Here is a 72089-nt window from a genome sequence, read left to right on the forward strand (position 1 = left end):
AGACTGCCGTGTAAGCGAGTGCTGAAGGACAGCCAGTGATGGCGGTCAGAAGACCACCGTATTACGAGTCATCAACACAACATACAAAAACCTGACACCGGCCTGATCGACTCGGCCCGACCAATGGTGGGAGGGAGATGCTTCCACCACCAGCACCACCTTGCCAACAACATCCCACCCTCCAAATTACGAATCACAAATCAGCACAGCGGTCTTAGCACAGCAGCAATCCATTGGCAGTCCGAACCTCTGCAGACAAAAATGCACCTCCACCAGAACACTGCACCACATTGGACAATACCAATACCCCACACCTGATACACACACCACACACACCTGAGCACAGCACTACATAACACCCCCCCACACATATCCAGAATCATTTGCACCCAGAAAGTCTGTCATAGTGAGGCAACAGCACACTGACAGAAGGCACTGCACCCAGATATCACTGGCACCATCACACTGAACACGCATCACACAACACACCACATCATGATTAACACAGCACGCACATCACCACTGCACATGAACACCACAAACCACATGCACATCTTAACACTCAACTCACACCAACAAACAGCACACCCAGCATCCCTGCACATCACACACCCCACCACCCACAACACAACCACCATGGCACTGCAAAAAAAACCATGATTCACAGATGAGGAGCTGAGGGTCATAGTCAACGAAATCGTCAGAGTGGAGCCGCAACTGTTTAAAACACAGGTCTAGCAGACATCCATAGCACGGAAAACAGACTTATGGCAGAGGATCATCGTCAGGGTGAATGCAGTGGGAAACCATCCATGCACAAGGGACAACATTAGGAAGAGGGGGAACGACCCACGGGGGAAGGTACGGGCCATGGCATTACAACACCAAATCGCCGTCATGGAGACTCGTGGTGGGCCCCACCACCTCCCCCAGGAACATAATTGTGGGAAGAGAAGGTCTTGGCCATCCTACAGCCAGAGTAGCTGACGGAAATACCATGTGGACTGGACTCTGGTAAGTCAACAACACTCCCCAGCTACCATGTACCCCTGCACAGCATGTACCCCACCACGCTGTCACCCCCTCACACCACCCTCATGTGCACAGAATCACCATGGGCCCAATACCCTCCCTTTAATGCCACAGCTCCCTACTAACACCATTCCCTCATAGGCCCAACTAGTGCATGGATTCCCCACACTGCAGCAAGTACTACAACTACCACAATGCAATACCCCCTACCCTTGTATGACTGCTAAATCCACTTCACATCTGAGCACTTGCACGTAAAACCATATCATCCCCCTTCACCAACAAGAAATCGGAATGCACATCAGTACATGGCAATGTCAATAGGCAAGACCAATATCAACTATTGAGCAAAATAGTACCATAGTAACTTTCAACTGATGCAAACACAAGCAGTAGTCAAGAAACTGTCAATGCCATTACTGTTATGCAAATCCAGACAATGATGGCATACAACCATGTGTAGCACTAGTACAATACCATCATGTAACACAATAACTCTCACTACACAGGTGTCCCAAGTACTGCCACACAGCAGAGGATGCCAGAGACAGAAAGCCCAGCCCTGGAAGCAGGTCCAATAGAGGAGGAATCCCCTAGATGTCTGGTTAGGGATGACGTACCTGGCATGACTGGTCAGTCCACCACCACCAGCCTTACCCTGCCCACAACTGAATCCCCCTCCCCAGTGGCATCCATTGCACAGCAGAGGCCAACTTCCCAGACCTGTGTCCCAAGGACAGATCAAACATCAGTGTGTCCCACAGTACAGGGCCATGAGTCAACATTCCAAACGCAAGAAAATGATGGTCCTGGTGTCAGTGGGATGGGGCATACTGCACCAGAAGCACATGGGGCAGGGCCAGTGGGAGGGCAATCGTGGGCCCAGGGACGAGGCAGTTACAGGACATGACAGGCCAGGAGGCCGTCTCCAGAGTCGTGGGAGCCTACCAGTAATCCGAGTATAAGATGGGCCTGATACTCACCACCTTGCAGGAGAACCATTGGCTGCTGCAGAGTAAATACCACCAGGAGGCCATGCAGCAGTGGCAGTCACACAGTGCCACCATGGTCTCCATGTTGGGGGTGTTCACCATCCTGCGGGTCTCCTCCACGCCTTTGCAGGCCTCATCCAGTAGTCACACAACACCTCTGCCCTCTATATCTGCACCTGCTACAGGAATTGAGGCCCAGCAAGAGGACCCACACGCCACCAGCACCTCTGCCCCTGCAGCTGAGGTACCCCCATTTAAGAGGTCAACCATCCTCACATCCTGCAGGACCTGAGGCCAAGACCAAACTCCCCACCAGGAAGTGATCCCTCTCTTGAACTGTCACCTTTGTGTGCTACTGATATACCCTGTTGGCTGTCCACTGCCAAGTTCCCATCATCCCACGGCGAATGGATACAGGACCTGTGGAACATACAGCTGGATCTCTCACTCTGATGATCACAGAAACAATGTCCCCACTCTTCTGAACTGTGATGTGAAGCACTCAATAAACACCAATGAGCACAAGTAATGCTGTATGTGTCTTCATTGTTTAAAGTGGCATTTCTGCTAACAAATACACAAATATCTGGATTACAAGAACGTCAGAGTTACAGATGTAGTAGGAATCTCCAGCAGGCATGTAAGTATATCCATTTGATAGTAACATCCAATGGCAAGGATGCCAATAGGTATTTCAGTAAGCAGCTTGCAAAAAGACATGTGACCTGAAGAGGGAAAAAAACATGGGATAGGGCTCAATGTTATAAGCCATGAAGACCATATCCATACATCACCAGGAGTATATCACAAACACAGGATGATTGCTGAAGCAGGTATGATACCACATATGTAAAGGACAGGATGGTCATTCATACATGTGTAATAATGGTAAGATTTCTCATAGGTGACATCCTCTACAGAAGACCTCCTTGCCTAGTCAGAAACAGGTAGTTGCCAGACAGCAACTGACAATACAACATGGTAGCCCTACAGAACAGGACAAGTCCGATAAGTGTCCCGTACATTTACCCAACTATTCAGACTGAGGATCAATAAACTTGGCTACAACCATAAGGATATTTTGTGATGGCACCAGCATTAGTCACATGTAATTGGCAGCAATGCATTTCCACTACCCCTCATGTTAAGTCAGCAACCTTTCAAGTTTGGAAAACAAGATGGAAGGCAGTAGTCTCCACACACACCTTGATGCATGCAAAATCTAAGAACAAACTTGCATCTCAAATACATGGTCTAAGTGCACATAACACTCAAATCACACATACCTGAAAATCATCGAAAGTAGTGGTGAATCAGGTCAATCCTGTTGTCATCTGCCACTACCTCTTCTTCAGTATCAGTGTCACCGGCCTCAGCCACAGCTCCTGCATCAATATCCCCCTTCTCCAACAGTTGGATATGCCTTCTGAGGGCCTGATTATGCAGCATGCAGCATGCAACAATGACCTTGCAGACTTTCCCTCGTTGGTACTGTAGGGCATCACCGGACACATGGAGGCAACAAAATCTAGCTTTCAAGAGGCCAAAAGTCCTCTCTATCACCTGCCTCGTTTGGCTGTGTGCCTCATTGTACCTGCCCTCCCCATTTGCAGTTGGATGTCTAACAGGTGTCAGGAGCAAGGGCAGGTTGGGATATTCAGAGTCAACTGTGTAGAAATGGAAAGGTAACCATAGGAAACAGTGATAGGCATGGTGCAGACTGTGTGGGGAGGGAGATCAAACATCTGACATGGACAGCAGTACACATACCTATGAGCCAGGCCCTTTCTCGCTCTAGCTGTAACATCAATGCAGAGACACTGCTGCTCCTCAGGACATAGGAATCATGTACCGAACCAGTGTATTTCGCTGTCACTTGTGATATGTACTTGTCTGCAAGACACACCATTTGTACATTGAGCGAATATGTATTCTTCCGGTTTCTGTACACCTGTTCATTGGCCCTCGGAGGTACCAAGGCAATGTGAGTCCCATAAATGGCCCCTATTACATGTGGGACATTTGAAATATTGTAAAAGGCTGCCTTAACAGAGTTCAATCCTGCACGTTTTGGGAACCTTAGGTACTTGTTCATATGCTTGAGTAGGGCATCCAACATATCCAGTAACACCATACTGAACTTGGGCTGTGACATCCCTGCAGCCAGTCCCACAGTCCCCTGAAACAAGCCACTGGCCAAAAAATACAGGACTGCCAACACCTAGACTGCAGGAGGGATGGTAATGGGATTTCTCAAAGCTGGCAGGAGTTCTGGTTCCAACTGGTCAACCAGTTCCCTGATGGGCACACTGTTCAGTCAATAGGCCATCATGATGTGCCGCTCTTCCATGGTTTCAAGATCTACTAGGGGCCAGTAAACTGGTGCATTCCTCATCACTCCAATTTGGTGGTATCTAGGCTGGGAGACAAACAATAATCTGGACACATTTCATAATGTAGTGACCCATGTATGACATATGAAAATCAGTAAGTATTGGTCATGTAAGTTGGCTGTCATGTTGTAGAAAGACACATGACTCCACACATCATTCCTACCCAGACATCATGGCAATGCTTCATATTGCCATACCTGTGACAAGGGACGAGTACAGGACTTGTAGTGATGTACAAACAAAGACTCCATATGTGTCACTATATGGATTTTCAATACAGACATATGTAGACACTATTGTGGTAATGTCACCTGACACCCACCAAATATGTATATGTTGACAAATTGTAAACTATAATTAAGCATATTGTGACGATATGCAGGGAATGACGCTGTGGGAACCCAGGACAGTCATGTAACTATGTAAAATGGCAGCCGCCCATCCTGCATGCAGAGGAGAGATGGAAGTGACCTCATTCCGCCGGCGGCAGTCATTATGGCGGAAGGTGGTCGAACAGCCATGCAACTCCTCATTGGTTAACATTGACATCTATGGGAAACTGGGGCAAGTGACAATCACCGCTGGTGCTGACAGGCATGACCACTGCGGTCGTGACTGCCATTTGGTATGGCCCAACTAACTTGACTCCTGACACTCAGGCAAGAAAGACCTCCACTTCGTGTGCTGCTGTGTCCTATATCTTGAAGCCACAATGGCATGCACTGCAGGGGATAGGGCCCCAGCCTTCACTGCTGAGGAGCTGGATAAAATGGTGGAAGGGGTCTCACCCTCGTATGGGTGGTTGTATGAGACTTCAGAGCAACAGGTCAGTACAATGCTCGTTGCCTTGCATTTTGGGTGGTGTTTGACAGCGAATGTATGTGCACATTGACATGTGATGTCTGATTTGGGGTATTGCATGCACATGATGTATGTGGTGCTTGGAGCATTGGCAATGTGCATGGGCCATGTATGTTGTTTGTCGCCAAATATTGTGTATAGGTATCATCTACATCATGTTCTCTATTTTTTCAATGTTTCCCATGCAGGTCAGTGCCCACCAGAAGAAAGGGTTATGGAGAGCCATCTCCAGACAAGTCCGGACCCTGGGGGTCCATAGTCTGCGGAGCACTCACTGCAGGAAGCGGTGGGAGGACCTGAGACGATGGGCCCAGAAGACCACATAGACCCAGCTGGGGAGAACCTCCCAATGTGGAAGGGGTGCCTGTCGGACCCTGACCCCCATAGTGGCCCGCATACTGGCTGTGGCCTACCCAGAGTTGGATGGATGCTTGAGGGCAGCATAGCGGCCACAAGGGGGTAAGTGCAGGCTGTAAGGTGACTTCTGCATGGTTGTCTACTGTGTCCCTCACTGGACTTGGGATTAACGAGGTCAGATGGAATTTGGGAAGTGTACAGTTGTGGTTGTCACTCCAATCATGTTGCACTGTAGTACATTAGCTTTGTAAGGCCATGCAGGAAATTAAGTGGTGGTACTGTACCACATTTTCTATGGTACATGTAAGTTACCCCAATGCTGAGGCATTTTACTGCCTTCATACTCTATCCTGAGTCTACTGTACTAGTCCAAAGGGATCTTGTTCTTACTGTTTTTGGGTAATGACAAATATGTGTAGTTTACATTGAAATTGGTATCACTGCAATATGACTGGACATCTGTACAGAATGTATTTCAGACATACCTGTCATTTCGTCTGTGTACACAGTACCTCTGAAGTCAGATTTGTTTCATCCGGAAACGACTGACATGTAGTCATTGAAACATACGGTAGTTAAGCCTCTATTAAAAAAAAACAATCTTGACACAGCTTCACTATCTAACTATAGACCAATTGTTCTTCTTCCTATTGTGTCAAAAATAATCGAGAAACATATCAACTCTCAAGTCTCAAGTTTTCTAGAGGAACATAGGGGCTGATTCTAAGCTTGGCGGGTGGCGGGAGCCGCCCGCCAAGCGGGAACCGCCAGAAGACCGTACCGCGGTCAAAAGACCGCAGCGGTCATTCTGGGTTTCCCACTGGGCCGGCGGGCGACCGCCAAAATGCCGCCCGCCAGCCCAGTGGGAAACACCCTTCCCACGAGGAAGCCGGCTCAGAATGGAGCCGGCGGAGTGGGAAGGTGCGACGGGTGCAGTTGCACCCGTCGCGAATTTCAGTGTCTGCAAAGCAGACACTGAAATTCTTTGTGGGGCCCTCTTACGGGGGCCCCTGCAGTGCCCATGCCATTGGCATGGGCATTGCAGGGGCCCCCAGGGGCCCCACGACACCCCATACCGCCATCCTGTTCCTGGCGGGCGAACCGCCAGGAACAGGATGGCGGTATGGGGTGTCAGAATCCCCATGGCGGCACAGCAAGCTGCGCCGCCATGGCGGATTCCCATGGGCAGCGGAAAGTCGGCGGTACACCGCCGGCTTTCCGCTTCAGGCCGCGGCTGTACCGCCGCGGTCAGAATGCCCGGCGGAGCACCGCCAGCCTGTTGGCGGTGCTACCGCCGACACCGGACCTGGCGGTAATTACCGCCAGGGTCAGAATGACCGCCATAATCTTCTATATAATACCCAAATGGGAATCAGGCCGCTCCACAGCACCAAAACAGCCTTGTTGTTTCTCACTGAAGACACTAGACGACGTGTGGATGCTGGCAGATATGCAGCAATCATTTTATTAGATCTAAGCGCTGCTTTTGACACAGTAGATCATAAAGTTCTTCTTCGCAGAGCCTCTCAAATGGGAATTGAAAGTACCTGCCTCAATTGGCTTTCCTCATTTCTGAGTGAAAGAACTTTTCAAGTCCTGGATCAATCCTATTATTCTGATACCTTCCTGCTGACCTGGGGGTTGCACAGGGTTCTTCATTAAGCCCTGGGCTCTTCAATATTTATATGGCCCCCATGGCAAAGATCGTGGAACCCCATGGATTGCCTCTTGTGTCTTACGCCGATGACACACAATTGTTTTTTTCTTTTTCTACTGGGACAGCTCATAATTTGCCACTCTCTCTTCACTTTAGCGACTATCTGATGTCGCCAAATGGATGGCGAACAGCAACTCAAGTTAAATGAGGAAAAAATGGAGGTTATGTTGGTAAGACATTTTTCATGTTTGAAGCCCACTGCCTTAGCCCCAGCTGGACTAAATGACCTTCCCTTGCCCAAAGATAATATAAAGAGTCTAGGTTTTTGGCTGGACTATCGCCTCACAATGGAATGCTACTCAAAGAAATTGGTGGCTACTTGCTTTTACTTACTGAGGACCTGTAGGAAGATTTTGACATTTCTTCCCTTTGTAGCTAAAAGGCTCATTGTCCAGACCCTGATACTGTCTCGCCTAGACTATGGGAATGTTTTGTTCTTCAGTTCTCCTTTCTATGTGCTAAAGAGACTGCAGGTGGTGCAGAATGCTGCTGCCCACCTTCTAACGGGTACCACTCGGCTACATCTGCTCTGGGTTCCCTTCACTGGCTCCCCATTGAACAGCGCATTAACTTTAAAGCTGCCTGCTACGTGCATCGTGCACTCCACAATAGGGGTCTGGCCTTTCTCAGGCATATTATAACTCCTGACAACCCCCAGAGATCACTCAGATCTTCCTCTGGTTTTTTGATCAATACACTTCAGTTTAATAAAGTAAAATGGGGAGGCAGGTCATTTGCCTTCAAGGTGGGTCACCTATGGAATTCTTTACCACTGGAGCTTCGATCAGAAATCTCACAACTTCAGTTTCGTAAAAAAAACTCAAGACCTTTCTTTTGCCTTTATAGCCTGTCAGCTTTATCTGTTCAGTCATCCTGCATTAGCACTGGGAGGCCTCCAGGTAGCCATGCGCTCTACAAATATCTAATAATAATAATAATAGTTGAGTATGTTTATGGATTAAATTGATAGATAAGTGGGTTAGACAGTTGACAGGTATGTAGGATGTTCAATCATGTGTCTAGGCTGCAGAGGTTAGGTAATAGGTCATAAGTTTGGTTATGACTTCCAGGACTCTATTGTTCATAACTGTGTTATGGTTTCTTGTTGTCACAACAGGGGCAATTGGATATATTGTTTGTATGTGTACTAGATGTGTAGGTATTTACCTTTTCCTTTTTTTCTTTCGCTCCCACCCTCCTTCTTTGTCCACCTCTGTCTACTGTATGTGTGCATTAGCACCATCTAGCGGAGGAGGAGTGAGTGGCGATGCTGCAGCCCACGGGACCCAGGAGGCTGGAACCAGCGGAGCAGAGGGGACCAGTTAGACAGAGAGAGAGGGGAGCAACACGGGGGAGACTGGAGCTACTATGACATCTCCTTCAGATACCTCCTCCGATGGCAGCTCCCTGGCGGTGGCGGACCCATCCAGGACCACCCCTGCACCATCCTTGTCTGTCAACCCCTTTACTAGCACCGCCCTGTAGCTCCCCACCCAGTTGGTCACGCCCGCTCCCCCAGGAGAGTGGACGTCTTCTTTGCTGCAGGCACCTCTGCCCCTGCCCCTGTCAGCGCTGCTTCCCTCAATGAGGAGGCTATTGACCTCCTGAAGTCCATCTCTGTGGGGCAGACAACCATCATGAACGCCATCCAGGGACTGGCATCCCTGATGCAGCAGTCAAATGCCTACCAGGAAGGCATTCACAGTGCCTTGTCTGACCTACAGAGATCGTTTCAGGATCTGGCCTCCTCGTTGACGGCAGCCAGTACCCCTTCATCTTCCGTCCCCACTCCAGCTATCTGTTCCCATTCCACCACACCTCTTCCTTCACCCATCCAGAGCACACCTACAGACCAGCATACACCCACTACAACAGACAAGGTGAGCAAAGACAAGCACAAGCATCACAAATAAACCCACACGCATGCACACACATCTGCATACACAACAGACAATTCCCACACTGCTTCTCCAACCACCTCCTCTCTTACAGTCATATCACCAGTCACACCTGCTGTCACTGCATCATCACACCATGGTCCTGCCAGTATTCTTGTCATAGCATCAGTCACCACAACAGCAGACTCACAGACACCCACCCCACACATCATATCTGCATTCACCATGCTTACCTTCTCTTCCACCTTCTCTACCACCTGCAGCACATCCACCTCACTTGCACACACCACCCTAACATTCACTCACACTGCTTCCGTTCCTTCTCCCTGCATCTCTTGCCCCTCCCAAGAGACACACATGCACCCACTCACCCACCTAACATACACCTACCACACAAATGCACATTACACACACCAGCATCAACGTACAGCACACCAACATGTCACACGAGCACTCCCTCTACCTCTACTCCCATCCCTTTTTCATGTGCCTGCCCCCGTGTACCTAAAAAGGTCTTCGTTGCCGCCCTTGACCTGTTCCCAACTCCTGTCCCAACTGTGTTGCCCCAAAACGTCATGTCACCCTGCTCCTACCTGGCCCTTCCAGCTCCCATTCCTCCACTACCCCCTCTAGTGTTGCCCCTGCTCCTCCACCCAGTAAGAAGTCCACCCCTCCCAGAGCCAAGCTTAAACAGTAACACCCCCTTCCAAACCCAAGACACCACCACCGCCCCTGCCCCCACACCCCTGATGTGCCTACCTGTCCTATTGATGCCCCTATGATGTGGAAGCCTATTTGCTGTCAGGAGTCAAGTTGGGGCAGTGACATGTGGACTATGTGCTTTGTGCACTTCTGAACGTTGGACTTGCCATTAGGCACTTTTTGTGTATAATTCATCTTTAAAAATAATGTTTTCTAATACATCTGCCTACATTGCTGTGGTTGGCAAGATGAGATTCTTGTCCTGGTTTCCTTCTACATGATGGTGTGACATTTGTGTGCAAAGGAGTGTGATGTTTGTGTATGGGTTGTGTCTTTGTTGTTGCATGCACTGGGTAGATGGGTTGTGCCATGTGCATGTTGTGATGTGTCTGAATGCTGGCTTGTGGGATTGTGTGGGGAGGTGTGTGCGTCCGTGTAGATGGTGCTGCATTTGTGAATTCCTTTGTATGTTGGTTGTACGTGGTGTCTCATCTGCATCATTGTTTAGATGTCTGTTCACTAATATTGATTGTGTGTTATTGTTACAAGCAGCTTTTTGTTTTTGTGGATGTGTGGTATATCTCAATGTGTCTGTCTATGACTGCATTTAAGTGTTTGTGGTCTAGTTGTCATTGTGTGATTATGGGGTGTTCAGCATGGCTGTGTATGACTGTGTTGGTGGTGTTTGTGTGCTTATGTGTGTAGATGTGTGTGCTTGTACAGTACATTTGTTTGCGAGTGTGTGTTGTCTTTGCTGTCCGTGCCGGGTGTGTATGTTGTTTGTGGGTGTGTATCACTCCCCTTTCGTCCAGTGTGTGTGAGGCATACTTACGGTTGTCCTCTTCATCGTTGTTGCTGCTCCTGAAGGTGTATGGCGAGATGCAATGCTGGTAAGACTTGCAGTTCATTTGCCATGGCAGACGCATCTGTGTACCTGAAGGTAAGTGTCTCCTTTTATACATTTTGTTTATGCCAGGCTTTCGTGGTGGTCAGCCCACCCCAGATACTCTGGGGGTCTGTAGCTCGTAATATGGTGGGCGGTACATTGGTACCAGCCAGCCTGAAGATTGCTACTGCCACTGCCGCCGGCTTGACTGCACTGTCGGTACTGGCAGTAAGTTGGCTGTGTTGCATTGGGTTCACCGCCCTGGTCATAATATGGCAGTCTGCACCGCCAGCCTGGTGCTGTGGCGATTCGGTTTCCGCCAAACTCGAAATGAGGGCCTGAGTGTATTTATGCAGTTAGTAATTGCCGGCCTAACTCCTGGCTAGCTCCAAGTGCCTCATCCAAACCTCCAAACCCACTGGGGTAAAAGGTGGTTATGGCAACCTGAACATGACACTCCAACTCCCCACGGAAGTTATAGAAACAGATCTTACCCATTTTTTGTTTTTACTCATGCATGCCAAGGTGCGGAAAAAAGATGCGAGCTAAGTATTCAATGCATTCATTGAAACAATCACAATCTGGCATATAATGATCTACGATAACAGATCAAACAAAGCAAAGTATTCAGCATTACGAATATGGTAAAGGAGATAAACAATCTAACCATGATGTATGTGTTTCTAGACGTGCTCAAGGTTCCTACCTAACCCTATGTCTATGCTGAGATCATATCAGGTGTACTCTTCTGCCTGACCCGATTTAAGGGATTAGCCCCAGCCCCATACCTGGAAATAGTGTTAGGAATCAGCTTGTGGGGTTGATGACAATCCTCTTGGGAATCTGGTAGATCAGCGCCAACCAGGCTGCATGTCACACAGTGTGCGTCCCAGAATAGTTGTGGTCGAAATGCCCTCTGCCCTCCCTGGGTCAGTCCACCGTTTATATAATAAACCATATCATATTGGAAACTCAGTTCTGATGCAATGCTGTGTTTATGTGATAGAAGCTGCCTCATGAATGGGCAACACAGACTAGAATATTGTGTACTGTGTTCCTTTCCTTGGACAGGAAGGGTCATTATGAGTTTGGCAGTCTCATGACCGCCATGTTGGCGGAGTCGGTTGTACCGTCATCAGGCTGGCGGAGAAGATCACCAAATTATGTCCATGGCAGTCTTCCCAACAGAATACAGCCAATCCAGAACCGGCACTGGCAGTGTGGTCAGGCCACCATGGACGACGGCAGCCACCTACTGGGGGGTGGAGAGCATGTTCCTGCCAGACAGATTACGAGGCTGAACACTGCCAAGGTGTCCGCTGCGGTCGCACCACCACAAAAACTCTAGCGGAAACCAACTCTATAAAAGGAGACACTCACCTCCAGGACACATACAAGTCTGGAGCCTCAGTGGAATCTCAACTGCATGTCTTCCCTCTGCTCCTGCTCACTCAAATACTCCTGAACCAGCGACGACGACGGCAACAACCGCAACCATGAGTACACACACTTACCTGTCACAGTTAGAAAATGGCAATATACCTACGCATAAACAACATACACATCCAGGACAGCTGGTGAGGGTGACACACACACACGTTACCTCACACTTACACACACAAACACACACACACACACACACAGCCACATACACACACAAACATACACTGTCCATAGAATATGGCCATCACACACACGCCAAAACACGCACCAAACCCCAGACACACAGCACCGGCACGGTCACATACAACACCACCAAATGACACAACTACACCACAAAACACTGTGAAGCACCCACAAAACACACCTCCACTTGACAAATCATACGAACAACACAACGTAACAACACCACAGAACAAACACACACAATCACACATCCAAACAACGAGCCATACCACATAACCCGCAAACACACATCACAAAAGATCTGACATACCTATCCCCACACAAACTCACACACATAGTACAACCACACAGAGGCACACAACACAGCAAATAAGGAATGTCAACACAAACACTACACAATACTAACACAACAACATGTCTCAAACAGACACAAGGCCATCCCACAACACACCCCCCCACTGGGGATAAATGCTATGCACACAACCACACATGCAGTCCAGACAAAACTGGTGGCACAACCACCACTCACACCCAAATGCTTACACACAAACAATGTCAGCCAAGACCAAAACTGCCCTAAGTAAACAAATGCTGGACAAAGATGTAACCTTGAAACCAACAACAGGCTGGTCCTGTTATATAATAAATATGAATAAATACGATAAAATGTTCAAGGCAAAGGCCAGTGCAATAACACAAGTGCAACATGCACAATATGCACATGTGTGCTCCAACTTGACTCCTGACTCCACAGTTTTGGGCGTCAGGGGGGCAGGTAGGCACCTCAAGTATTGGGGGGTGTGGGATTGGGCTTAGGTTTGGCTGGGTGATATTTGGGCTTGGGTTTGGGATGGGGGCTTAGGTCGAGGCTTAGGGGAGGGCTGGGAACTCTTATGAGGGGTTAACTTCTTGGTGGAGAAAGGGTATGGGAACTTGCAGGGGCGGCAGCGGAGGTCTTGGAGGTGGAAGGGCAGGACTTTGGGAGGTACACAGACCACCTAGGGCTACCACGAGGTGGGAGAGGAGCAGGGAAAAGGCACATCTCTGAGAGGAAAAACCTCTTACTCACACGGGTACGGTCTGGCAAAAGGGTTTGGGAGTGGAGGGAGAGGGAGTGGTTGTAAAAGGTGTCTTGGTGGATGTCTTGGGTGCATGTGTCTGTAAGGTATACTTGTGGGTGTCAGGTGGGTGAGTGTGGGCGTTTATGTGTCTTGGAAGGAGGGGGGATGAGGTGCAGGGAGATGCCGTGGTAGATTGGTGATTGTCTGTTGGGGTGGTGACTGCAGGCATGGTGGATGTGCTGCATGTAGGTGTGTTGGTAGTTGTGATGGCTTCTGATGTGGTGACTGGGGTGGATGTCAGAGGGTCTGCTGTCGCAATGAGTGTGGGTAAGGTAGGTGTTGTGGCTGTATCAGTGAACGTTGATGTGATGACTGCAGATATGTCAGGTGTAGTGTCTGTGGTGCTGGTGGTGGTGGGGGCATCAGGGCAGGAAGTGACTGTGTCTGCAGATGGGTGTTGTTTGTGTGCAAGCGGGTGGTGGGTCTTGTGGTGCTTGTGTTTGTCAGCGGTACCCTTGGATGTTGAGTTGAATGCTTCCTTGTCTGTCTGTGTGGTTTGGCTGGGTCAGGGAAGAGGGGTTTGGGTTTGGGAGGAGAAAGGTTGAGGGGAGGAATGGAAAACAAAGGGTGACAAGGCCAGAGCCTGAAAGGATGTCTGTAGGCCAGCCAGTGCACCCTGAATGCCCTCCAGGAATGCATTACTCTGCTGGACTTGAGTTGCCAGTTACTGGATGGCATTCACGATAGTCGACTGACCCGAGGTGTCTGTGGTAAAGGAGACACCCACCATCCTGGGTGAGCGGGCCCAAGTTGCCACCGCCATGACGATTTCCGCCAGTGGACTTAGGTCACTTTCAACTGTCCAGTACAGTAGGTCAGGTGCCTGCCATTTTGGCCACATTTCATCGATGGATGTGTTTATAGATCTGCGTCATTCTCCTGTTCCACCAAAAGAAGTGTAGATGCGTATGTAGTGCCATGATGTATGTGCAACATAATGGTCATATATTTACCAAATTAGTTGAATAGGAACAGGAAGAACTACCACTCAATCAACGTGCAGCTGGTGTGTTTGGCAGACCAGTACATCTCACAAGTCACAGCCAAGTTTGCAGGATCTGTGCAGGATTCCTACATCATGCGGAACAGCAATGTCCCACATCTAATGGCACAACTATAAAAAGAGAGGGTCTGTCTGTTTGGTAAATTTGCACCGTGGTGTGCATCTGTGTGTAATGTCTTGTCAGACTCCGCTGTTGGCGCGGTTTCAATCCCATGTTATCGGAGGATAAACTGTGTACTTGTTCCATTCTGTCTAAACACAAAGGGTTCTCCTCCAGCCCCCTTTGTGGCAAGGTTCATTGGCCAGGGGGAAGCACTTGATGGTGGCTGACTTGCATTCACCCTTCACACATTGTATCTGGGACTACATATCCCAGCAACCCTCAAGGTTAGCCATTTTTAGGGTGTGGCTCTGCTATATAAACCAGCCACACCCAATCTCCAGTGCACACTATTCTGGAGCCTTCATCAAGCTGACTCAGTTTACAGACTCTGCTAACAAGTGTTCCAACTCATTCACGGTGAGGTGAGCCCGTTCCATTAGGGTTTTCCCTAATGGTGTTTGTGTCAGTTACCAGTTACCTGTTGCCTTGAATACAAAGTATCTAAATAGCTGCCACTTTGCTAAAGAATAACATTTGTTCTTGTTTATTGATTTTCCAAATAGCTGCCACTTTGTTAAAAAAATAACATTTGTTCTTGTTTATTGATTTTTCCAAAGAGCTGCTTTTCCTAAAGAATTTGTTCTTGTTTATTGATTTTTGGATTGCTTGTGCTATTTATTTAACACATGTTAAATAGAAAAAGAGAATTGACCTTGTAATAGTTTTTCCTTTGCAGCATCTCATTTGTTCTTGTAATCACTAAAAAGAAAAAGAGTGGACTTCTATTTAGAACGATTTTCTTGTGATATTAACCCTTGATTTCCTGATTTCTATTTTGGGACTTACTATTTCTCTTGAGTTTCTGAGTTTTCTAACATATGCTCTCTGGTATCTTATGGTGTTGGTTTGGAGTGCCAATTATTAGATTGTCAAGTGAAAATAGGGAGTTTAGTTTATTTAAAATGTTTGATGGAAAACATATTTACAATTTTATATTGTTTGATTTATAAATACTGTGATTGTTGTTCTATGGTAAGTCTAACAGTTTTTCCTTTTAGGTCTCCCTCCTGGCTGTTCCCATCCTAATTCCCTTCCCCCCGCCTGGCCGCTCCAATCATCAGTGCTATTACAGCATTCTGAGTTGGTGCTGCCTGGAGGTGGGCCTCTAAATCATCAACGCACAGACTCCGAGGAATTGGGCCTTGACATGTCTCCTGTCATCCCAATCAAGCCAGTCCCACGTACAACAATTGTGTTGTTCCACCATGGTGTACACAGGTGACTCCAGCTGTCCAAATTGTCCATGGCTGTTGACACCAGTGAGGTACCCAGCCATGCCAAGGGAACTCTATTACAATGGGGCACATGGGAGGTCCAGGCGTGTAATCCAACAAACATTTGGGCTCCTGAAGGCAAGATTCAGGTGCCTGGACCGATCTGGATGAGCCCTCCTCTATTCACCCCAAAAGGTATGCCAAATAATCATTGCTTGCTGCAGGCTCTACAATCTAGCCCTGCAATGTAAGATATCATTATCTGCAGATGAGGGGCAGCCAGATAGAGATGTGGGTAGAAATGCTGACATGGCAAGTGATGAAGAGCCAGAGGAAGAAGGAGCAGGTGACTCAAGGGCAGATCTCATCAATCAATATTTCAACTGACATGCAGGTATGTGATGTGGACCTTTTGATGTGTTATATGTGCGCAACTTGAAGTAAAGGGCAGCTATTGCACCGTCTGACTTGCTTCATCAGTGGGAGAGGCATGAGTTCCCATGCCTAAGTGTGAGTTGTGGATGCTGACTGATAGATTAAAAGTGTACATTATATGCTTTTCAGATTTGTTATGTACAGTTATATCAGATCCTAATATACACTTCTTTAATGGACTACTCAGTGTCAAGCTATGTGTCTGGCATTCCCCTACCCCCTTTTCCTTCCACGCAATGATATAGCCATTACCTGTTTGGCTCTGCAAACTAAGCTTGAGGTATTCATTGTAAATAGGCAATGATAATTGCTGACAGCCATGAGAGGTGTACCAGACAGATGAGTGATAATATGGATGTAGGTACAGTGGGTGGTACCTTGTTAGTACTTCCTCCATACAAGTGGGGTTGTGACTGCTTAATCCTTCCCTATTCCAAGTGTGAAATGGTCTATTATGTATCAGCTGTAGTTAGTGGCCCATGTGTGATGGTTGCATCATGGCCTGTGCCTTCACAATGGATGGGGTACTTAGTGATGAATTTGGGAACTAGCTGTGTTTATATACTGACGTTGCTGTTCAAGGTGCAGGTAACTGTATACTGACAAGGGTGATTGACAATCCTACATGCATGGGGCCTAAGTTTGTGTATGGTTTTAGTACTGTGTTACTCTGTGATCATCTTTGTGTGTACCATGGGATATGTGATTGTGTAGCTATGGTATGGTTATGTGAAGAGCCTGTACCTGGTGATGTATTGCTCCAATCTGGGTGCCCCTGCTTTGTTGGTAGTCTACCATGGACATGATTTCTATTACCTGTAAATGTGCTTAGTATGCTGCCAGGCCTTCCATCCTGATGGTAATCTCTGTCATGCTCTAATTGCAGAATGGAAAGCTGACTATTCCCTGCAGTTTCTGTGGATTTCAACCTCTCTGACATCTGTCCAGTGACATTTCTGCTGTCATGTGTGCCCTGCAGAGGTAGCCTTAAATTGATGGCCATTACACTGCCTGTTCGCTTCAGGGGGGCTTTACCAGATCACATTTGCAAGCATGACACATGTTGTTGAATCATTAAATCAATCAATCAATCAAATTATTTGTTGAGCGTGCTACTCATCTGGAAGGGTCTCAAGGTGCTGGGGGAGGTGGGGTGGAGGGGTGCTACTGCTCGAAGAGCCAGGTCTGAAGGCGCTTCCTGAAGGTCAAGAGGTCTTGGGTCTTACGTAGGTTGGCGGGGAGTGAGTTCCAGATTTCAGCTGCGAGGTGGGAGAAGGATCTGCAGCCGGTTGTGGTACGGTGGATGCGAGGGACTGTTGCGAGGGCGAGGTTGGCGGAGCGGAGCTAGCGTGTCGGGATCTGGAAGTTGGGTCGATCATTGAGGTACGGCGGTCCGCTGTCGTCAAGAGCTTTGTGAGTGTGGATTAGGATTTTGAAAATGATCCTTTTGTCGATAGGTAGCCAGTGGAGGTCCTTGAGGTGGGCAGAGATGTGTTCTTGGCGAGGGAGATTTAAGGATGAGACATGCTGAGGCGTTCTGGATGTGCTGAAGTTTTTTTCTGGAGCTTGGCCATTGTTCCCGCATAGCGACCGTTGCCGTAGTCCAGTCTGCTGCCAACAAGAGCGTGGGTGACCGTTCTTCTGGTTTCTACGGGAATCCACATGAAGATCTTGCGGAGCATTCGAAGGGTGTTGAAGCATGAGGACGAGATGGCGTTGACCTGCTGGGTCATGGAGAGTGAAGAGTCTAGTATGTAGCTGAGGTTGCGTGCGTGGGTGGTTGGTGTTGGGGGTGACCCCAGGGTGGCTGGCCATCAGGAGTCATCACATGCTGACTTGTTGGGGCCAAAGATGCTGATCTCCATTTTTTCTGAGTTCAGCTTGAAGTGGCTTGCTGTCATCCGGTTGGCAATAGCGAGGAGTCCGGTGTGGAGGTTGTTCTTGGCAGTTGCGGGGTTCCTTGTGAGGGAGAGGATTAGCTAGGTGTTGTCAGCATAGGAGATGATGTTGAGGCCGTGGGATCGGACGATGTTGGCTAGGCGAGCCATGTAGATATTGAAGAGGGTGGGGATGAGTGAGGATCCCTGGGGGACTCCACAGATGGTTTTGGTGGCCTTTGACCGGAATGGGGGAGGCAAACTCTTTGTGTTCTCTCGGAGAGGAAGGAGGTGAGCCAGTCCAGTTAAAGACACATATTCAGTATCTAGTGTCTAAATGTGCATTATTGTGCAATTCAGGATAGAAAAAGTCAAATTAAATGTGAACACCTAAGTAAGAAAGTCATGAGTTAAGTCATGGTAGATGGATTCATCAGAGTAGATGCTACAACAGTTGCTTACACAGGTCCTGTGACCTTGCACCATGGGAAAATAGAGTAATGTCTCTGAATATTCAACAGGGTATCTCAGTGGCATACAAGGATGACAAACCAGGAGCAGTTCACTTTCTGGCAGTGGGTTTGGTCTTGGCATCTGCTGCAGGTGGATGTCTGGGCGGACTTCCACGTATGCATGGGGGACGTTCTTCAACTACAGAGATAGGGGTGTCTGAGGCATGTGTTTCCCCTGACAGGGCCTCCATACCACTGGCTGCTGCTGATGTAGATGGGGAAGATGTTACGTTGCTAGTAGAAGGGGCCTGATGGTGTGTGGATAAACCATGCAGGGTGGTGTTGATGTCCCTCAGCACTCCTGCAATGGAAGCTATGTTGGCATTTTGTGCCTGCCACTGCTGCATGACTTCCTGGCGGTATTCCCTCTGTAGCCTTTGATTTTCCCCAAACATGATGATAATTTGGCTTGTTCTGTCCTGGGAACTTTGGTATGCTCCCAAGACTTAGGAGATGGTTTCCTTGTTAGTAGAGTCCCTTGGAGGCCCCATTCTCTGGCCCAAAGCATCCCTCCCATGCACCCTGCCCCCAGCTGCGTGTGCCCCTGGCATAGTGTGCCCAATCCCACTGGTAGCAGGACCATCATTGTTTGGCGTGTCAAGGTTCGACTCAGGTCCCTGTAATGTGGGGCACACAATTGATTGAACAGTCCTTGGGACAGAGGGGGCGATTGGTTGGCTGTGATGTGGATGGCCCATGGGTAGAATGGTTTGATGTCGGCAGGGTGAGGCAGGGGGTCATTGACTAACCAGGTGTCCCAGATGGACCAGGTTGTTCTTCACTGTCCAGACATTCAGGCGTGTTCTCCTCACTGGGCCCTTCATCCTTCACTGGGGACACTGCCAGTGTCTGGTAACCTCTCCATGGTGGCAATGGCAGGGTTACCTGTGGAGGGAGTGAGACACAGAGTTCAGTGTAAAAAAGTGTGTTAGGTTACCTCTTTGTGAGATGCAGACAGTGGCTTAACATGATTCCCTGCAATGGCATTGACAGATGCTGCACAAAACACCTTTGTTGTACATACACTTCTGTGACTTGATTTCCATTCTCCATGTTGGGAGCTGTACATATTGTACTGCAGATGGGTTCTGGTTTTGTCAGATGATTGCCATGACTGCTCTGCTCTGTAACCTAGTGATAAGTCAGGCTTACTAGATGTCACACATTATAGCTGCACATTGCACAATGGTGTCCTATCGGGAATACAGTATGTAAATATGCCAGGGTAATAGTACTATCTCTGGATGTTGTGCATGTGCATGGAGTCCGCCATCTTACTTCCAGCCCACGGCCAGTCTATTTCAGGCGTGGGGATATGTATTAGTGCCCATTAGGAATGGTCACTGTGCTGCAGCTGTGTTTTCCTTTGGGTGTTATTGCGAGTGTGCAATTGCATTGCTGTCATTGCCATGTACTGGTCCTCACTAGAACAATCAAGATGGTGTGGCTCCTACCTTAGATGTACATGCATTACATGTAATGTGTTGTGCACATCCCAGATTTTCATATTGATGGGTTAGTGCATTCTGGGAGTCGTAGTGATATAATTAGCCTGTAGTTGACTTATCTTTGCCCAGGGCTGTGGGGGCAGTTAGGCTGAGTGGGGTGGTGGCATGCAGATGAGGGACATTGGGTGGATAGGTGGTAGGTGTAGTGGGACATTCAGTTAATTTGGGAGTATTTGGGTGCTGAGGTAGCATGCATGACAAGACAAACGTGTGACATGGTTGTTGTGGGTATTTACCAGACTCCAGCCCCCCAAGTACTCCAGTCAGGCCCTCTCTATGCAGTATGTCCAAGACCATTTCCTTCCATAATGTTAACTGTGGCGGAGGGTGTGGAGGCCCACTGCCAGTCATCTGCATGGCGATATGATGGTGTGATGCAATGGAACATACCTTTCGCCATAGGTCATTCCACCTCTTCTCGATGTCGTCCCTTATCCGTGGATGGCTGCCTATTGAATTGACCTGTCGACTATCCTTTGCCACAATTCTATTTTCCTGGCAATCGATGTTTGTTGGACAGGTGCTCCAAACAGTTGTGTCTCTACCCTTACAATTTCATCCACCATGACCTCAACACCGTCAGTGAAACATGGGTGTTTTTGTGGGACATGGTAGTGGTTGTGTAGATGATATGGTGGGGTGTTCTGAGTGTAAGGGTGCAGTTTTTGGTGATTGGAGAGGTATGGTTGGTGGGTTGTGAGGGTGAGCTTTTGTTGTGGGTTGTGTGTGCTCATTATGTGTGTAATGTGTTCGTTGTGCTGGTGTGTGATGTGTATGATGTGTATGTGAGTCTATGGTACAAGGGTGCTCTCTCAATATATTTTCCTGCTCTCAGTGTAACTGAATGGTGTTTTTGTTGAAAGGGATTGTTGGTTGTGTGGGGTGTGTTATAGAGGGCATTGTGCAGGTGTGTCGGGTGTGTGGATGTATGTCAGGTGTGGAGTATTTAAACTATTCAATGTGGTGTTGAGTTCTGACAGTAGTGAGTTGTGACCGTAGCGGTTTGCACTGCCAATGGTTTCCTGCCATGAAGAACCGTTGTGGTGATTTGTGGCTTGTAATCTTGTGGGTGTATTTTCGTCAGGCTGACGGTGCTGCTGGAGGAACCACCTATTTTCTGCCCTCCAGCATCCTGCCGGTTTCAGAATTTTGACAGTTTTTTGCCATTCTTCACAGTGTAACTCTTAATACGGTGGCCGGATGACCACCAACATTGTGCTATTTTGGCAACAGCCACTGTGACGGTCTTGCCAAAAGACCATCAAACTCGTAATGCAGTCCTATATGTTTTGCAAAGGCTAACTAAACAAGCAGCATGTTCCTTGCTTCCCTAGAACAGAGGCAAACTGATAAAAATATCTAAAACATAACTGAAATCATTGCTAAAAGGCAGCCTTAATAAAGTGAACAAAATATGAATAAAACATGAACCTCTATACGTAAGCTAAAATAGGGTTGGCCAACCCGAGTCCTAGAGGTCCTGGTAACAGCAGTGTTTTGCTACATCTGTTACTGTGGCATAAGCTAGGGCAATTAATGTTTTGCTCTTATAAGTGAAGTTGCCATTTGTTGAATATTTACCATTTGGTGGTGATGTTTCTAGGTGTCTCCATATACTTTGGTTTAAATGATAGTAGCAGCCCTGTAGCTATAGGTGGGTATATTTTTAAAATGATAAAAATAATTGCTTGTTCGAGGTAAATGAATATTTTTCCTGGACAGTATTTGTTACTTGTTGATTTTTTTCTGTTAGTAGTTCATGTTATTTGGCATTTTGTTTAGTAAATGTTCATAGACTAATGGAATGTTTCTGTTGTGGTATTAATTGTGTATTCTGTAGATTTGTGTGAATGGTGGTTCATATGATTTAAGCGAGCCCTCTTTCAACCACATGTTGGTCTGAGTTCATCTTAGTAAGTTGTTCTCTGTTGTCTAAATTGTTGTTCACCTGCCATTGTTGATGCCATCATAGAAGAAGGAAAGTTTGTCGCTATGTGTTAAAGGTAATGTTCTTGGGATATTTATAACTTAGAATCTTTTTGGAATAGGAAGACTTTCTGTTGTTGCTTTTCTAGGATATTTATAACTTAGAATCTTTTTGGAATTGGAAGACTTTCTGTTGTTGCTTTTCTAGTTCTAACTGTAAGACTTTTTCAATTTGGTATATCAGGGATTTGGCTTACAGCATAGTCAGGAACATTTGGTTTAATATTTTTTTTAATTGTTCTTGTACACTCTTGTGATCTTGTGTTAGCTTCCCATAGAACTGGTATTACATTTCTGACTTCAATATCCATAATGTTTGAGGGCTGAATACGATTACTAACAATTTCAATAATTTTATTTTTAGTTGTAGGCCTCCTATAACATGTACTATAATTATACTTTGTATATTTCCAGTGTGTCTTCTCACTGCTTGAACTTTCTTGACCATAAGTATATACCATTTGATTCAATAACAAAGTTCCCTTCAGAAAACTGATATATGTGGCTCTTTACAACATTTTATCTGAGGGTTTTACAATAATATATATAATTTGGTGATTTAAGTAGTATTGTTTTATGTAGCATTATTATTTATTATGCATTACATCTATTTTTTATTTATGCTTAGATATGACATAGTTGTATTTTGTAGAGATGTTCAGTGAGGTTTCTATTTTCATTAGTGTTAAATGTTTAAATAATATTTATGCAATTTTTTAAGATTTCTTTTGTTTTAGTTTCATTTTTAAACTATAAAGTGGTTAGCTTTTTTAACTATGTTCTATTTATGTTTGTCAAATTTGGCATTTTCGAAAGAAAACATTCTGATTTTCCTATTCTTGTAATATTCGTTGTCAGCTGTTGTTAACTATATTAAAGAAACATGAATAGAAAACATAATATTTATTATATTGTTTTAAGTTAAAGTTTTGAATGTTCGTGTAATTTAGTTATTAATAATTGACTTCATTTTCCTTACTTTTCTAAACTAGGCTTCATTTTCTTGAAGATGGGTGTTCTTGTTTCTTCTATTCACAATTCGACAGAGTATCAGTTTCTTGCAGGTATGGCATTTTTGTTGTAATTTCTTGTACATTTTTGTTACCTATTCATAGCCCATATTTATTTGTTAACTGGTTGCATTGTTTGTACAGTTTCATTTCATTGGTCGCTTTGCTCAGTGCTTGAATTTATTTTTATGTTTAGTACTTATTTGGGGAGCCCAAAATAGTCTTTATGTGTTAATTGTTTATATACATATGTAGATATACATATATAATATATATTATATATATGTATATATATATGAAGTTATATTTAAATACTAAAGTTTAATAAATATTTATGGTTATACTTGTATTTGTTGGTTTAGTTCTATATTTTAGTATTAATAATGTTTTGATGTTATTCCCCTCGTATCTAATTAAATTGTAGTTTGGTATATTTTTATCAATATTTAGAAATATTTTATATCATGTTTAGCTTTGAAATGATTGTAACTATCTATAGTTGAATGGTTTTGTTATATTTTATTGTTTTTTAAAATTATTACTGTAGTGTATTTTAATATATTTAGTTTTTGTACTTATTCTAACAGCATTTTAGTTGATAAATTATTTTGTGATCTTTGTGTAGTATTCTATATGTTCAATATAGTTCCAGTATTGTGTATGTCTTTATTTTGGGATTTGATGTTTAGGTATTTTAGTGATTTCTACAGCAGTCAAATAGACATTTGTGTATTTCCTGTTTACGTAAAGGGTCTTAAAAGTTTAATAATCAATATTTTTGGCAATATTTTGTGTGTTTTGATAGTGTTTTTCTCACTATTGTGTAAAGAAGCCTAAAAATGATCTAATGCTGAAATGGTCATAGAGTACTGATGTAAAGCCTATTGATCCCCTTGTCTGCATAATATTTACCCTTCCTCTTCATAACAGGAGGAGTTTTTAATTACGACATATAGGTAAGTGGATTATTATTTGGTGTGGTTTTGTGACCTCACCATGGAATAATGTCACAATCTTTATCAGGCCCACCCTTAGCTTAGTCCTGAGTAGCTGTGGCACAGAGCAGTCAGGCCTAATCAAAGGAGTATATGTAAAGCATTTAAAAGCAACAAAACAGTTAATAAGGAAGAAACGCAAAAAAATGGAAATCTGACACCACTTTATAAACATAAAGGGGGCCATTCTAACCCTGGCGGTAAAAACCGCCAGGGCGAATGACCGCGGTAGCACCGCCAACTGGCTGGCGGTGCACCGCTGGGCATTCTGACCGCGGCGGTTCAGCCGCGGCCAGAAACGGAAAGTCGGCGTTGTACCGCCGACTTTCCGCTGCCCTTGAGAATCCTCCATGGCGGCGGAGCGCGCTCCGCCGCCATGGGGATTCTGACACCCCCTACCGCCATCCTGTTCCTGGCGGGTCTCCCGCCAGGAACAGGATGGCGGTAGGGGGTGCCGCGGGGCCCCTGGGGGCCCCTGCAGTGCCCATGCCAATGGCATGGGCACTGCAGGGGCCCCCGTAAGAGGGCCCCAAAAGGAATTTCAGTGTCTGCCTAGCAGACACTGAAATTCGCGACGGGTGCTACTGCACCCGTCGCACTCCAGCAACTCCGCCGGCTCCATTCGGAGCCGGCTTCATCGTTGCTGGGTCTTTCCCGCTGTGCTGGCGGGCGGCCTTTTGGCGGTCGCCCGCCAGCACAGCGGGAAAGCCAGAATGGCCGCCGCGGTCTTGTGACCGCGGTGCGGTCATTTGGCGGTAACCGCATGGCGGGCGGCGACCGCCGCCCGCCGCGGTTAGAATCACCGCTAAAGTGTGATTTCATCTTAAAATAGAAAGTAAAACAACAAACGTCTATTGAAGGAACAGGAAAATATATTTTGCCAAAGGTAAGTAAAGTCTGCTGCCCCAGTAGCAGGTGACTAAACACTTTGCAAGAAGCAGTGCTAATGCAAGGAGCTTTTTCCATTGGTAGTGAGGATTTTCTTGGACCAGCCAAGCAGGAATATCACAGGCAAGCATGTGCTTTAGTGCATTGATAACATGAAGCTAATAAGATGACACTCCAGCACAGAACCAAGCCAAGTGGGAAAAACTTGCCTCTGGTTCTCCACATCTTAACCAGCATGAGTCTGTACAAAGACCAAAATGATGCAAAGCCCTTGAAGTGCAATCGGCATGATGTAAACATTTAAAATGAATGATCCTTAATCTACAGCTATAGGACACCACACTTCTTTGAATGCAACAGAATTTCCAGATGTGTGGGGTTATTCCCAGCCCTGTTTCACCCATCCTGCCCTTACTGATTGCTTTCTTTTGATGAGGTCCTCTAATGTCACATGTTACAGAATGCAGGTCAGACGTTTAGTGGTAGTTTTAGTGCGTCCAGTGCTGGTAGTGACTTTGATTCAGAAGGTTACCAGGGATTGATAAGGTGGCTCACACTTTGTAGAACATACCTAAAGGGTGGGAATAGGGCATTTCTCTGAACTGTGGGGGTGAGAAAGTTCCTATTCTAGCAGAGGTTACCCCAGTGTGTGATCAGTCCCCCACCTGCATAGTTGTGATTACGTTTTGGGATCTAGCATCACTGACAAAAGTTAGTGGTCACCTAAGGGAAGTTTTGGGCATACATGATGTTGGATTTGGCTCTCTCAGCAGGGTCACCCCAAACTATTTGCCTGTGTCCCTCCTGTTTTTCAGATTTTTTTTTTAATATGAGGATCTGTGCACTTTACCAGTGCTAAAACATGTGTGCTCTCTCTTTAAAACATAATTCAATTGGCTTACACCTGATTGGCATATACAGTTTAATTACAGGTCACTATTATATAATACTACATGTACTCAGGGTTGTAAATTAAATGCTACTGGTGAGCCTGCAGCACTCATTGTGCCACTCACTTAACTAGCACTTTTTTACTAATATTAGGTCAGCATTGTATTTTAACACTGGAATTATGACCTGGCAAAATAAACCTTTGGCTCGGAGGCGCTGCTTCTAGAAGGACTGCAATCCAGCGCTGCAGAGGGAAACACTGCACGGCTGCCATGCTGTATGAGGAAGGAAGACTGGGCCTGCTCCTTGAAACCAGGAATACTTGAGTGAATCAACGGGCTAGCTGGCTGCCCTCCCATGTGAGTTACAGGAACATAACAAGCTTCAGAGGCATGTCATGCATCTGCCCAGCTGACCAGACCCCACTGGACCTGCCTGAGCCGTGCTGGCCTCTGCTGCAGTGAGCCCGAGATCCCCAGGAGGTATTTCCCCAGGCCCTAGATCCTTGGTTGGAATCAGAGTGCACTATTCTGTAATGGCAGATGAATTTGTGAAGTTTTGGGCTCCTCGTGCCAGTGAACATGCCCTTTCTTGAAGAGACTTTGAAGCTCTTGACGACTGCTAACATGAAGCTCCAGTGATCCAGACTCTTTGACCAACAGAAAACACCAGCAAGAACTGGGAATTTGAGATCTGCACTTTGCACTACAGCAGTGACAGTGACCGCCACTGCAAAGCTCCAGCAATGACCACCCACAACACCAAACTAAATGTTCGTGCTACAGCAATGACCATACTTAATACCAGGCTTCTTCTTTGCACTACAGCGACAACCACCCGTGGTGCTCGCCTTGCTCCTTGTGGCCTCCTGCATTATGAAAAGTACTCCTCACTTCGAACTTTGCGAAGGTAACTTTTTTGGCAGGACTAGTTTGGTCCCTGCATGAGGCCCACACTCCATCACAGTCTGCCTGAACTTGTGACTTTACCCCGGTCTAGCATGACCAGATGACAGTGAGTGGTTGTTTGTGCTTTTAGGCGCTATACTTACCCTTAAAATTGCATATCTCCACTTCTACTGATTGAAATTTTGACATTCTGGTATTTTTTATATATCAAAATGTACTCTATTGATATTGGTTATTTCTGGTGTTTTCACTTTCTTACTGGTAGTGTGCTGCATAAGGCTTCACACTTTGCCTCGAAGTTAAGCCTTACTGCTTTGTGCCAAGTTACCAAAGGGTTTAGTGCAGGTTAATTTAGTAACTTTGTGATTCACTCTAACAAGGATTTTGGTAGTTGCCTTAGTTGTGCTCCTACCCCCTCATCCAATAACTCACTTTCTTACATATGACGTTATGTGCTGTTCACTTCTGGAGTCCCTCCCAGGCTTTGACTGTGCAGACAGCTGTGTCAGTCTTGTCCTGTAATTGAGCAAGTATCTTGCCTCTCAGGGAGGTAAATGGAGTGGGGCTTCAACTATCTGACTCATATACCACATGCGCCATATGTGAGGCAGGGTGACGCCAATAGTGCAAAGTGTGCTTGAGCAGTTAAATAGTAGAAATCGGGATCAGGCACTTCAAAGTCATGTAGGTGAAAGGCAAATTCGAGCGTCTTCCTGGTCAATCTTGCCCATTTGCCTGCCCATATCAGTTGCACCAGCTGTATCGTCAGCATCCCAAAGAATGTTTTAATAAGCAGTAGGGGAATATTAATGAAAATATAGAGCAGATGGGGTAGCGTAATGATTTTATAAGACTGATTTTTCCCACCAAGGTCAACTGAAGGGTGGTCCAATGCGTGACCTGGCAGGTGTTCTGGGGCAATGCCAGTCCATAATTCTCACTAATGACTAATTGTGGGTCATGATTGATGTAAATGACCAGATATTTAATGGTGTCTTTTCAGCGCTCTAGAGGGCAGTCAGGTGTATAGTGTTGTGCCACACTAGGCACCGGGAATATCTGAAATTTAGACCAATTGATTTTGATAATGCCCCATAGTGAACACACTCTCTCATCACAGGGTTGAGATTAGTATCTGGGTTCTGTCAGTACAATGTCACGTCATCTACATGTAAGGACATGAGCATGTGATGGTTGTGATAGCATAATGCATCTGCACTGTATTGTTATCTAAGCTTTGCCGTGAGTGGCTCGCAAGCTAGGACTAATAGAATTAGGTACAGCAAGCATCATTTGCGGATACCCTGGGTGATCAGCAAGGGCTGGGAGCTTGCATTGTTAATGCGTATGCATGCAGTTGGGATAGTATATAGTAATTTAATCCACTTAACAACGGGTCTCGACATCTCCATCTGTACAAAAAGAATGAAGAAATAGCTCCACTCTAGGGAGTTAAAAGCTTTAGCAGAGCCTAAAAAGCCAGCCACAGCATCAGTGGTGGGATTCAGGTCTTTCCGTAACATTAATAGGGTGCATAAATTGTGGGACGTAGAGCAGCTGCAATCAATCCAGACTGGTCTGATCTGACCGGGTCAGGCAACAACAAGATGAGAGGGGAGTCACTGAGTTTGGCTAGTAGTTTCCCATCATAATTGATCAGGGAGAGTGGTCAGCAAGATTTGCATTTCTGGGAGGGTTTATCAGGTTTTAGGAGTGTTATTATGTATGTTACCTGTTAGACTGTTCATCCTGGGCGTGGTCTCCCTTCACTTTTTGCCTCTGTTTCCCAGGTTGTTGATGTGTGCTGGACTCTGATTTTGCCTTTGTTTTACTCTGGGCACTTTACCACTGCTAACTAGTGCTAAAGTGCAAGTGCTCCTTTACAAAATGTGTATGTAAATGGTTCATCCATGATTGGCATATTTGATTTATTAGTAAGTCCCTAGTACAGTGCACTAGAGGTGCCCAGGGCCTGTAAATCAAATGCTACTAGTGGGCCTGCAGCACAGATTGTGCCAACCACATAAGTAGCCCTGTATTCATGTCTCAGACCTGCTACTGCGGTGTCTGTGTGTGCAGTTTTAACTGTAAATTCTACTTGGCAAGTGTACCCACCTGCCAGGCTTAAACCTTCCCTTTTCTTACATGTAAGACACCCCTAAGGTAGGCCCTAGGTAGCCCCAAGGGCAGGGTGCTGTGTATGGTTAAGGTAGGACATATAGTAATGTGTTTTATATGTCCTGACAGAGAGATATTGCTAAATTAGTTTTTCACTGTTGCAAGGCCTGTCCCTCTCATAGGTTAACATGGGGGCTACCTTTAAATCTGATTAAAGTGTAGATTCCCTTCGGGAGCAGATGGACATGTGGAGTTTGGGGTTTCTGAGCTAACAATTTAAAAATACATCTTTTAGTAAAGTTGATTTTAAGATTGTGTGTTTGAAAATGACACTTTTAGAAAGTGAGCCTTTTCTTGCTTATACCATTTCTGTGACTCTGCCTGTTTGTGGATTCCCTGTCTGGGTCAGTTTGACAGTTGGGCTGGTTGCACCTCACACTAGACAGTGACACAAAGGGAGCAGGGGTGTAGTCTGCATTTCCTGATGAGCCATCTGTGCTAGTAGGGAGGGGAGGAATGGTCACTCACACTTGAAAGGGCTGTGCCTGCCCTCACAGAATGCAGTCTCCAATCCCCTGGTGAGTGCCTGGGGCCTAGCCTGGGCAAGGCAGAATTTTACATTCAAGAGAGACTTTGCTTTGAAGTAGGCCTACTTCAAAGGATAAATTGGGTATAAAAAGGGCACCCAAAACCACAGACTTTGAAACACTTCTGGAAACCAAGAGGAACCTCTGCCTGGAGACGAGCTGAAGAGCTGAGGAAGAAGAGTTGCCCTGCCTGTGACTGTGCTTTGTGGAGCTATCCTGAAGTTGCTGCTTCTGCCAGAGTAAGAGGCTGGACTTTGTGTGCCTTCCATCTTGTGAAGATCTCCAAGGGCTTGATTTAGAGCTTGCCTCCTGTTGTTTGAAGTCTCAGGGACAGCAAAGACTTCTCTCTGCCAGCACCTGGAGTCTCTGGAGAGACTCCTACTCTGCCAAGTGGTGCCCATCCAATTCCTGGGACCCTGAAAGGAGAAGCTGGCAGCCTAAGAGGAAGAAATATACGCACAGAATGCCGTGCGGGGAAAAGATAGATGCAACTCCGATCTGCGGCTGAAAAATCGATGCGCCGCAGGCTTCGCGGCTGAAAATCAACGCTTGCCTGCATCGCGACCCGAGGATCGATGCACGGAACTGAAGAAACAACACGCAGCATCGCGGACGGAGTCTGGTGAGATCGCAACCGGCGCGGCGTGGTTTTCAGATCATCATGCGACTGGATTTCTGAGGCAAGTACCGCTGGGTGTGTAAAAACAACACAAGGCCTGACTGGACCCAAGAGTGCTGACCGGATCGACGCATCGCTCTCCTGCGGAGAGAAGAAATAACACACCCCGACTCGACGAAAGGAGAAACAACGCAATGTCTTGCTCGTGACTGAAATCGACACATTGCAAGCCCTTTTTGACGCATTCTTGCCCGTGCGGAGTTATTTTTGATGCACCTAAGGTACATTTTCACGCTAACAGTGTTAGTGTGTGCTTAAAACTACATGAAGACTCTTCTTGCTTTTTAATTGATAACTTGGCTTGTGCATGGTGGATTTTTGTCATTTTGATCTTGTTTTGTTTAGAGAAATATTCTCTATTTTTTCTAAATCTTTGTTGTGTTTTTTTGTAGTGGTTTAATTAAGTTACTATGGCCCTCATTCTGACCCTGGCGGTCGGTGATAAAGCGGCGGCCAACCCGCCAACAGGCCGGCGGTCCAAAATATGCAATTCTGACCCTGGCGGGAACCGCCAACACAGCCCGCCGCATTAACACTCCGCCCGCCACGGCGGAACAAACAAACAGCGCGGCGGTCCCCGCCAACAGCCAGGCGGCAGACAATGTACCGCCCACCCTATCACGACCCACCAATCCGCCACCTTTTCCGGGGCGGGAGCACCGCCAATAAAAACACGGCGGAAACAGAATACGAACGGGAAAACGCTCACCTCCACATACTCCATGCGAGATTCCGGCAGTATGGAACCCGAGTTGCAGGTCATCCCCGCACTCCTATACCTGCTCCTGTACCAGGAGCACGCCCGGCGGCGCGGAAGACATCGGTGAGTACTGCACCTACGACACAGGGGAGGGAAAAGATTACCGGCACACACCCACCCACCCACACCCACTACAACACACACATCAATGCATTCCCACAGATCACTGTCACAACCCACAAACCCCCCCCTCCGAAATAATGCAAAGACCAAAAGAAGAGATCTTAAACGGGCAGATATATTGAAAAATGGACAGCAGTAATCCCAATAAATAAATAAACTATGTACAAAATATAGACATCTACTAAATGTAGTCCAACCACTGTCCGTGGACCACAGGGGTCCTGAGCAAAGGGGCAAGGCCCAGTCCCACGACAAGAACTCCACGGAGAGAACACTGCAGGGGCATCAGAAAGAAAAAAGGACAGGCACCTCAGGGGGAAGGGAAGGGGGGGCACCTCAGCCACTTGAGTACACAACGCCAGATCCACGAGGGGACTCCATGACCACTGGCCCATCCTGGGGAGAGCAAAGCCACAGTCCATACAGTCCATACAGTGGGTGGCCTGCCCACTGGGCCATCCTGGGGAGAGCAAAGCCACAGTCCATACAGTCCATACAGTGGGTGGCCTGCCCACTGGGCCATCCTGGGGAGAGCAAAGCCACAGTCCATACAGTCCATAACAGACTCCACTGCCACTGGAGGAGGCATGTTGGCCAGAGGAAATCCTGCAGCCCTGCCCGAGACAGATCCTGCCCTGCCACGTCTGCCAAAGGGCCAGCGGTTCCTTCCTGGAAGGGACCAGTTCAGCGGTCCTTGCCTTGAAGGGCCCAGTTCAGCGGTTCTTGCCTTGAAGGGCCCAGTTCAGCGGTTCTTGAGACGGCGGTCCCCAGCGGAGCGGTGCTGGAGACGGCGGGGCCCAGTTCAGCGGTTCTTGCCTTGAAGGGCCCAGTTCAGCGGTTCTTGAGACGGCGGTCCCCAGCGGAGCGGTGCTGGAGACGGCGGGGCCCAGTTCAGCGGTTCTTGCCTTGAAGGGCCCAGTTCAGCGGTTCTTGAGACGGCGGTCCCCAGCGGAGCGGTGCTGGAGACGGCGGGGCCCAGTTCAGCGGTTCTTGCCTTGAAGGGCCCAGTTCAGCGGTTCTTGAGACGGCGGTCCCCAGCGGAGCGGTGCTGGAGACGGCGGGGCCCAGTTCAGCGGTTCTTGCCTTGAAGGGCCCAGTTCAGCGGTTCTTGAGACGGCGGTCCCCAGCGGAGCGGTGCTGGAAACGGCGGACATTCTATGGCCAACTGCTCATTGCCTGGTGGTGCCCTCCTGGGCAGCGGGGATGGTGCTCCTTCAATGCCCACCTGGGCTGTGGGTGGTGGGGCCCTCCTGGCCAGCTGGGCTGGGTCCTCCCTGGGCAGCGGCTATGGGGGTGGTGGGCTCTCCCGGGGCAGCTGTGCCGGTTCCTCCCGGGGCAGCGGCTATGGGGGTTGCGGGCTCCTCCTGGGCAGCTGTGACGGGTCCTCCATGGGCAGCAGGCCTGCTGCCTGACTTCTCCGCCTTGCTGCCCTTGCCCTCCTTAGTCGGGAGTCTGTGGCCCTTTCCTCCCTTTGGAGCTGTGGCTGTTGACGGTGGCTGGCTAGTGTCCTGGGGGGATATCTAATCCGGGCTCCGGCGGCAGCCCTTCCGCCTTCTGCTCCTCTTCCCAGGGGGTGGGCTGGCTGTCCCCTTGCTGCTGCGCGAAGATCCAGACCTGCGGGCTGGTGGGCTCCAATACCCCTGCACCCTTGTCAAGGGGGCTGCAGGGCTGGTGGTGGCTGAGGTGCTCTTTTTACCCCGACGAGAAGGAGGGGGGGGCTCAGGGTCAGGAAAGAAGGTAGCAGTAGAGAGATAGATTTTCTTGGGACAATGGATAGTGGTAGGTACAGTGGGTATGGGAGTGGAGGGAGAGGATGTGGTTGTAGGCGAGACAAGTTTGCTGTCTTTGGGTGCAGGTGCAGGTGCAGGAGGCTGTCGTGAGGTGGATGGCTGTTGGGTGGGTGGGTGGCTGCGTTTGTGTGGTGTGGAAGAGGGGGTGACAGACACAGTGGGAGAGGACACAGGGGACGTGTAAATGGCAGTGGGGGTGGTGACTGCACGTGTGCGGACTGTACTGGAGGGTGTGCTGGTGATGGAAACACTGGCTGATGGTGAGGTGAATGAAGGTGTGAGTGTAGACGTCACAGGGAGGGAGGAGGGAGACGAGGAGGTGGGGGTCACAGAGGTGGAAGTGACTGTTGGCATGTCTGCATCGGAATGTTGCTTGTGTGAATGTCTGCGTGATCTGTGGTGCTTATGTTTGGATGAGCTGCTCTTGGGTGTTGAGGTGTGTGCAGGCTGGTCTGATGGTGTGGGTGGGACAGGCAGAGGAACAGGAGACTGGGAGGAGGGAGTTAGTAGAGGGAGGCAGGAGACAGGGACAATGGCTGCCGTCAGTGCTGAGGCCAGAGCCTGGAACGATCGCTGATGGGCAGCCTGACCCGAATGAATGCCCTCCAGGTACGCATTGCTGCGATGAACCTCCCTCTCCACCCCCTGGATGGCATTCAAAAGGGTAGTCTGCCCAACAATGAGCGTTCGGAGGAGGTCAATGACCTCCTCACTGAGGGCAGTGGGGGTAACAGGGGCAGGGCCTGAGGTGCCTGGGGCGAAGGAGATGCCCGGCTTCCTGGCAGAGCGGGCACGGGGCGAACGCTGAGGGGCTGCTGGGAGGGCGGAGATGGTGCGCTGGGTGGCGGCTGTACCTGTAATGGCGGGGGGCACGGATGGTGCCACCCCCGCAAGGGAGCTCCCTTCCGAGGACGTGTCCGTGTCGCTGCAGGGTCCAGTCGTCCCCGTTGTGGAGCTCCCCTCGCCCTCCGTCTCACTGGTCCAGTCAGACTCTGTGGCATGGCCCTCCTGGGCCATGTGAGATGCAGCTCCCTCCTGCCCCGATGCCACTTCTCCTCCGCCTGATGATGCTGATGCACACAAGCACAGAAAGACAAACAAAAAGGGGGGGGAGAGAGAAATAAAGAGATTTTGAGTACATGGATCACCGGTACAGTTAGCGGACATGACAGACACAGATGCCCCCTGCACTAAGTTGCGCACTTGGGGTCTGCTACGCATTCCGTGGAACATGCCCTACACGCCTAGAGTTGACAACTGCACCCATGGATGACACGGCCCTGGGATGGCTGTACTGACACACTACTGAGGGTGGTGGCTGGGGACACAGGGGCTTACGGGGGTGCCCAGCCTACAGATATCGCCCTGGCCTAGGGGGACCCACAGCCCTCCTCCCCCACCCAGACACCTCCACTGCGCGACAACAGAGTAGATAATGCTTGTACTCACCCCCTTGTGTCTGCTGTGCTGCCCTCACGCGCCCATCCAAATCAGGGTAGGCCACCGCCAGGATCTGGAACATCAGGGGGGTCAGTTGACGGCAGGCACCCCGCCTACGTTGGGAGGCCATCCCCAGCAGAGACTCAGCGGTCTTCTTGGTCCCGCGGCGGATGTCCTCCCACCTCTTGCGGCAGTGGGTGCCCCGTCGATGGTGGACCCCCAGGGTCCGGACTTCCTTGGCGATGGCACGCCAAATCCCGATCTTCTCATGGGCGCGGACCTATGTGACACGTACAGGGAGGGAGAAATACCACGTTCAAGTTTGTCTGCATTTTCGTTGCCAGTGGCCCAACGCCCACCATCCCCGCCAGGCCCCCCGCCATGCCCCCCGCCAGGCCCAACATGCCCCCCATCCCCGCCAGGCCCCCCGCCATGCCCCCCGCCAGGCCCAACATGCCCCACATCCCCGCCAGGCCCCCCGCCATGCCCCCCGCCAGGCCCAACATGCCCCCCATCCCCGCCAGGCCCCCCGCCAGCCCAAACATGCCCCCCATCCCCGCCAGGCCCCCCGCCATGCCCCCCGCCAGGCCCAACATGCCCCCCATCCCCGCCAGGCCCCCGCCATGCCCCCCGCCAGGCCCAACATGCCCCCCATCCCCGCCAGGCCCCCCGCCATGCCCCCCGCCAGGCCCAACATGCCCCCCATCCCCGCCAGGCCCCCCGCCAGGCCCCCCGCCAGCCCCAACATGCCCCCCATCCCCGCCAGGCCCCCCGCCAGGCCCCCCGCCAGCCCCAACATGCCCCCCATCCCCGCCAGGCCCCCCGCCATGCCCCCCGCCAGGCCCAACATGCCCCCCATCCCCGCCAGGCCCCCCGCCATGCCCCCCGCCAGGCCCAACATGCCCCCCATCCCCGCCAGGCCCCCCGCCATGCCCCCAAGCCAGCCAGTGGCCCCAAATCCATATTGAATTAAACTCACTTGTTGGTCTGGAGGACCGTAGAGTAGCGCATACTGGGGGAGGACCCCATCCACAAGTTTCTCCAACTCCTCTCCAGTGAAGGCAGGGGCCCTTTCCCCAGTCGCAGCAGCCATTGTCCCTTCCAGACCGAGGTCACAGCAACACTTGCAGTATAGGTCCTCTCCTGTGAAAGTTCAAGTCGCAAGTGGATAAGTAGATAGAAAATGGCGGTCACGCCCGCGGCGGTGCGTACCGCGGCGGTGCGTACCGCCACCGCCGGCGCCCTTCGCCATTGGCTCCTGAAACCCATAGGCTTCAATGTTAACCAATGCGGCTTCGCGCCGCGGTCTTCGACCGCCGACCGCCGCGGTGTGCCACGCCAGCGCATTGACCTCACATCCCATTGTCACACTTCACAGGTCAGGCAGCCGCCATTTCGAGGGTCCACATGGCTCAATTTCAACTGCGTCACACAGGCCTAGGCCTTGCATAGCCACTCAGACACGCCATTCACTGCATAGAGAATCGTTTACTGTGCAAGCTGTGAGTACGTACCTGTGGGTTGCTTGACTGTGTGCTCCATGTTGTCCTTCCTAGGCACCGTCCGCTGGGTTGGGCGAGGAGACGGATGAATCCTCCCGTGTACAGGCCGCTGGTGGACCTGTCGACAATGGAAGCACGCCACATTATCCTGACCTACCGGCTTGACCGTGCCACTATACATGAACTGTGTGCCCAGCTGGAGCCCGACCTGATGTCCCCCATCCGCCAACCCACAGGGATTCCCCCTCTGGTGCAGGTCCTGTCAGTACTCCATTTCTTGGCAAGTGGGTCATTTCAGACAACAGTGGGAATTGCTTCTGGGATGTCTCAGCCCATGTTTTCGAAGGTGTTATCCAGAGTGTTGTCTGCCCTGATGAAATACGTGAGGAGCTACATCATTTTCCCTGAGGTGGGCGAATTGGCTACAGTGAAGGGTGATTTCTACGCCCTTGGACATATTCCCAACGTCATTGGTGCCATTGATGGGACCCATGTGGCTTTGGTTCCCCCAAGAGACAGGGAGCAGGTGTACAGGAACAGAAAAAGTTACCATTCCATGAACATCCAGGTGGTGTGTTTGGCTGACCAGTACATCTCGCATGTAAATGCCAAGTTCCCTGGGTCAGTGCATGACGCCTACATTCTGAGGAATAGCAGCATCCCTTACGTGATGGAACAGCTAGAGAGACACCGTGTATGGCTATTGGGGGACTCTGGGTACCCCAACCTGTCGTGGCTACTGACCCCAGTAAGGAATCCCCGGACCAGGGCAGAGGAACGGTACAATGAGGCCCATGGGCGTACTAGGAGGGTGATCGAACGCACCTTTGGCCTCCTAAAGGCCAGGTTTAGGTGCCTGCACATGACAGGTGGATCCCTAATGTACTCACCTAAGAAGGTGTGTCACATCATCGTGGCCTGCTGCATGCTTCACAACCTGGCTTTGCGCCGCCAGGTGCCTTTCCTGCAGGAGGATGGTCGAGACGATGGTGTAGTGGCAGCTGTGGAACCTGTGGAGAGTGACGAGGAGGAAGACGACGGGGCTGAAACAGACAACAGGGACAGAATCATTGAACAGTACTTCCAATAGGACACAGGTAACAATTCAAACATAATTTAGTGAATGTGAACTACTCTCCTGCATCTCTGCTGCCTGTCTATTTGCCCCAGTGTATGATGACTGAGTTGTGGCTTTTCCCTCCCTATTTCAGATCTGGGGTCCCCACTACGAGTCCTGTGCTTCGTTTCCCCATGGACTACAGCTTTGTGGCAGCTGTTTGTTGACTTCACTATGTACAAGGACATATTTGCACTGTCATGTCAATTACAATATTTTGAAATCACAGCCAGACTCCAGATAGTTTTGTGCAAAATAGGTGTTTATTTCAGTGCTCAAAATGGGATGGGTGGTTTCAAGGAATGTCCATGGCAGAGTCCAGAGTAACAGTCACACAGGTGCATTGTCCAGAGGCCTGTGGAGAGATGGAGCATGGGCAGTTCAAGGATGGACAGGGTGACAATGTGGGACAGTGGGATGACATCAGGTGATATCCTTTGCTGGCGGGGGTCTTGACATCCTACTCTGTCTTCTTGCGAGATCTCAGGGCCCTCTTGCGGGGTGGTTCTTCTCCTGCAGGAGGTGGGGGTCTGGTGGGCTGCTGTTGTGCGGGGGCCTCCTGTCCACTAGCGCCGGCGGAGGTGGTTGGCTGTTCTTGGTCCAGGCTAGTGGCAGGGGCCCTTTGTTGTTGTTGAGTGTCCGTCCTGGTGTTGATGAGGTCCTGCAGCAGCCCTACCATGGTAACCAGGGTGGAGGTGAGGGCTCTGATGTCCTCCCTGTACCCCCGATAGTGTTCCTCCTGCAGTACCTGGATCTCCTGGAACCGGGCCAGTACCGTCGCCATCGTCTCCTGGGAGCGGTTGTATGCTCCCATGATGGTGGTGAGGGCCTCGTGGAGAGTGGGTTCCCTGGGCCCGTCCCCCCCCTGTCACACAGCTGCCCTCCGAGTTGCCCTGTTTCCCTGGGCCTCTGCCCCCTGGCCGGTGTGCCCACTACCACTGCCCCCAGGTCCCTGTTGTTGTTGGGGTGGTGGGTTATCCTGGGTGCCCTGTAGTGGTAGACACACCGCAGATTGACGCGCCCTGGAGACAGAGGCATGGGCCCGCTGGGTGGGAGCTGTGCTGGTGTTCCCAGAGGGGTTTGGGTCTGTAGTGGCCTGTGCCTGTGTGAGGGGAACCGACTGTCCAGAGGTCCCCGATGGTCCGGGCTGGTCATCAGTGTCCAGGTCGACAGAGCTGCTGTCATCGCTGACGGCCTCTTGGGTGGGGGGTGTGGAGAATTCTGGGCCCTCCGTGGCGGTGTGTTGACGGTCGGGTCCTGCAGGGGTATAGAGGTATGGTTATAGTTTCAATGTGTGGCATATGGGTGTATCTGTGGGTTCCCGTGTCCCCAAGTGCTGGCATTCGTGTGTGGGGGCTTTGGTGAGGGTGGCTTGTGGGGGGGATGTGTATATGCATTGGGCATGCTTTGGTGATGGGTGTCCATGCTTAGTGGACGCATGCAGGCCTAGGTTTTGGGATGTGTGGGTTGTGATGGTGAGACATTGGCCAGGAATAGGTGTGCTGGGGGTGGGGGTGAGGATGGTGGTGGGGGTGAGGATGGTGGTGGGGGTGAGGGTGGGGGTGAGGATGGGGGTGGGGGTGAGGGTGGGGTTCGAGGATGGGGGTGAGGGTTGGGGTATGATTTGGCATGCAGGTGGGGGGGGAAGCAGTATTGAAGCTTCAACTTACCAGAATCCATTCCTCCGGCGACTTCTGCGAGGCCGTCAGGATGCAGGATGTTCAAGACTTCCTCCTCCCATGTTGTAAATTGTGGGGGTTGAGGTGGGGGTCCTCCGCCAGTCTTCTGCACGGCGATGTTGTGCCTGGATACCATGGAACGCACCTTCCCCCGTAGGTCGTTCCATCGCTTCCTGATGTCTTCCCGATTTCTGGGGTGCTGTCCCACAGCGTTGACCCTGTCGACAATCCTCTGCCATAGCTCCGTCCTCCGGGCAATGCTGGTGTATTGGACCTGTGTGCCGAAGAGCTGGGGCTCTACCCGAACGATTTCCTCCACCATGACCCTGAGTTCTTCGTCTGAGAAGCGGGGGTGTCTTTGGGGTGCCATGGAGTGGTGTGTATGATGTGTGGGGTGGAGTATGTGTAGTTAAGTGTGTTGAGTGTGGTGGTGTGTGTTGTTTTGTGTGTGGATATTGTGTGGGTGATGGTGTAGTGTGCCTCTGTGTGATGGTATTCTGTGATCGCTGATGTGTCTCTCAGTGCTTCTTTCTGAATTTTTGGTCGTAGGGGTTTGTGGGTGATGTGGGTGTGTGTTTTATATTGTATTGTGTGTGTGGGAGTGGTGTGTGTATGTGTATCAGGTGTGTGGAATTCAAATCGTCCAATGTGGCTGAGTTTTGTTCGTTTGTGTGTATTCTGACCGCAGCGGTGTGTACCGCCAATGGAAAACCGCGTTTGAAAGACCGCCGCGTGGATTCGTGGGTCGTAATGGCATGGGCGTATTTCTGTTGGCGTGACGGTGGAGGTTTGGTCACCTCCACTTTTCCGCCGACCGCTGGTCTGGCGGTCTGTTGTGGCTGTCGGATTTTCGGAGGTTTGGCTGCTGCGGGTCAGAATGACCGTGGCGGGTTACCACGACCGCGGCGGAATTATGGAGGATTTCTGACCGGCGGTAGGCACCTTTTACCGCCGAGGTCAGAATGACCACCTATGTGTGTTGGTACAAATACTTTACACCTAGCAATCTGAAGTTAAGCTGACTGCTGGTGCCAAGCTACCAAGGGGGTAAGCAGGCGTTACCTGAGGGTGATTCTCTATTACCCTGACTAGAGTGAGGGTCCTTGCTTGGACAGGGGGTAACCTGACTGCCAACCAAATACCCCATTTCTAACATTTCCCATATGAAAGGAGGCAATATTGTCTGCTTCCAGGTGTCTTTGTATACATCTCCAAAATAGAGGGTCAAGATGTCAATGCACCTCTTATAAAATTCCGCGGGCAAGCCATTGGGTCCCAGGGCCCCACTGACCTGTAGGCCCATTATAGCACCCATATTTTGTCAGGCTCAAATTGTTGCAGGAGAAATGTCCTGAGTTTGTCCCTGGGGCATGCTATAACAGTGTCCTTGAAGTAGTCTGCCACCTGTTTGGGAACCAGTGGATTTGGATGAGTAAAGGGTAGTATAGTATCTGATAAAAGTATCTAATGTATAATCAGTGTTTTGGCAGCAGCAACCCATTGTGTCCTCAATCTCCAGAATGTCATTCTCAGCATTGGCACAAGGGATTTCCCCAGTTACTCGCCCTCTCTATAGGATCAGGCTCTGACATATTTGCTCCCGAAATTTCCTTTCTCTTGTCACTACATTTCCATATTCTGAGAGCAAGTGACAGATCTGTCCCAGTGTGTTTACAATCTGGTGTCCCCACAATATTGTCTCCAGACTCTTAATATCACTTTCCAATCAGTCAATGCATTGTTGGAGTGTTTTCTGCACTCCATATTGCTTAGGGATACAAAGCCCCCTTATTGTCACTTTAAAGGCATCTCATATGGTGCCTCAGTGTTCCACCATGCCAATGTTAAGTTGAAATATGAAAGTATTCTAGGATGCTCTTGTGCACCTCCTTATAAAATTAATGATCTACCAGAGCTCCGGGTTGAGCTTCTACTGCCCCTAGAACAGTATTGTATCCGGCAATTGGAATCGAAGATAACAGGTGAGTGGTTGGACAGAGTAGGTGTCCGGTGCCCAACCTCGACTACACAGTTGCTCATATCAGGGTTAATGAGCCTGAAGTCCAGTCCAGACCTCATATTATGTACTGAGGAATAAATGACTTCCTAATCAGGGTGTGTTCCTGCATTATTATGTGTTGTCTGTTTGTTGTGTGTGATCTAAATATCGGAGCCGCTTAATTAAAGTCCCCACCCATTATCAGTGTCAGTGGGCTTGTGTAAGCAAATGTTCCCAATAAAGCAGTATAAAAGACAGAATCCTCTATATTTGGGCCATAGCAGTTCACTACAGTGATCCACTTTGGTCCTAGGTGTTCCCAGAGCAGGGCATATTGGCCCTGACTGTCCCTCCCAGATCCCTGCAGTTGGAATTTGGTGCTTTCTTACCAGGATAATGACCCCTCTGGCTTATAAGGAATATGAAGAGGCAACTCTGTGTTCAGCCCATAAACAGGCAAAGTGAATAAGTGTCTTGGGACCCAAATATATTTCCTTCAGTAGAGCTATATGGATGTGGTGTCTGTCTGTCAAGGAATGTGAGGACCTTGCGAGCCTTTTGGGGATTGTTAAGGTGTCTCACGTTCTATAAGAGGCAGTTGAATATTACCTTATCAGTGCTCTGGAGGTGCATTAGCACAATGCATGTGTGCTCGGGAATCAGGGTGCACGTCAGCGTCCATCAAGTGGGTAAATGGTGGAAGTAGGCACATATATCACGTGCATGTTTAGTGTGTCGACTCATAGCTAATTCCTAACACCCCTCCCACACTGGTGCACAAGGCCATACCCTTACACCCGACAGTGGTGAAAAACTTAAACTGAGACATTCAAATAATTCTATAAGTAATAGAAACATAAATGCGGAAAATCGTGGTGGCAGGCAGCCCATCAAATGCGGCTTCCCCTTTGAAGTTTGCATCTGTACTAACCACCAGAGTGGCCATTCGGGCAGTGCTGGTGACACCTCCCTGCTGCAGCAGCACTTCCCTTTGTGCCTGAGCCTGGGAGTCATTCACATGTCTCTCCAGGTGGTCAGAAACCTGGCTGAGTGTGTATGCCTTTGTGAGGCTGCTAGACAAGCAGAGCACAGAGAGGCAACTTTCTAAAAGCTGCCCACCATTAATAGTGACATTAATTTCAACATGAGCATCAGGTCGCACTAAGGCCCTCATTATGACTTTGGCGGGCAGCGGAGGCTGCCTGCCAAAGTCATGCATCAGGATGACAACATATGTGCCCGTCCGTCCTCTGGAACAGTGGGCAGAAACATAGCACAACTTTAACGCCAGCTTGTAATAGAGCTGGCGGCAATGTTGCAGTGCGTCGGGCAGTGAAAAGCACGGTGGGGTGTCCATAGGAGCCCCTGCACTGCCGATGCCAAGTGCATGGGCAGTGCAGAGGGCCCCATGGGCGGCGGTCTGAGTGCCACCGCATGTCCGCGGACCTCCAGACTCGTAATGAAGCCCTTAATTCCATAATTAATTTGATACCTCACATGACCCAATTTTGTAGTCCCAATCAAAAGTTAGCCGGGTTAGGATGCCACCCAGTAACTCTCTATTAACCAATGGGGTTACCAACTTTACCCGCACCACAATTACAACTTGGAAGTGTTTCTGCTAAGACATATTGTAAAACAATTGTCTTGTTTAGAAAAATATTGTTCCCTGCCCTTAGGACTTGATAGGCCTTCCTAAGGGGAGACTTATAGATAATGCTAAGTGGTAGGGTGGCTTTGCCACAGGTTTAAATGGCAAAGTCGAACTGGCAGTGAAAACACTGTCCTTTCAGTCTTCGGTGGCAAGCTGGGAGCCAGTATGTACGTTGTTAAACAAAGGGTCGCACAAATAGTGCTGCAGCCCTGCCTTACATGCTCTGGGTACCATGTACTAGGGACTCATAAGTAAGCCAGGTCTTGCTATTTGGGTGTAATTCAACATGCAGTTTGTATACGGTTAAAACACTAGCACAGAGGTCTGGTTAGCAAGCCTCAGTGCACTCTCAAAATTGGAAAACCAGCAGCATTAGTTAAAAAATGTGAAGGTGAACATGCAAAAAGAGACATTCCCTTACAACCTTCATGTCAGGTGCCCATTATAATTCTTCCTGTGCTATGTTTTCAGGGCTATTGCTGCTGTGAGTGATCTTGGGATGCCCTTAGGGCCTGCAACCATCCCAGGTTTAATGGATGGTTCCTTCGTATCATGCTTGGATTGCCTTCCCCCCTCGCAGGTCCCGGGGCTTTATACCCAGCAGGGTAACCACAAGTAGGTTTCACCAGGTGTAGCGGGCCCCTCCAGATGCAGAGCAGCAATAACCATGGTTTTTGCTATGATGTGACTGGGCCCCGCCATCAGCAATGTGTCTGTTCTCCCAAGGGACTGCAGGGGCCTGGTTAAAAGGAGGGGAGTAGTCTTACTAGTACATCAAATCAACACAATCAAAAGCCTGCCCAACACACTATTGGGTGGGTGATGTGGCTCATGCCGGGGCCAAGCTGCAAGGTCCCTCTGTGCTCAGGCTGTCCATTTTCAGTGGTACTTCAGAAGGATGGTGGCATGAGTGAGGCCAATTCTAAGTGCAGTTTCTGCAGCCAGCAGCACTCACTCTCCCAGAGGTGTCCTTTGGTCCCATCACATGGCGGTAGTATTGGCAGCAGCCACCTCCTCAGGCTCCTGCTGGTTTAAAGTCCTCTATCATCAATCTTGCTTGGACCTTCTGCTGCAATTCCAGTTTGTGCAATATGCCACTCACTCATAGCTGCAGGGTTGCTATCTTGTGTTCCTGCACTCCACTGTTGGCAGATTGTTTTTTGTCTCCAATGTGACCCATTGAGGTATATTCTACGTCTTCTATTAAGACAATAGGTTACCCAGCAGAGCCTCAAATGTGAAGAGCTAGATGTGAGGCTTAACATAGTGGATGGTGGTGGATATTAGCCTCCGACCATCAGGAGCCACAGTACAGTGCAGCCATTTTGTGCACCGGCTCTCCAACGCCCCCCATTCTGTATCCTTTGTTTTGATGTTTATTCATCCTTGTGTGTGGAGACTATTCATTTAGTTTGCAGTAATTAAAAGTCAATAATACTTTTTCTTTGTGCCTAATAAGATTCATATTTTCCGTCATGTAACTCAAAATTGAAGCCAACAAGCCTTACTATTCGGATAAGTGCAGATGGCTTTGGCATGCCTTTTATTTTGCAGCTCTAAAATGGCCATCAGCCATTGCGCGATTGGGAGAGTAGTGATGGTGCACTTTATATTATTATGCACCAACACAGACACCCTTGCGGCATAGTGTAACGGTGTGTGCATTGTGGTAAGCATTGTGTTTCCACAGTGTGACATCCCTTCCTGTACAAAAACTATGCTTTAAGGTGGTTTCCTCTTTATATGTGTGCTGAAGAATGCTGTACACATCCAAAAAGGGAAAAAATTAGGACAAACGAAAACTTATCTCCTTGTGACGCTTGCCTCAAAGAGGCACAGAATTTCAGCACACACCCCTGCCTACAATTCTTTGTAGAAAGCGATTTGAATCAAAACCCAACCGTGGTTGCATATGAACAGTCATGGGCAACCTATGGAAGGCTCCCTTGACACAAAGTAACATATCTCAGTGCACTGCATAGCTCTGTGTTACTTTTGGTTACAGTCCAATGAAATTTGCCTTTTAGATTGGTTTGTATTTAACACATCATTGGGTTTGCGTTAAAAATTAACACAAATCTGATGAAACATCTATATAAATCTAGGACCTAGTGTGCATTTCTGTGCAACTGTGTCCATGCACAAGCACATTAGCACATTTAAGCTAGACCTACTGGCTTTGCCAATATATTTCTGTGAGTTTTAGTGAGGGCCACTGGAGTTATGCCAACAAGGGTGGACCAAATTATGTGGCAGGTTAATTAAAATATGTAGTAAGAGATGTCAAAATATGTGGTACATTTTGTGATAGTAATAGTTCATTATTTTGACCTTTTTACATGTCAACATTGTGAGGGCAAAGGTTTTAACTTATTAGTACCAGTTTAACATCCAAAAAGAGAAATATACAACTGGAAATTGAACAGTCAACCTTGGCAACGGGCCTCACTCTAAGCCGCAACATGTCACCACATTGTTAGTAAATCTTAATCATGTTGGTCTAGAAACTTCTTGTTTGTTACAATCTGCAAATTATGTAGCAGATGCTGGATTATACAGCAAATGTGGCAAGTCCATAATTATACAGAAAATGTGTTAATAGCAGAATTTCATAATTCCAGTGGCGCTTGGTTTAGCCATCAAGTTTGATGGCATGATGGCTTAGTGAGTTAAGCACTCACCACTGTCCTCTTTCGTGACTTGCAGGACACACATTTGAATCCTGTGTAAAGCTTATTGTTAATTTGATTGCCATTCAATTTGTAATAGTAACTATTTTTATTATTAATGCCAGAAGGGCAGTATGAAGCACTACATTACAAAGCAATTTACTACTATTATGTGTATGCAATACCATAAGTATATTTGCCAGCCCAATCTCCACCTTGTAATCTATCTATCTATCTATCTATCTATCTATCTATCTATCTATCTATCTATCTATCTATCTATCTATCTATCTATCTATCTATCTATCTACATATAACAGTTTCCGTGGAATGGGTGGGCCAAATTTTATAAAGTGCACTAGAAGCACAAGAGGGGGAGAGATTCAAGGCTTAGCCCTAAGCCTGCCAGACAAGCCAAGTTTTTACAGGGTCCTGAAGCTTGATTAGGAGGTCATAGCTCTGACATTTGGGAGAAAGGAATGTCAAACATATGTAGCCATTACAGAGAACCTGGTACCACCCAGTCTCTTAGTGCTAAATTTGGGGACCTCTATTAAATTATGTTGGTCTGATCTAACATTGTGTTTGGGATGTAAGTCTGGATTCTAGAGACACAAAGGTTGGGCATTTGCCATAGCGAGATTTGAAGATGATACACCCAATTTTAAACAATGACGTCTGAACGACTGGAAGCCAGTGCAGTTTTGCCATGAAAGGTTTAATGTGGCAGTGTGTAGGATGGCACCATACCAACCTAGTTGCTTAGTTTTGAACCAGCTGAAGTCTCTGGCTCGGTCCTTTTGGAAGTCCCTAATAGAGTTGGCATAATTGATCTGGGACATCACAAGTGCAAATATGACCTACATAATAGCCTCAAGATAAAATGTTACCCATTATTTTTATTTTCCAGAACTGAAAGAAGCAGGAAGAAGTCACTGCTCCTATCTGAGGCTTCATAGATGGGTCTTCATCAATGAGGATCCCGAGGCTTTTGACCACTTATTTGGGAGTTGGAGGAGGCCCATCATGAATAGCCAGTAGGGCGGATTCCAGCTATGTAGTTTGTTTTTAACCACCACAGTTTCAGTTTTGTTGGATTTCAACTTCAACTGATGGCAGTTCATCCAGTCACTGATGTATAGCATGGTGTTCTGAAATAACTTTATAGACTCTGTTGTATCATTTATGTTGAATGGCAACTGCATATCGTCTGGATAGTTGGATATTTTCACCACTTGTTTCTGTAAAGTGCGTACCAGTGGGTGAGCGTAGAAGTTAAATAAATGGGAGGACAACGAAGAGCCCTGCGGTACTCCACAATTGAGTCTAACCTTTGATCAACAGATGGGGGAAAGGCAAACTGACTGAGAGCGGTTTTGAAGAAAGGGTTGCATTCCATCTAATACTGGTCCTGTGTGCCTGAGGCCTAAACACATTTAAGTAGAATGGCATGATCTGCAGTGTTGAAGGCTGCCAGTAAGTCTAGAAAGACCAATGCCTGGGCTGATCCTTTATATACAGCATCTTTCATATCATCAGCCACAGAAAGTATAACAGTTTCCATGGAATGGGAGGACCAAAAGCACGCCTTGTGGGAGTCAAGGAAGGAGGAATCCTCTAAAAAGAGGCAACAGTGTTGGGCCATATGTGCCTATAATAGTTTTGCTGAGTACACGAGTAAGGAGATAGATCGGTAGAGTAAGGAGATAGGACCTTTTCAAGAGTGAGATGAATACTGCCTCCTTGAAGCAAGAGGGACCCTCCCTTTACTTAAATACAGGTTGAGTATGGAGATCCCTGGTTCAGGAAAATGTGAGATGATTTTTAAAATCCTGGGGGGACCAAAATCTTTAAGGAATCCAGATTTAACCTTGTTTATCAGCTTTGTAAAACCGTCTTTATTAATGGCCGGGAATGCTGTGAGTTTGGTAGGATTCATATCCTCCAAGGGAAAAGCAGTGGGTAAAGGATTTGAGGGAATGCTGTCTTTTATCATCTGTATTTTGTTAACGAAAAAAGAATTTAGGTTGTCACATAGTTTTTTAGTGGGGACAATAGGAGCATTTTCTCTCTCCAGATTAGACAGTTAATTGACAGAGTCAAAAATATCTTTGTTTTTTTTCAGAATTTAACATTTTATTTTAAAAATAGGTGGACTCACAAACTAATTTCTGGTAGGCTTTTAGCCACAGGACAAACATGTCCTTTTTATCAGCCTTACAGACTTTCTGTCAATTTGGTTCAGACTGGCACAGCTCAAGTTTAGCTTTCTCTAAGTCATCAGTGTACCATTTTGATGCTTTGTGGTGCCGAATTGGTTTTGTTTTGTGGGGAAGCACGTTTACTGGATTCTAAGAGCCATCCCATTATTGCCACTTCAAAATCCTCTAAGCTCTCAACATGAGTGGGTGGGAACAGTGCTAATGAATCACAGTATTAAAATTAATACAATTCCAGTCCCTGGTAAAAGTGCAGGGCAGGTGAGGGGGGCTCCTGAATGTTATATACTTTATATAAAATGTAATTACATGGTGATCAGACCACGTACATGGGATAGCTGTGAGATTAGAAATGGTTGGATTTAATGACCAGTGTAAAGTTTAGCTTTTGATGTATGTAGATGTAAGCACATGTTGGTCAAGGTTCAGGCCAGTCAGCGAATCAGTGAGGTATGATAAAATATAGCCACCCTTTTCCTCTTTTGTCCAGAATGTAAAATCTCCAAGTAGTAGAACTTTGGCATGGTCAATAACTAATATAGATATAGAAACAGCTAGAAGTAGGGTAAACTGTGACATATGCCCTGGAGGTCTATACATGAGAATACAGATTAGAGGGCATGTGGGCAAATCAAATTTAATTAATTAAATGGGTGTAAGTTTGGTGAAGGAAAGATGCTTTTTCATTATAGCAGCCACCCCTCCACCTTTTCCTCTGGAATTCTATTTGAGTTAAGTAGATAATATTTCTCTGGAAGTGCATGGAATCCTCCATTAACCAGGTTTCCATCAGAAATAATATATCAGGAGAATCCAAATCAATAAAGGAAATAACTCAAGTTGATGTCTGACCAAGGAGTGGGTGTTGAGATATACAATGGACAGATTCCTCACTATGGGTTTGAGCATTCTCCAGTAGCCATTATCCACAGTGGTTGTCTCATCAGCTTTCCTGACTGCAAAACTTCCAGCTGTTCAGTTCTCTAAATACATAATTTGTCCAGTTTGTGGAAAAGGGGTTGTAGGAGGCTGGACTGGCTTGTAGTGAGTACCTAGGGGTACTTGCACCTTGCACCAGGCCCAGTTATCCCTTATTAGTGTATAGGGTGTCTAGCAGCATAGGCTGATAGATAATGGTAGCTTAGCAGAGCAGCTTAGGCTGAACTAGGAGACGAGTGAAGCTCCTACAGTACCACTAATGTCACTTCCACAATATCATAAGAAAACACAATACACAGTTACACTAAAAATAAAGGTACTTTATTTTTATGACAATATGCCAAAGTATCTCAGAGTGTACCCTCAGTGAGAGGATAGGAAATATACACAAGATATATATACACAATACCAAAAATATGCAGTATAGTCTTAGAAAACAGAACATAGTTACAATAGGATGCAATGGGGACACATAGGGATAGGGGCAACACAAACCATATACTCCAAAAGTGGAATGCGAACCACGAATGGACCCCAAACCTATGTGACCTTGTAGAGGGTCGCTGGGACTATTAGAAAATATTGAGAGTTAGAAAAATAACCCTCCCCAAGACCCTGAAAAGTGAGTGCAAAGTGCACTAAAGTTCCCCTAAGGACAAAGAAGTCGTGTTAGAGGAATAATGCATGAAAGACACAAACCAACAATGCAACAATGATGGATTTCCAATTTAGGGTACCTGTGGAACAAGGGGACCAAGTCCAAAAGTCACAAGCAAGTCGGAGATGGGCATATGCCCAGGAAATGCCAGCTGTGGGTGCAAAGAAGCTTCTACTGAACAGAAGAAGCTGAGGTTTCTGCAGGAACGAAAAGGGATAGAGACTTTCCCTTTGGTGGACGGATCCCTCTTGCCGTGGAGAGTCGTGCAAAAGTGTTTTCCCGCCGAAAGAATGCCAACAAGCCTTGCTAGCTGCAAATCATACAGTTAGCGTTTTTGGACGCTGCTGTGGCCCAGAAAGGACCAGGATGTCGCAAATTGCGCCAGGAGGTAGAGGGGACGTCGAGCAAGACAAGGAGCCCTCTTAGCAGCAGGTAGCACCAGGAGAAGTGCCAGAAACAGGCACTATAAGGATGCGTAAAATGGTGCTCACCCGAAGTTACACAAAGGAGTCCCACGTCGCCGGAGACCAACTTAGAAAGTCGTGCAATGCAGGTTAGAGTGCTGTGGACCCAGGCTTGGCTGTGCACAAAGGATTTCCGCTGGAAGTGCACAGGGGCCGGAGTAGCTGCAAAAGTCGCGGTTCCCAGCAATGCAGTCTAGCGAGGTGAGGCAAGGACTTACCTCCACCAAACTTGGACTGAAGAGTCACTGGACTGTGGGAGTCACTTGGACAGAGTTGCTGGATTCGAGGGACCTCGCTCGTCGTGCTGAGAGGAGACCCAAGGGACCGGTAATGCAGCTTTTTGGTGCCTGCGGTTGCAGGGGGAAGATTCCGTCGACCCACAGGAGATTTCTTCGGAGCTTCTAGTGCAGAGAGGAGGCAGACTACCCCCACAGCATGCACCACCAGGAAAACAGTCGAGAAGGCGGCAGGATCAGCGTTACAGAGTTGCAGTAGTCGTCTTAGCTACTATGTTGCAGTTTTGCAGGCTTCCAGCGCGGTCAGCAGTCGATTCCTTGGCAGAAGGTGAAGAGAGAGATGCAGAGGAACTCGGATGAGCTCTTGCATTCGTTATCTAAAGTTTCCCCAGAGACAGAGACCCTAAATAGCCAGAAAAGAGGGTTTGGCTACCTAGGAGAGAGGATAGGGTAGCAACACCTGAAGGAGCCTATCAGAAGGAGTCTCTGACATCACCTGGTGGCACTGGCCACTCAGAGCAGTCCAGTGTGCCAGCAGCACCTCTGTTTCCAAGATGGCAGAGGTCTGGAGCACACTAGAGGAGCTCTGGACACCTCCCAGGGGAGGTGCAGGTCAGGGGAGTGGTCACTCCCCTTTCCTTTGTCCAGTTTCGCACCAGAGCAGGGCTAAGGGGTCCCCTGAACCGGTGTAGACTGGCTTATGCAGAATTGGGCACATCTGTGCCCAAGAAAGCATTTCCAGAGGCTGGGGGAGGCTACTCCTCCCCTGCCTTCACACCATTTTCCAAAGGGAGAGGGTGTAACACCCTCTCTCAGAGGAAGTTCTTTGTTCTGCCATCCTGGGCCAGGCCTGGCTGGACCCCAGGAGGGCAGATGCCTGTCTGAGGGGTTGGCAGCAGCAGCAGCTGCAGTGAAACCCCAGGAATGGCAGTTTGGCAGTACCATGGTCTGTGCTATAGACCACTGGGATCATGGGATTGTGCCAACTATGCCAGGATGGTATAGAGGGGGCAATTCCATGATCATAGACATGTTATATGGCCATATTCGGAGTTACCATGGTGAAGCTACATATAGGTAGTGACCTATATGTAGTGCACGCGTGTAATGGTGTCCCCGCACTCACAAAGTCCGGGGAATTGGCCCTGAACAATGTGGGGGCACCTTGGCTAGTGCCAGGGTGCCCTCACACTAAGTCCCTTTGCACCTAACCTTTACCAGGTAAAGGTTAGACATATAGGTGACTTATAAGTTACTTAAGTGCAGTGTAAAATGGCTGTGAAATAACGTGGACGTTATTTCACTCAGGCTGCAGTGGCAGGCCTGTGTAAGAATTGTCAGAGCTCCCTATGGGTGGCAAAAGAAATGCTGCAGCCCATAGGGATCTCCTGGAACCACAATACCCTGGGTACCTCAGTACCATATACTAGGGAATTATAAGGGTGTTCCAGTAAGCCAATGTAAATTGGTAAAATTGGTCACTAGCCTGTTAGTGACAATTTGAAAGAAATGAGAGAGCATAACCACTGAGGTTCTGGTTAGCAGAGCCTCAGTGAGACAGTTAGTCACTACACAGGTAACACATTCAGGCACACTTATGAGCACTGGGGCCCTGGTGAACAGGGTCCCAGTGACACATACAACTAAAACAACATATATACAGTGACAAATGGGGGTAACATGCCAGGCAAGATGGTACTTTCCTACAGGGGTGCCTGAAGAGAGTAATTACTAAAAGACAGAGATCTAAGCTCACTTGAAGAGTATGCTAAAATTTGAGCATAAGGAGAGGCCTTGGCCCTGGATGGACATGGACAGGTGCACATGGGCTTGCCTTGGGTGCACTGGTGGCACACCCACTGTGTGCATCTGCTGCACATCACATTGCTGCTAGTTTTATCAGGGCTTAGAGCTCTTACTGACTCCGCCAACCTGCTGCCCATTTGGTTCCCCCAACCAATACAAGATGAAGTCAGCGCATCCATCTAAAAACTGATAAAAATATATATATATATTTATTCATTTACATATATAACCACAGTCCTCAAATGGACATGCCAGACCACTCCTGTGTTCTTGCAAAATAATTTTTCATTCAAAGTCAGACTTCCCCTAATGTGTTTCTGCTGTAGCCTTAATCAGGGGTCAAAGGGGTCCAAACCCACCACACTGAAATACACATAATGGAAATAAACAATGTGGCACTTCATTGATTCTATACTAATACTAGTATAAACATGAGCACCATCTTGGAATGGTACACAGGTCCAAAACAAGATATATTAATTATAACAACTCATATCTGATAAATTAATAATGAAATTGCAACTTCACACTATGCCAGCTCTAAATGTAATACAATATGAATTGAACAATGTATATAAAGCTGGAAGAACAGGAAAATCAAATTGTAGAACAATAAAGTTTAAGTAAAATACAGGCAGCCACTGAATGCTTAATCGTGCAATTTTAACGATGCCTTGATCTACCAAATGTGATAGCAGCAACTAAGAATGGTGAGCAGGGACACCACAAAAAAATACGAACATTCCACATGCAAGTAACAACATTACAAAGTTAAACCTACTATGTGATCTGATATAATACTACGCATCTACTCACATATTAAGGTTGATGTCATTGACATAGTCTTTTTCTACAGCAACACAGTGAGAACTACACTGTATGCAAGATATAGAAAGACTATGTAGCAAAATGCATACCAATGGTGAAATGTGTAAACATGCCAAGTTGTCCATGCTCAGGGTGGTACCTCGGTGAAGACCAAGGGCCTGATTACGAAGCCGGCCAACAGATCCATGGTGAGGAGATCGCCGTCGAGGTGGCAGCCTCCCCACCGGCCCTATTATGACTTCTCACTGGGCTGACAGGTGGGAACCAAGGTGCCCATGCTCAGCCCAGTGGGAAAGGTGAGGCAGCACTGCTGCCGGCTCATAATAGAGCCGGTGGAAATTCTGGGGCATTTAGGAGGCACTAGCACCCTCAAAATGCATAGACAGACAGTGCGCATTTCGAGGGTGCTGGGCAGGGGGCCTCTGCATTTGCTCTCTGCCGGCCTTTTCATAGCGGTTGACCCACCATAAAAAAGACTGTCGGAGAACAAGGTTGTAATCAGCAGGTGGGTACTGACTTCAGCACCGCCCTGGCTGATTACAACCTGCAGTGCCGTAATCCCGTCGGGACCTGAGATCCTGGTGGGGGTGGCGGTAGGTTGGCGGGTCTGCCCACCAACCTCGTAATGTGGCGGTCAGACACAGGCGGGCCTTATTACAAGACTGTAATAAGGCCCCAAGTAACCAAATACACTTGTATCATTCCGTGCTGCAAGGTCATGCAAAAATAGCCCTGTGTGCAACTGTTTAAATCAAACCACTGATGTAGGCAATGTTGCAAGTATCCTCAATGCACTGCGGATTAAGCATCCTTGGCAGGAGGCCCTCATACACACTACTACAAAGGGCTATATAAAGAAGAAGCAAGTGCAGAACACTGCAGAAATAGACTACTGAGAGCAAGAATGTCCAATTCCAAGCACTATAAATAGGAGAAATGATCCCCAGGTGAACAACTATACATCACCCATGTGGGATAATTAGTAAGGATACATGGAAATGTTATTTCAAAGGCACCCAAAATTCTACCCATGTGGCCAACAGATAAAAAAAAGTCAGTTTTCTTGTGTGCAGTCCCCTTATATGCTGGCTGCGTGAACACCAATAAAGTTACATGACCTAAGTGAAAAGACAAAGGGCAACAAAGTGAATTAAAGTCCGCTAAAACAGGCTGACACTCTGGAAAAGGAGCAGAAAGAGCAGAGAAAAAGCATCACAAACATTACAAGGCATGCCATTTACGATAGATGTACTGACAAATCCTCATCATAATTAATTCCAATAGATGTCAGGGTCTCAAAATTCAATAGGAAGCATGACTCAAGTTTGAGCAGGCTCTTTTACCTATCCCCTTCTCTGATGTTAGGCAGCACTGTGTCCAAGACAATAAACAGGAGTAAGTCCTCATTGCCGAAGTACTTTTTGGCAGAGTGTTTTACCTCCAGATACTGCTGGTTGGATGACTTATTGCTCTGATATGTTCAAGTATATATTTCTTGGCTTTATGCATAGTGCTGCCTATGTACATCAAATTACGTGGACAAAGAAGGCAGTATACACAATAATCAGTATTGCAAGTAACACATTTCCTGATTATAAATTGTCTTGTTTTAGGGATAGGCACACTCAAAACATCACAACTGATGTTACATGCTCTACAGTTCTTACAACAAATTAAACCCACAGAACAGCTAGTCATCCTTGTATCACTACTGTTCACTGTGTTCTGACTTAGACTGTCTCTCAGAGATCTACACTGCTTAAAGGAGAGTGACTTTAATAAACTTAAGACTTTCCTTCATGAATTACTAAGAAAATCTCAATTTTATGACAAGACCGGAGGCTCCTATTATGTTAGTTTAAAGCGAATCAATAACATTTAATGAAGCATGTTGTATTGGCTTACAATATAAATCTCTGAAAACATTATCATTAGACCAGTCAGCCGATCTGAGAATGTCCTCAAGGCGAGAGCCAGGTCAGAAAGCTTTAGAAGCCATAGCCCCTCCAGCTGAGTGGGCACCAAAGGCGGAGGTATCTATACCAGCAAGGGACATGATCCAACGGACCCAACCAGCCAAGGTGGGAGAGGACACGGGATTAAAAGGTTTTCTGAAGGAAATGAGGAGTTGGGATGCAGAGGTGTTCCTCAAATTGACTGTCTGTAGTTCATAGACTTTCAAACACTGGCCAACACATAACTTAGGATGATCGGGAAAAAAAGGATAGAAAACTGATGAAAGATTAGTTTTAGTACATCTATACACATTAAAAAGAATGCCTGTTGGGGTAAATTGACAAGCCGTAATATCTAACTCTCTAACATCAGATAAACGTTTGAAAGAAACAAGGCATAATAACATGGTGACTTTAGCAGATAATTATTTCAAAGAAAGCATTGAATTGTCTGGCCAGGAAACAAAAAGGTTTAACACAGCATTTGCATCCCACAAAGAACTATATTTGGGTTTCGGAGGATTAGAAAATGTTACTCCCTTTAAGAGACGGCAAACCGACGGATGTTCTCCAACTGGTTTTCCATGGATGTAAGCGTGAGAAGATGAAATTGCAGATCTGTACAGGTTGATAGTACGGAAGGACTTAGCTTTACTGGCCTCTGCCGCCAGGAAATTGACAATCAAAGTTATATCTGTTGCAAAGGAATCAACGTGTTTTCCCACACACCAGCTATGCCAGAGAGACAAAGCTGATCTATACGCTTTTTTCGTTCCTGGAGCCCGGGCCAGAAGTTTAAATCTTCTGTCAAAATAGGTAGGAGAGATTGGGATTCCCTGATATTTTCCAGGCCGAAAGGGAGAGGAGATTCTGTAGTATCAGACTGTGGCAGAGGCTTAGGTGGTTGGTCAAGAAATCTGGAAAGGAGGGAATTAGGAAAGGAGCATCTATTGAAAGTTCCAGGAGAGTGGGGAACCACACCTGGGAATGCCAGAATGGAGCTATGAGAACTAACGTGGTCTGTTGACGTCTGATTTGAGCCAGCAATCTGGAGATCATGATGAAAGGAGGGAAGGCATAATTGAGGGATGATGACCAATCCTGAAAAAAAGCATCGAAGGCTAGTGCTAATGGATCCGGGTGCCAGCTGAAGAACTGTGGCAGTTGTGTATTGAGACGGGGTGCTTCCAATCGCTGGAGTCTTAGAAGTGACGAGAATGCCAATCTGCTACTGAATTGAGATTGCCCGGCAGATACTCTGCTTGGACTGAAATTCTGTTTTCAAGACAAAACTCCCAAAACCCTTTTGCCAATTCCACTAAAGGCTTGGACTTTGTGCCTCCCAGGTGGTTGATGTAATGAACCGCAGAAATGTTGTCCATTCTGAGATTGGACCACAACGGGCTTCCCAACCCAGCAGACTAGCATCTGATTCTAATAAAAGATCTGGGGCTGATGCAAATATAGTCCTGCCGTTCCAGGCATCTAAATGGTCTATCTACGACTGGAGCTCTGAATGAGAGTCCTGGTCTAGCACAACAGCATCTGAATAAGCAAGATCTTTTTGGAGATGACAAATGTTTTGCCTCTGCAGTGCCCGATAATATAACGGACCTGGAAAAATGGCTTGGATCGATGAAGAAAGGAGGCCTACAATCCTTGCTAGGGATCTGAGGGACAGAAGAGAACTGCGTAAGATCAGAAGGATTTCCGATTTGATGGATTTTATTTTTGCTGATGGAAGGAGAAGAGTGGCTGAAATGGAATCCACTAGAAAACCTAAGAACTCGATTCTTTCAGCCGGAACTAAGACAGACTTTTCATAGTTGATTATAAAACTGAGATCTGAGACAATAGTGCAAGTGAGGTGAACGTGAGACAGAAGGGACATACGATTCTGATTCATGATAAGGATATCATCCAAGTAAATGATCAGTCTGATCCCTCGAGCTGAGAAAGGCCACTACCGGTTTCATTAGTTTTGTGGGGATAAAATTGCGGCCTGTACTCCTGGTATGAGTTGTTACTGTAGTAGCCGCGGGAACCTTGGTTGGGATAGGAACGGCTAGCAAAGTGGTTCCTGCCTCTGCTGGCCCTGGAGAAAACCCAAGATGAAAACATCTTTTTTAATGACTGATGCGCCTTATCCAGTGAGACAAACGTTGCAACGTATTTGCTCAGCTCTTTAATGAAAGAGTCACCAAAAAGTAAACCTTCGGCCTTAATGCCTGGATTTGAGCCGGCGAGGTTGACCAACTTGGGGTCAAGCTTCAGCAGGAGTACCTTCCTGGGTTCATGGGTAATGGCCGAGTTAGCATTTCTGAGAAGATATAAGGCACGCTGAGCATACAAAGATAACTCCATAGGATCAACTGTGACGTGTTCCAACCGGGCTGTTTCAGCCATGTCAAAAATACGGGTTAAAGGCCCTACAATGTCCAAAAGTTTGTGTTGGCAGGTAGGCCAAGCTTTATCCACCCCTTTGCAAGGGTCTTTACCAAACTTCGTAAAGAAAGTTATCAGGAACGAATCAATAGTAGGTGTTGTTGTTATTTTTTAAGGTAAAGCTGGACAGGGACATTCCGACTTAAGTTTCGCCCGTACTTGTTTGTCCAAAGGAGTACTCAACCTTGATGTTACGTATTCCGCCACATGGTCCGTGGGCAACCACTCGGTAGAGTGCAGATGTTGAATGTTGTTCGGGTCAAACATTGGAACCCCTTGTGCATCCATTATTTTGCATGACCCTGAAAGTTCCTGGTTTTCAGTTTTGGCTCTTTTGTGAGGAGGAGAGGAGAAAACATCTCCATTGTCATTATCGGAATTATCCTAATTCGAGTGACAGTCATGCATCTCATCATCTGTGTCAAGAATCTTAGAAATAATAATAGGGGAGGAGATATGTTTAGATTTGGCCATGCATTTTTTTGAAGGTCTAGATAATAGTAATCCCTCCTTTAAAGAAGGTCTTTGAGGAGCCACGTCCTCTGTCCTGTGTGAGAAATTCCCACCTCCCAATAGCGTCGTTTTAGAATTTTTTGAAGGGCCAGGACGCTTTCTGCTATCCCCCGCAGACTGGGCCATCATTGTTTTTGAGACCAAAATGATTTCTCCCATGAAGATGTAACAGCTTGCTCATCCGACAATTGAATGAAATCATTCAAATTATCCTTGAGGGCTTGTTTCTCCTCCTCGTGTAGAAGCTGGGATACAGGGGAGCTGTCCATAGTGGCAAGAAAACACTGTATTGGAAGTCTATGAGCAAAGAAGGGTGAGGAAGGGGTTAATCTCCTCACAGAAAGTGAAGGAGAAAGCCAGGCTCCGCCTAAGGGCAGGAAAAACACACTAGACAAAATGCCGAGGAGCTATGTTGAAATGAAGCAGGCAGGGCGCTGCAGGCGGGCGAAAAATGGATAACATCAAGGTAAATACACACACGGCAGATATGTCAGTAACTCGTTTCCCCTCAACAGCCGGATAAAATGGTGACTGCACGTTGAGGGGAAAACGGTAAAATATGTGGATACGCGCGACACGATGCACAAGGCTGCAATTCGTCTACAAGCCGACTGAATAAATCATGAACGTGCGATGTACAAAGCGCATGAAACACATTAAACTACTGTGTTAGCGGTTAACATACACATATAAAAGCAGAAAAATAATACTTATCTTGACTGCGAGCAGCAAGAAAAGAGGGCTGTTCTCAGTCAAGATAGGTATTATTAGGACTGCTCAACGCTGATTGGCGCATTATGCTAAACCACACTTCGTTTCCCATTGGCTATTGTTGTTCGCCTTATGAGTTCTGTAGTTTTTTCTTCTTCACTGCAGCTGCTGTTTAAAATAAAGAAAAGAAATTAGCATAATAGGAGCCTCCGGTCTTGTCATAAAATTACGTTTAAAAAGCCCTTACTGCTCCTGGCAAAGCATGTGAGTGTGTACAATAGTGTGCACAACTGACTAGTAGTTTTTAAAACGTCTACAATGGGAAAGTGTGATGAAATTTTACTCCTTGTAATCTACGAGGTTTATGACAAAAGCATTACTGCACCTTCACTGACATTATTCCTGAGATATGGTACAGCGATCATTATACGACATGGATCAGTGAACAATTGTACAGCACTCGGCTATTGCTTGTCAGCAGGACCCAGACGGAGGGAGTTAGCTCTTTTTTACTGAATATCATAACTGTACCATCCAGAGTTTCATCAGCTGTGACAGGTCTGTACTACGAACCACAAATAATGTATTTTGCAATTGTGTGGAATGTTCCACGGTTCATTAAACTGATGATTTCAGTCTGAATTGTGGGGCGTGCGCCATATTGTTTTCTCATCACCTCACTTCTTATGGTCTCATTGTCACCGCTCTGAAGCTTCAGTAATGAAAGAAAATTGCATTCATTAATCTGGTGAATGCGAATTACGAGCGCCTGTCTAGTGAAAGTGAAATAATAACTGGTATTACTTCGAATAATGTAAATAGTTGTTCTTCAGTAGTCCATCAAGTTGTGCCTATTATCAAAAGGAAAAAGCAAAGAACAATAGCAGGTGTTGAAGTTTATATGTCTGTTCGAATACTGGCTTCTGTACAGTGCTAATAATTGCCTTCCAAATGTCCACTGAAATGACCAGTGTTCATGATTGTTTTTGAAATGTCCACCTGTTTCTTCCTATTTACCTTATATCTGGAATTACATTTTTTATTTATTATTGGCATTGAACTGAGCTGTATCACTGAACTGCTGAACAATCGTATTATACTGTATTGGTATGTATGTAATAAGTTCCATAACATTGTCAAGGCCTGAAGCGATTTCTGGATGGTCTGGCTGCTTTCTGTTTTTATTGCATTTCATATCCCTGGTGAGGTGGTGAAGGTCTCTCTTTTGTGTTGGTTCCATGGGCCTTCTTTAGGGCTCAAAGTATGCTGTTTGTAGTTAAACGAACGTGGGGCAAGTTGAGCAAGATACAAGATGTTTGAACAACGTGGTGGAAGCTTGGAGCACCTAATGTCGTCCATATATTTCTGAGTTCCTGGACATCCTCAATGACGATGTTCACACCCATATGTTTTCGTCTGCAACTTGTGCCCCAGCGTTAGTGCTAGTTCTTCATCTTCTGATTGGTCTCATCTCCAACCTTGCCGCTTCCCTCCTCTCTAGGTAGTCTCCTCCCATCCCCAAGGATATGGTGTCCAGTGTCTTGATTGGAATTCAGGCGAGTGAGGACTCCGCTGACTCCTTGCTGGAGAATCTATATCATGATAAATATTGTCCACATTTGAGTACAAATACAAAAACAAGAAGATATTTAAGACATTTAACTGGTCACAGTAAGAGCAAGAAATGGTGGTTACTGTCAGCATGGTAAGGTTCAACATGGTTAATTTCAAAGAGCGTTCAATCACACATAAACATGAAATGTCAATTCCATTGTAAACAGGTGTAATCACTGCACTCAGTAAATAAAGATAAGCAAGGTTGTAGCCAAGTGCAGCAATCGCCACCTATTCTGAATACCACATGTTGGAATGAAGCATAACGTGACATGTTTGTGTTTTGTGCACCAGTAACCACGTTTCCCCTTTTCTACTACCATTTTTCATAGACAAATTCTGCCACCTTTTGTTGGTTAAATGCGGCTGGGGAAAATTAAATGTGTGTAAGAATAGCCATGTGCAGTGACTACTGCACATTGAGTGTACTCAAAATCCGATTTGTGCCCAAAGAACCCTTTACACCCCAGTTGGTGTTGGCTCATAACTCAGAATCCAGGACTTGGTTGAGTTAAATAACAGGAAAACTGAAGACATGCATGCTCATCAGCAGACTTTTCAACCCATTATGATGCCAGACATATCTTTTATAATAAACGTGCTTACTTTTAGAATATACTGATGGTTATATTATGTTGGCATGCATTAACGTTTCAGAGTTTGCACACTCTAGTGACACTCCAGTTGTTCTGGTGCAGTCCTATCCATAGGAGGCAGCCCATGGACAAATGTGGCAAGATATTCCCCAACCTAAATTAGAAACTCTTGAGACCTAAATAAGGACTATACTACCACAATAAGTAGAATACATTCAGTGCATTCTAAAGCACCACTCCCCATCCAGCCTTTTCTTTGGCCAGCATTAACTGACCTCCGAACGCATTATTCCATGTGACATAATGCCAAGAACATCCACTGTCTATGTTCCACAACATCTCACCATGTCATGCCCCTCATGTTATATAAAAAAAAATTAAAAAAAGAGGAAGGAAAACCTGGAAATGTATCTGATCAGTTTGAGAAGAAGGCACAGACAGCTATTGATATTCAAAAGGATCATGAAGCTGCTGGGGAAAATAACACAAGTACAATGCAGTGAAAACTATGTTTCAGAAAGATACAGATTGGCTGCAAAAGAGTCTCTTAAAAATAAAGATTCAATGCAATATAAAGACTTTGGTATATGCTGGTGTATTTAGCACTTCATTCAGTTCACTGCAATTACTTTTCTGTCTTCATATGATGTCTTTGATAAATTCTTTCCTTTTCGTAATCACATAATTTTGAATGTTTGTCATATTGTCATGTTTGTACTTTGCAATACAGTTCAACTTCCAGATTTGACCACCTTCAATTTTTACATCTGTTGGACCCAGCCCTCTCTGCAGGTACACCCCCCCAATGTGTTGCCTTCAACCCCCTGTTTTTTTAACCCTTTTTGTTGGCTTGTAGGACTCTGTGCACTTTACCACTGCCAACCACTGCTAAAGTGCTTGTGCTCACTCCTTTAATCATGGTAAAATTGGCTTACACCCAACTGGCACATTTGATTTATGTATAAGTTTCGAATTAAGTGGTACTACCTTTACCCAGGGTCTGTATGTTAAATGCTAATAATGGACCTTCAGCACTGATTCGGCCACCCACTTAATTAGCCCATTGAAACCTACTGCAGTCTGTGTGTGCAGTATTAAACTGTCATTCGTTCCTGCCAAAATAAGCTTTTTTACCAGGCCAAAACCCTCCTTTTTATTACATATGTCACCACCGATGTAGACTATTTAGAGCACATAGGGCACGGTGCAATGTAATTAAGAAGTAAGACATGTACCTTTAAGTTTTACATGTCCTGGTAGTGGAACTCCCCTAAAATTGTTTTTCACTACTCAGAGATCTACCTCTGCCATAGGATTACATTTGGTTATCTTATTATGTTTAATAAATTATAACTTTTATTTGGGAGTAAGTAGGAAAGTAATGTTTGGCATTTGCTGAAGTGTAATTTAAAATCCTCTTTAGTGGTAAAGTTGGGTTTTAAGCCACAATTCTGAAAATGCCACATTTATAAAGCTGTTGTTTTCTTGTCCTTGACCACCAATTCTCAACATTTTGACATCTGTGGATGCTCAGTTAATCCCTATTGGAGCCTGAGAACCACCATTGAATCATTTTGGAACCCAAGGACCTTCACTGAGTCATTACTGCAAGTGGGAGACCACAGCCTTAAGAATACACAAACAATATATAAACAAGCATTCTGCAAATCATGAAATATTTTACTTAAGTCACAAATGTAAAAGAAAAGATCAGAATTTTAATTTTAATTGGAAGGTCAGTGCTCTTTTAATTTCAATTGAAGGCACAAGTGATCCAGACTATAGGGCTCATTACGATCCTGGTGGTATGAACGCTGGACTGCCAATATGGAGGTGGGGAGGCGGCTGCCAAGCTTGCAGCCTCCCAACTGCCTATTTATGATAACCCCGCCAGGCTAGCCAGTGGAAACAGTGCAGCAACATTGGCTTCAGCTGTCAGGGAGAGCCGAGGCCAATGCCACCACACTGTCTGTGCTGGCAGCACACTTGAAATGCGCACTGTCTGCCATGGCAGACAGTGTGCATGCCAAGTGTGTTGAAAGGGTAGCCCCTGCACTGCCCACGACATAAGCATGTGCAGGGCAGGGCCCCTCCTCCGTGGCCATATCTCTGCCTTTCCGCTAGCCTTTTCATTGTGGTGACACCAGCATGAAACGGCTGGCAGAAAGGCAAGTTGTGATCAGCACAGCGGTGCCACCATGGCACGGCCATGCTTGACCACGGCTTTCCCCACAGCCGATACTGTGGAATCTTTGATCCTGGTGGTGTAGGTGGTGTTGTGGCAGTCCACCAACAGCATCCCAATCTAGCGATCGGACCATCAAGGATGTGGCGGCCACACCTCCACCACAAATATGGCAGACCCAGGACGGTCATACACGTAATCAGCCCTATGTCGTGTTTGATGCACTCATCCCATTAATCAATCTGAGGATACTCACTTCATTTTCATTTTTAGCCTGCAGTTTTGCTTCTTTAGTTACAAACACTTTGTTAACATGTTGATATTATTCAATTATTTCTAAGCAGTCGCAGAAGTATACTTCGCGGACCCTCGACGATCCCTGAACCTCAGGTTAGGAATCACTGTTCTACAGCATTTGGTGCCTGCAGTCTGTTCCTGGGTTACATGACTAAGTGTAGCTGGCCTTTGTGTATTCTTCGCAGACAGCATCATAACAGAGGGTCTGACTGTGAGCAGGATGGGCTATGTCTGGCAGGAAGGGGGGGCAAGCTTGCATTTGGAAGGTAGTGGCTCATCTCACCCACAAACGACTTAATGCTACCCATTTGTGCCACCATACAGACATGGCACCACAGCAGGGAGCAGGAAATTCAGGTTAACTCTGTATAGGGAAAATCCAGAAGCTTCTCTCATTTCAAAGTGGGTGCCAAGCATAAAATCTGAACCTGAGATCCACTCTTCAGTACAATTCTAGACCAGTGGATACTATAGAAAAAGGATACTCTTCAGCCTAGGTCTGCACTGCTTTCCGAGAAGGAAAAATGCACCTACACCCTTCATCCAAGGCTGGAGGGAGTCCATGGGTCATCCGACTGACCTCCTATTCTGAGAAAGAGGGACATAACAGGTTTCAGAGGCATCACTACAATTGTCCAGCTGACCTGCTGCAACTAGACCTAACTCTGCTGGTTTGAGTTCCTGATTCCCAAGAGGTGCCTTAGAAAGGCATCAATTGAGCTCATCGACAAAGAAGAGAAGAAATGCTGAAGATTTGGGCTCTTTGCTATTGTGAGCTGGCCTATTCAGGCCGAAATCCTGCCACCCACACCAGCTGTCAATGTGAAGCGCTGGTGAAGACAACTCTTCATGATACAGCAATGGCCAGTGATGACCACCAATTCAAGATCTGCATTTCATGCTACAGCATTGACAGCCTGCGGCGATTGCCAAAGTGAATCTCTAGAAATGACTATCTGCAATGCTCAACAGGATTGAGGTACAGCAATGACCATCTGCCGTGCCTGGCCTGCTCATCATGTTTGTTGACGACCATCCAACACTCTTCCCTGCTCTTCCTCCACCGCAAAGGGAACCCTTCATGCTGGACTTTTGGAGGTAATTCTTTCAGCGAGACTAACCTGGTCCCTATTTCCAGCCTGTGCTTCACCATGTTCAGCCTCAACTTGTGAGTGTCACCTCGTCTTGCATGACCAGAAAAACATGAGTGATGGTTTGTGCTTTTAGGCCCTATACTTACCTGAAATCTTTAAAATTACATTTCTCCAGTTCTACTTATTGGATTATTATCATTTTGGTGTCAAGTACCTTATCAAATTTCACTCTGGATTTCTAAACTGGTGTGAGATTTCTCTTGTAATGTGTTTCCACTTTATCAAAGTTTGAGTGCTGCACAAATACTTTACACATTGCCTCTAAGTTTAACCTTTCTGATTTTGTGCCAAGATATCAGAGGGCTGAGCAGAGGTTAATTTGGTGACTGTCGTTCACTCTGAAAAGGATTGTGGCTGTCACTTGATGAGGGTTCACACCCCCCTTAACCAAAAACCCAATTTCTCACAATATCATTCTTGAAAAAAACTCCATTAAGGGTCTTGTGTACTTGAACCTCTTTTTCCAACCCATATGTATGCAAACCATGACCCTGTCTCCTAAGCGTACATGGATGGTTACTACTGCTTTCCTCTCATGAAATGCCACTTCCTTCTGTTTTCTTATCAGTTTTTTTTTTCCTGTACTCCACAGCAGCAAGCACCCCTACTACTACTCTATTACACTTTATCTACCCAAAGCACACTTTTCTATTTAGTTTTTTGGTCTGAAAACCATAAGAAGAGTTCACTCCAATGTCACACTAAACATACTTTAACCACCCTTTCCATGTCTCAATCTCAGACCCGGTCACCGAAAATCCACTCTTTTGTGTTTACAAGCTCTAAATGGCCATAATGACCAATGGTAAATAATCTTTTTCTACTCTGTACAAGAGGAACCAACATTCTGCCTGTACAAAAATAATGTATGTGTCTCTGATAAATTCTCCATCACACTCCAAAAGGGTTTCCACTCCTCACTCAAATATTTTTTCTCTCCACTTCCATTCCATTAAATCAGTTTACTTCCTGCAAATTGTATCCTTCACTTCTTGTACGTGAGTTATTGTGACTTATGAACAGGGACTAGGACTCATTATGTGAAAACATACACTTTTTCTAAATTTCACTGTGCCTAGCTCAAGGTGAGTACATTCTGAAGTAGCCTCACAAGACGTTGCCTTTTGGCATTACTGTTCATCCTCCAGGGAGGTGGCACTGTAAGCCTGAGGCATGACATGATCACCCACACGCAGAGCTGAAGCTCTAGAGTGGTAATGAAGAATTCAATTCCACTTTCTGCTTTCAATCAGGTGGCAGGCTGGATGCCTCGGCTCTGTTCAGCATAGCCAGGTTTCTGTTCGATCCCTCATATGCATAGAGGGATTCTGGTAGCAAAGGAGTCCAAAGAGATCTGCTGCAGATCACTGCAGGTCTGTGATAGCTAACAGGGAATGTACAAAATTAGAGAAAGTGACAGAAAAAGAACACTACAACATGTGTGTGTCTGATTCTATTTGAACTAGTCTTATTTGCATACATTGTTTGCCTGTTTTATATAGATTGAACTTGGCCAAATGGCATTAGAACACTTTACATCAGGCTTCATTACACAAGGTCAGACATTTTTTAGGCTTTGCTTAAGACAGTGCATAGGAGCAGTCACTTCCAATAGATATTATTTGCTAAAAGAGACTTGGAATCCACCCATTCCCTACCATTCATTGACTTCGTTGTCACTCTTAATTTCTGCCTCCTAATTGGCCAGCGTGTCCCAGTTTCACTTCCTCTTCTTTTGTATGGAGAATGGACGAAGTACGGATGGCTTCATCAACTTACTCAATAAGTGTCCTTCTGCTGCTTATGTTGTGACGGAGGTACTATTTTTCATTCTCTTTCACCTGTTGTCCTTGTCTGTGTTGCTTTTTCCCACCCACCCACCCAGATGTCCATGTTCCTTCTCTCCTCCCATTCCAGTTGTCCTTGTTGCCTGTTTCCCCCCTCTTTTTCTGTGTTGCTTCTTCTTTGTCCCACCCCCTCATCTGTATTGCTTATTGCCCCCCTATTCCACCATTGCCCATGTGGCTTTCTCATCCTCCCACCTCGCCCTTGTCTATGTTACTTCTTCATTGTCCCACCACCCTTGTCCATTTTGCTTCTTTCCACACTGCTCTGCAATATTGATAAAAAAACATTGGCAAAGCCAACAGCTCTCACCTAAATCTCACATAGGAAAGACATATTGACTTTCCCAGTGCCTTAAAACACAAATGTTGGCAGAGTAAATTATTTGTACACAATTACAGGGTGTTGAGTCAATGCCAGGATGTGATCCTGATTCTCCAGTTTCAATGTCAACAGCTCTGACTATAACAACACTTCCACACATCACCTCCCCAATTGTTTTCTTTGGGTGTGTGTTTCACATCAGTCCTTTGCCCAGCAACTCCTCACCCTCATAAATTCAAAAATGTACTCTTCTAACATTGAATATCGCTGTTTTTGTTCTGTCTGCCCATGAAGCAAGCATTCAGTACAAGCTAAATTCTTTATGTTTTGTGAAAACATTTTGAAGAGGGGGGAGAAAGTAAGAAGAATAAAAAAGAAAGTGAGAAAGGATGAAGAAGTAGCAAAGAGAGTAGGTAAAGAAAAGGAAAGAATAGGGGCAGTGAGATAAAGAGAAAAGAGGGGAAGAGAGGAGGAAACAAAGGGAAGAGCAAGCTGGGTAGAGAGACGAAACTCAGGGAGAGATACATTGTGAATGCTGAAGGGAGAAACATACCTTTGAGTGACATCTCCAGAAGTCATTTGTAAGCAATGATTGGGCATGAGTAACAAAGGTATATATTACATAGTTTAGTAGGCTTTCTTTCCATATGTCTTAGCTGGAATCAACAAAAAGAGGCCTCAGAGTTCATTTTATCTGTTTGGTATCCTATTTTCTGTTTGCATAATACAACCTGAATTGTCTTTTTGCTCTTTGTACATGTAATATTATCTCTTTGTTGATTGTTATTGTCCCATTAAATACCTAGAAATAATAGAGCATGTTTGACTCACTCACTCACTCAATCCTCCTTTTCAAGGCAAGCACTTATGCCCCACCGCCTACATTTTTCACATGTTCACTGTTTGCAGGTGGTTGTAGTGTCAGCCCTTAATACATTTGACAATGTCCAAGTTGCAGCAGACAGCACAAATAGTAGATGTGGTTGATACCAGTGGAAGAAGAAAAATTTTGGGCAGCAGCACTTATATTCTTTACAAATTAAGCACTGACCCCACAGTTGAAAGGTGTGTGATTGGCACAGCTCATCCTTGATCTACTTAAATTCCCATCACACTCTGCACATCATTGAAATTCTACCATTTTTTTCAATAACTACCAAATTACAGAGGACCTTTTGGCAACATGTATAATGTATTTTTTTCATAAAAGACTGCCATATCTAAAATGTAAAGTAGCTCCTCTTTATTGCTCAGTCTAAGAATCTGTACTGTGGCTTCCAGCAATGTCGCCTGTAGTCTGACATCATCACCTCTGTTTCAGTGACCTAATCTAAAGTCAATCTTAGTACATCCAAATGTACACTTCACCACTAGACCATGGTTTAGGGGATACATCATAGCTCACTTTACACTCTCATTGAGTTCATCCCAATTTCGCCCAGAGCCTGGTACAGAAGCTTGGAAAAATTACACCAAAGCTGTGATATGAAGCATATTTGGCCTGGCCCATTGAAATACTTATGTTGGTGAAAATGATGCAAAGGACAGGCAAATAAAATGGAATGTTCCCTTAGCAACAACAATTATGCTAACATACCTGATGTCAGGCTGAGGCTCCCTTAATTGCTGAGGCTAGGTCCATTGTTGGGAAAATGTTTGTATCATGAAGTAATGGTACTGTGTCAATAAATATTCGGTAATTAAAATTAATCTATCCCAACATATTTATTTAATTCTCTGGGATCAAAGCAGGGAAATGTTCCTAATTGATTTTGACACTTCGAAAGAGGTTAACCATTTCAATCACTTCTGACTTGCACAATATATTTTTTTATCCATAGCTTCTCTTACACCAAAGGAGAGACACCTTACTTTGCTCATAAACAGTTTGAATTGTACCTGTAACATCTGTACATAAGTATTTCAGTACACCACTAAAGACTTCTGAAAACTCAGAACTGAATTCTAATATCACTGTTTTATTACTTGAACTTGCATAAACTTGGATCTTCATTAGACCTCAGTTTTACTCCCAACAATTTATCTTGAGGCCAGTCTACAATACAAAACACTTCTCAGAAACATACACTTTCCATACGTGTGGAACAATCCTTACACTTTATATGTACATCAAAGAAATATTTTTTTTTTACCCATACACATTAGGTTTTACATTCATTTTACTCAGCTGGAACAATTGTATTAAACCTTCCTCACACGCCTCTTTTGTAATAATTGTCAACCAAGAGCAGAAGTTAAATTACAAATCATCTTTCTCTTTCTAAACTACCTTCCTCTAGCTAAACGTTATACAAGAGGTTACTTTAAGTGACACAACTTGAATGAGTTATAATTTCATTGCACTCCTCTTTTAGTTCGCTTATATCCTTACTTTCCCTCACACCTCTGCAACACTTCACTAAATGTCCCTTCTTCCCATATAGATGACATGCTACCAAGCAGGACAGTCTGCGTTTAGGTGTAAATCGAGTCATGCCACATTTAAAGCACTGTTCATATAATGAGTATTATTTTCCTAAAAGAAAGAAAGGAAAGATTCATTTCTTTTACTTTCACACACTTGTACTCCAACACTTTTTCATTATCTCTCTTCCATACACACCACTGTCTGAACGATTCTTTTAGCTACAATGATAATTTCACTCGAGGGTGGATCTTCTTTTAGATACAATGCTTCTCTCTTGAATTGTGGCAACACATGGATATTTTCACACATTTAGCATCCTTTGAATTCTCTGGCTTCTTCAATAGTAAGGGCAGGTATGTTTGCAGACACTTCCTGTCCCTCAGCTCACAAGCAGAGCATTAATAGCAATGGTTTCCTTTCTGCACTAAAATTAGTAAATTATACGTTAGCACAATGGTTGAAAACCTTCTTCCATTTAGCCTCCTTTATTATAGGTTCACCTTAGTGCGACAAGTAAAAGGGGGATGAAGTCACGTTCTTAGACCAACAGCAAGAACATAGGCTTTGGACGATGCATGCAGCAAACCACCTTCTGGTATCCAGTACCATTCCCAACAACTGCAGTATACACAATCACACTCACAGGATCTGGTCTGATACACTTAGGCACACTCCCAGTATTCGCTTTGATTCCTAACTCAGATGTGTTGCATTTCCCTCCAGTATGCAATTTTATACCTGCCGCTGACCTTAACCAATTATTAACAGAACAGACAATTACTAGCCCTTCACTATTTCAACAGAACATAAAATTACTAGCCCTTTACTATTTTCTCAAGAATGAAGGAGAAAATTTCACACACCCTTACAACTGCAAGGCCTAAAACTAGTTTATCTGTGACATGCCATTTCGCAATAGTTACCATAACCCGTTATTAGGTGTGCATATAACCAAAATAAGTAAAAAAAAGTCCCTAACTCACACAATAGTTCTACTGTCCGTTTTCATTTCACAGTAGTAATTATAATGAGTTACAGGGCGTAGACATCACAGATTTAAGACAAGAGTGCTTTGAAATGCTGAAGTACAGCTAGTTTTCTCTTTCTACTATATAACTTCTTCCTTGATGACTCTATCAAACAAGGCACATCTTCTCTTGAATCACCCTAGGGCAGTAAACTTCTAATAGTTTTTGCACTATTCCAGAGCAGAAAAGCAAGTTGTAATCCACGTTCACCTCTTGAACCTGGCTAGACACTAAGCGCAAAACCACAAGATTTGCAAAATCATGACACTAAATCACGACAGAGTTAAAAGGGAAACACACTGTAAGAGAATCTAAAGTATAAAAACATGTGACTAGGACATACTAAAGGTAAAACACAGCTGAACTAAACAAGTGTAATAATAAAAATAACAAAAATAATATTAAAATACAAATAGGTGTTTGAAGGTGTTGGATTAATGAAGGCTCCCTCCACAATCAATCAATCAATCAGAGTATTTGTAAAGCGCACTACTCACCCGTGAGGGAGGGGGGGCTGCTACTGCTCGAACAGCCACATGTCTTGAGATGTCTCCTGAAGGTAAGTAGCTCCTGTGTCTGACTCAGGTGGGCGGGAAGAGTGTTCCACGTCTTGGCGGTGAGGTGAGAGAAACATCTGCTACCTGTGGTCGTTCTGTGGATGCATGGGACGGTGGCGAGGGCAAGGTCAGCGGAGCGAAGCTGTTGGGTCGGGGTGTAGAAGGAGAGCCGCCTGTTGAGGTATTCTGGTCCGGTGTTGTGCAGTGCCTTGTGAGCACACCACACAAAATACAGAGTGAGTTAGACAAAATCACCCATTCCTACCACTATGCCTAGCTTCAATTGGCCACCCATGGTCACATTTTCAAACGTGCACTTTATTTTTTCTACAATTAAATCCTCTACAAACGTTTCATTAATCAAAACACATAACCATTAATTAATAATTTCTAATTAGCATATCTGTGTCAACAGTACAATACACAAATAGTTATATCCCTTTGCTTGCTGACATCTGAACCGGTTGATTGACCAATAAAGAGATGATTTCTTGCACCAGATTTTCCAAATTTTAGTTCAGGTTGAATTTTGAAATCGAATTTTTATATCAACATTCTTGAATGTTTAAAAAACCAGATAAATTGAAATTGTTGAGATATGTAGCTCTTGCTCCCTCAAACAGAGCTCTCCTCAGCTACATTTTGAGAGTACTTATGCCAAGTACAGTCTCCCTCATACATCTTCCTCGTACACCTCTCAGCAGGGCTTTTGTGTTTTGTACCCTCACATGTTGTACCTACCATAGCCCTCGTGCAGTTATGCAGGATCTGAGCCACTTGGGCTGAGAGGCGTCACTGAGAAGGCTTAATATGCTGGTTCCCACTGCTGAGCACATTTTACAACTTGGCTGCTTTTAATATTAAAGAGCATCTCAGTCGGTGCCTGGAATGCTGCAATTCTACGTCAATAGCTGCTTCTGCAGCATGTCCTCCTTTGCTTTACTCATTCTCTCGTTATTTTGAAATTTTCTTTAATTCAGGCTGAGATCGGAAAAGTGGAGGCATTTTTTAACATCTGCAGAAAATGTGCAAACTATATTTTATGCAGATAGATCTGCACCACAGAGTTGTACTGTACGTATCGCCGTTAGCTTGTAGGTAATAATGACTGCTAATTACCCTCCCCTCTTTGCAGTCACTCCATGGTGCTCACGCCACTAACAACAGGAGCAAGTATTTAGCAGCGCCTGTAGCTGTGAGTAATAATGCTTAAATATTGAAAGATAATTAGATTTCGGTTCTCATCTTTGAAAGTCAAGAGAAAAATACAGAAGGACAGCAATCAACAATGGCTGCACAAAGAGCATGTGAAAATGGAGGATTTTAAAATAAATACCTATAGATGCAGATGTGTAGCCTAGTGAAAGATACAATGAGACAAAACACAAACAGGAGACTTCCTTTTTATCAAGGCAAAGGTAACAAGATAAAAATGCAGTATTCAGTAAAAATTTTAACACTGAATAAATGCCATGTGCCATGGAAATAAATATGTATTTATGGAATGTGTAGTACAAATAAAATGCACAAACTGGGTTCATAATTTACACGTGCATAGAGGAAGGATAAGATGAGAGTTGCAGCGCAAATTCGAGATAGATCTGTAAACATATCTGCTGCTAAATTCTACGCTTTCATTACATATGTATTCCAGCTCTTTGTGCCAGAGGTACAGCAGCATTCACCAGCATATTCTTAAGGCTGGTTAGAGCCTTGCTTTCTATCCACATAATAAAACGGCTCCTGTGGGATTCTGAATTATCTACCACAAATATTTCAAACTGTTAAAGAAGTAAATCGTCCAAAAGTTTGCCAGTGTAACTTTTCATCTATTGGCTTGCTGTAATATTGTTTCAGTCTGAGAAAACATTCGCTGTCTCATCTTTTCAGAAGTGATGTAATTTAAAGTGTCTCTCAATTTGATTTACAGCGCCTCAGTTATTAAACCACTAAAATAATACTCCACAAAACCAGAGTAGTTTGTCTGATTACTAGGATTTTTAGATATAAAGCTTTGAGTAGCAGCTTGTCGAGACAGAATGATTGATGTAATTTTAAGAATTCTGTGGTCATTCTTCATTTGGGAGCAATTGCATGGTTTGGTTACATCCATCATAGAATTAGCATTGTCTAGACCATTCAACACACTTTACATTTTATGGATATTTTGTGTTTTTAATATCTCACATTTCCAT

This window comes from Pleurodeles waltl, chromosome 1_2 (genome assembly GCF_031143425.1).
Source record: "Pleurodeles waltl isolate 20211129_DDA chromosome 1_2, aPleWal1.hap1.20221129, whole genome shotgun sequence".
In the NCBI taxonomy this organism is placed as follows: Eukaryota; Metazoa; Chordata; class Amphibia; order Caudata; family Salamandridae; genus Pleurodeles; species Pleurodeles waltl.